We start from the raw sequence: 71,799 nt of genomic DNA on the forward strand, positions 1-71,799 counted from the left end.
GTATAAACCTTCCGGTGTAGAAAACGCGGTTTTCTCTTTAGCGGCCTCTGTTAGCGGGATCTGCCAATAGCCCTTCGTTAAGTCTAGGGTCGTGATATACCGGGCTTTTCCAAGCCGATCTATTAATTCATCGACCCGTGGCATAGGGTATGCATCAAATTTGGAGACCGCATTTAATCTCCTGAAGTCATTGCAGAATCTAATGGAGCCGTCTGGTTTCGGTATTAACACAATCGGACTCGACCAGGCGCTATGCGATTCCTCGATTACACCTAACTCCAACATGGTCTTCACTTCTCGGGAGACAGCTTCCCGCCGAGCCTCCGGTATTCGGTAGGGCTTTACCTGAACTGTTACCCCAGGCTCTGTTATGATGTCATGTTTAATGAGAGTGGTCTGCCCGGGCTTTTCCGAGAAAAACTCGTGATTGTTGATTACAAACTGCTTGACGTCGGTCTTTTGCCGCTCCGACAGAGTCTCCGCCGTCCCGACATCCGGTATGGTCTGCTTGCAGACCGGAAGGGCCAGACCTGCTGACAGAGCTGGACGGTCCTTCCAGGGTTTTATCAGATTCACGTGATAAATCTGTTCAGGCTTCCTTTTACCAGCCTGGTACACTTTGTAGTTTACCTCACCCACCCGTTCCTTAATTTCAAAGGGGCCTTGCCACTTTGCCGGAAATTTGCTTTCTGCCGTGGGGACCAGGATCAACACCCTATCTCCGGGTGCAAAAGTACGGATCTTGGCCCCCCTATCATAAATCCTTTTCTGTGCTCCTTGAGCCTGTATCATATGCTCTTTAACGATGGGCATCACCGCCGCAATACGGTCCTGCATTTGGGTTACATGGTCTATTACGCTTTTGAACGGGGTGACCTGTCCCTCCCAGGTTTCTTTAGCGACATCTAACAGTCCACGGGGACGTCGGGCGTACAGAAGCTCGAAAGGAGAGAACCCGGTGGAAGACTGGGACACCTCCCGGATGGCAAAAAGCAAATACGGGAGTAAGTAGTCCCAGTTCTTCCCGTCCTTGTCTATCGCCTTACGGAGCATCTGTTTCAAAGTTTTGTTAAACCGTTCGACCAGTCCGTCCGTTTGAGGGTGATACACGGAGGTGCGTAACTGTGCTATTTGTAACAGCCTGCAGAGTTCTTTCATTACTTTAGACATAAAGGGGGTTCCTTGGTCTGTGAGTATTTGTTTTGGGACACCAACCCGACTAAACACATGGACCAGCTCCTTGGCAATGGTCTTGGTGGCCGTGTTACGCAAAGGGATGGCCTCGGGGTAACGAGTGGCATAATCCAAGATGACAAGGATGTGCTGGTGTCCTCGTGCAGACTTGGGGAGGGGTCCAACTAAATCCATCCCAATTCTCTCAAATGGGATCTCGATGATAGGCAGAGGTACTAAGGGGCTACAGAAACGGGGCCTAGGCGCAGAGATTTGGCAGTCAGGACAAGACTCGCAATAGGTGTGAATATCGTGATGCATGCCGGGCCAAACAAAACAGTGTAATATCCTTTCGGTAGTTTTCTGGACCCCCAGGTGTCCCCCCATCATGTGTCCGTGTGCCAGGTCCAGCACTCTCCGCCTGTAGGCTCTCGGCACAACCAATCGTTGTACTGTGTCATCCCCCTTCTTCTCTATCTGATAGAGAAAGTCATTCTCCAGTGCCATGTAGGGGTAAGACAGCCTAGTACCTGCATCCACCTGCACCCCATTTATCATTTTAACATTTTTTATAGCCTGAGAAAGGGTAGGATCTCTCATTTGCTCACTTTGGAAGTCATCTTTCTGGACTTCCAAATTCAGCCAAGAGGAAGGGGGACAGCCACCCGTGTCCGCCTCTGCCCCGGGTTCATCGGAATCACCCGCCAGAACTGAAAAGGGGAACTGGGGGTTGTTTTCAGCGGATTCCTCCTCTGAACCCTCTTGTGGGGCATCCTCTAGTGGCTCCGGGCCCACACAAGGTGTGGGAGAAGGATCATCCGTGCGGCTACCCTGGGGTACTAATTGGTTCTCCCACAACTGCCAGAAGTGGGGAAAATCCCTGCCCAAAATGATATCATGCAATAGTGCTGGTACTAGTCCCACCTTATGATGCACAGACCCATAGGGCGTAGTAATGCAGGAGACCGTTGTGAGGTACGAGCAGGTGTCTCCATGCACACATGTCACAGAAAATTTATCTGACGGTCCCATCGGGACTGCCACCAGACTGGCCTTTACCAGAGTCACCACACTTCCCGAGTCTAATAGTGCAACAACAGTATTGCCATCAATGGACACTTCACACAGGTGTTTTTTCATATCGCCTTGACATGCAGCAACACACACTACCCGTGCAACCATAGCCCTGCGTTTTTCAAAGTCCGTGACATCACACTGCATCGGTTCTGCAGTTACTGGACAGTTTGCAGCAATGTGGCCCGCCTCCTGGCAGCGGAAACACCTCACGGGCCCCTTGCTAAGACCATAGTTTGGCACCTTAGCCCTCACAGGGCCAGCAGTCCTGTTTTCCTCCTCCACTGCCTTAGGATATTTTCCTCCTCCCCATGACCCTGGAACAGTCTTACCAGATCCTCGTCGAGAAGGGGAAGAGCGAGGATGTGTAGCATCGTCCATAAGTCCTTCTGCCAAGGAATAACGCTCCACTAGATCCACTAGCTGATCCGCTGTCGTGGGGTTTCCATGGCTTACCCACCTCTTCAGAGATGGCGGTAGAGCTCTTAGGTATTTATCAAGAACGATTCTTTGTACCATCTCTGGCGCCGTCAGAACCTCGGGCTGTAGCCATTTCTTGGTCAAGTGAATGAGGTCAAACATCTGTGACCGCGGTGGTTTATCGGGCTGATAAGTCCATTGATGAACTCTCTGTGCTCGCACGGCCGTCGTCACTCCCAGCCGGGCAAGGATCTCGGCTTTTAGTTTATCAAAGTCATGCGCTGCTTCAGGCTCAAGATCAAAGTAGGCTTTTTGTGCCTCACCTGCCAGAAACGGTGCAAGCAAGTCAGCCCATCGCTCCTTTGGCCACTTTTCCCGCTCCGCCGTCCGTTCAAACGTGGTCAGGTAAGCTTCCACATCGTCCTCTGTGGTTAATTTCTGCCAGCACCGACTCACATGAATCACCCTCTGGTCAGCCTCCGCATTACTCTCCGGTACGGTCGCCAGACGCTGCGCCACCTGCTGCAAAAGTTGGCGGTCTTTAACCGTCGATTCCACCAGTTCCTTCAACTGTGCCGACATCAAGCGATTTGCCTCTTGCTGCACAGCTGCGGATTGTACCAGCGCTTTCACCACGTCATCCATTATGATGCGCTGTAACGTGCTGCCCGCATTCTCCACCACAATGTGATAACACGCTCCGGGATCGCCTTTGCTGGGTTCAAAGGGCACGTATTCACCTCAGGCAGACAGCCGAATTCAAGGTGTAACTGACGCTTGGTCAGGTTTATTGCAGTGAAGCATAAACAAAAAGAAAAAAAAACACCAACAAAATAAATCCTTGCCTGTCCGGCACTAACTATACACGGTGTTATCCTAACTACCAACTGGAGGGCTTCTCCCTTCCAGCTAAACCATACAAACATCAGGCACTGCTCCTCACAAGTGTCTCCTACACAGACAGGCTTACTGTGTTCCCAGATGGAGACCCTCCCCCAACTTCCCAGATTCCTTTTACCTCCGTCCTTCACCTCCCATTAATCCATTAGTAGCCAGGTGATCCTGGCCAGGCTAAGTCACATAGGACCGATACCGGGGTGAGATATACCTGCCCTCATCCACTAAACCCACATGAGTCTCACAGGCAGATAAATAATCTGACGTTTTGGCACTCTACCTTGTTCACAGAGTTCGCTGCCCAGGGAGGTTGCACAATTCCAAAGGAAACAGCTGTGGCTGTGGGTTTATAGGCTTGAATGAATATGGATTAAGTCATAGTTTGCCGGTGGCAAATTGTCTGAGCCGTTGTGAATGCCAGCACTCCCGTGCCTGGGCTGTAGGTGTAGCCTTCACCTACAGCCCAGGCACGGGAGTGCTGGCTTTCACAACGGCTCAGACCATTTGCCACCGGCAAACTATGACTTAATCCATATTCATTCAAGCCTATAAACCCACAGCCACAGCTGTTTCCTTTGGAATTGTGCAACCTCCCTGGGCAGCGAACTCTGTGAACAAGGCAGAGTGCCGAAACGTCAGATTATTTATCTGCCTGTATATGTTCAAATTCCTTTTCTTGGCTTTTTTGACACTTAAATAAATTTATTTTACATTCGCCATTGAGTGTGCAGTGAAACATTTTTACATATGGGTGAATGTGAAACATTGGACTGCACTCAGATGACATCCGAGTGCAGTCTGATATACGCAAATATAGACAATTGAGAAGATGAAGAGATTAATGTCTCCATCTTCTTCGCACCTGTGATCCGATTCTCGCATGTGACAGAATCAGATCACATTAGAAGACTCGGATCACACTGGCAGCAGAGTCTGAGTCGACTGTCATTAGCATGGATCATCCAATTCTCTCGAATCAGATGTCATACACTCGTCTGACCCTGGCCTAAGTGTGTAGTGAGAGTGATGGGTCTCTTCTTGAATTTGATTAGGCAAAATACTTGTAAAAAAATAAAGAAAACAAAAAATAAAATGGTAGAAAGAGGGCAGACTTGCAAAACTGCTCCCCCAAGGTGTGATTTTATGCCTGTATCCTACTGCTCATGAGTCGGGTGTAGAAAGTCCCAAATTTGGGGTTTTATTGTATGGAAGCGTTCAACATTGCACAATGTAAATAGTCTACATTCCCCACTCGTAGAAGTGAAGCCCCTTTCCTGTTCTGTGGTTGGATATCCATTGTAAGGCCATGTTCACACGGTAGGTTTATTTAAGGTTTCATGGGTGGAATCTGCACCAAAATAATAAAACAAGTTCAAGACATACGACCAGTCAACCACATAAAAAAACTATTTTCCATAAATCAGTAGTGAAAGTGAAGATAAGAAGCATACTCTCCTACAGATTCTGCCTCTTTCTCCGCTGATCTGACTTCTTGCCCCCTCTCCTGTCTCACTCTGATCACTCACTTTGAGTTTACTTTCTCACCCAGTGCTGGATTCAAAGAAGCACAGAAGTCTTAGGCTATGTGCGCACTAGAGCAAAATACCCGCGGATTTACCCGCGGATTTGCCGCGGAAATTTCTTGAGAAATGTCTGCAATCTTTGTGCAGACATTTCCCATGAAATTCTATGAGAAAAAAAAAAAGCTGTGCGCACTGGTGCGGATTTTTCTCAAGAAAGTTTCGGTGCGGAAATTTCTCGAGAAACTTTCTTGAGAAAATGAACATGTCCATTAAATCCGCAGGTATCCCGCGGATTTCTGCAGTACAGCCTGCAAAAATCCGCAGGGAACCACCCGCGGGAAAATCGCGGCAATTTCGCGGCAATTCCGCGGCAAATCCGCGGTAAATCCGCATGCGGTTTTGCCGCGGATTTTTTCCGGAGTTCAGCAAATCTTCACTCCCAGAAGTTTCTCGAGAAGATTTTCTCGAGAAACTTCACATCTCTAGTGCGCACATAGCCTTATACAGCCAGTACCCACCACTATCTCCTATCACTGCTGCTATTAATCACTGATAATGACATTTAACCTCTGCCCGACATTGGGTGTGCCGCCCCCAGGTCAGCAGTCGAGCTGCTTGGATCCGGATCCGCAGTGGCGCGAGGGATTTCTGGACTCGGGGGTCACGCGGACACTCAAATAAAAGGGGACGTATATGCATTCCTCCCAACTTTTGAAAGGACAGAGTCTGTGGCGTGCGCAGCGCGCCGTAGCAATTTTTCACCACGCCCCCAGCCACGCCCCTAGTCACACCCATTTGTTAGTAAGGGTCATTCAGCAGATGCCCCGGACTGTTCGTTCATAGTCACAGCAGCCAGAATTTTCTTATATTTATATGTGTAACTATATGACATGTTGCTTATTTGTGCCTATAAGGCCGTGTTCACACGCTGCATAAATTCTGTTTTTTTTGTTTTGGCCGCAACCTTCACCAAACTACACAATAATAATCTTCTCTGGTTTTTCCATTTTTGCTGCATATTTCTGCCTTTCCTTCTTTAATGTGGTTTTGGTTCAGATGTGAATCTGCGTTATTAAGTGTTTTTATTGTACAGAGAAGCTTTTTCCTGCGTTTTTTTAAGCTTCACATAGAAACCTCCAGAGAAAAAAAAGCATCAAAACCGCAGAGTTCGGCGGCGTCTTCTCCTGAAATCTCATCCACTTTGCTTGAACAATTAAACACAGCAGAATAAATGTGCAAAAAACATCAGAAACAAATGCAGCATTTACACCACATGTGAACACGGACTAATTGTCCAAGCAAAGTGGATGAGACGTCATGTAATCTCCGGCCTCGGTGTTTAAAGACGCCGCTGAACTGTGCGGATTTGGTGTTTTTTTTTCTTTATAAGCTTCAGGATTCACATCTGCAACAAACATGTATCAAATAAGGAGGACAATGCATAAAAAATACCGCAAACACGCAATAATCAGAGGAGATTGTTATCGCGCTCGTGGTGCAGACACCTGCAGAAAAAAACGCAGTATTTATGCTACGTGTGAACACGGCCTCAGCAATAAATTTTTATTATATTTTTTATGGGTTTTAGTAAAGAAAAATAATAAATTGCGCCTTTTTTTTACGCCATTTACCGAACCCCATCAATAATCTGAGTGGAAAAGTTTTAGTCTTGACAGTTGAAGTGGAAGGAGCGAAGTATGCAGTTTAGTCAGGGGTAGTAGCCAGTGGACTATCCGGCTAGGTGGCAGACAGTGAACAGGGCAACAGGCGACGGAGATCCGGTCGCGGGAGACCTAAAGTGGACCGGGGCAGGGTTGTAGCCCTCCAGTGCCGACAGCGGGAATCCGGTCCGGAGGCCATGCACAGTCGGGGTGCCTGGACCCTAGAGCGAGGAAGGTTGCAAGCCCCTTTCCAATTAACTAGCCGGGGACAAGGTTCCAGACTTCGTCCCATTAACTGCCCAGATAGAGCGAAACGGAAGCCCAACGCAGGGGATAGGGTGTTCGTCAGAACCCACTGAGTTCCCAAGGGTCAGCTTTCGCAGGCCACAGCTCCCAACACACACAGAACCGGGAGTGGACTTCTCCATTCCATGCGAAGTCGTCCAAAAGGAATAAGAAACACAAAGTGCAGGAGGAAGGGTTACCTGTTCATTAACCTGGGTGCGGAACCCGAATGCACCCTCCTAAGGCAGCCGGCCACTGGCAACTTGGTTTACTACTGGGCTTGTGCGAAATTACTGAACTGTGAGTACACCATTGTCCCCCGGTCCAGCCTGGCGTGCCACCTCCAGCAGCCATCACTCCCGCGTTCAATCAGCGGGCCCCGGGACTACCCCTCCCCTACCCGTGGAGGGGATCCCATCTTGCTACCCTGCTCCATCAGCCCCGGGCGCCTCATCACCAGGCAACGGCAGTGCCACCATTCCTCAAAGGCAACCCACGGGTGGCGTCACAGACACAACTCCCCTGTAAATACCCCCTTACGACAGTTGTGAGGACGGACGGCCGTGCGAGCCCGGGTTCGGTCGCCACTTGAGCAGCAGCAGTAGCCTGGATCCGAGCAGCCCCCGGAAGCGGCAGCGTCCCCCGCCCGCAACATTGGCTGTTGGGCTCACATAAAACTGGCCCTTTTTATAGGCTATGTATGTCAAGTTTTATATGTATTTTCTTCGCAGTAATGCATAACCATATTCCTATATTCACTGTAAACATATTTCAGAGGGCAGCTGTCTCTTTATTTGATACAAGCCCATTTTTTCAATTTTTTTTAACACATTTCTGATTTTTTTTAATTACGTTAAAAGAAAGGCAAAAAAAATAAACATAATTCAAAATTGGTATGGCCATAACTGTACCGACCTGGAGTCAGAGCAGCAGGTAATCTTCACTGCACACTGACCAATAGAGGAAAAAAAACACAGAAAAAACTATTGCAGGGTTATTTTTTCCCAATTTCATTGCACAATTTCCCATTTTCCAGGACATTGTGTGGGAAAGAGAACGTGAAACTAAAAATTCATCTACGAAAAAAATCAGCCCTCACATGTCTGTCTGTGTCTGTGTGCACGGACAAATAAAGTTATGTGTCTTTGTAAAAGAGAAAAAAAGGAGCTTGCTTAGAAGGGGTTAACTGCTTGTATTGCACAGCAGTGAGCTGCGGATGTGATGGAGGCAGATATGGCTGTTGCGGAGTTTCGTCCACTCTCCAGCGGTGACCGGCCGCCAGTCACCTACAGTACCGGACCCGGCGTCACTGGGACTTTCCGCATGCTCGTGTGCACCTCCATTATCTTGTCAATAAAGTTAAGTGATTAAAAAAAAAAAAAAAAAAAAAAAAAAAGAGGGGTGTGTCTTTACGGTACGTCTATAAATAGCGCAAGCCCAGCGACGTCACCCTCTCTTCTATTCCAGGCAGGAGACGCAATGGTGAGTGCAGGGCTGAGGCCTGTGGTGTATCCGTCCTGTATCGCAGCCATCTGTTCACCTGCTGAGTCCCTGAGTGTGTGAGCGGCTCATCGTGTGTGCGGCCGTCATGCTGCTGTGTGCGGGCGGTGTCGGGCGTCGCAGTGTACAGGCCGGGCTGTTCTGGAGCTGACGGCCGCCATGAACACGTGGCCGCTGCTGCCGGCGGCCTCCTCCCTGCAGTGCGCTCTGCTCGCCGGGGATGAGCAGCAGCTGTGCGGCCATTAGTGAGCTCCTGTGTGACTGACACTGACTTCGCCCCGTTTTCTTCTTCCTCTAGTCTCACCGGAAGTTCTCCGCTCCCAGGCACGGCTCCCTGGGCTTCCTGCCACGAAAACGCAGCAAGAGACATCGTGGCAAGGTAAAGAGCTTCCCCAAAGATGACGCCAGCAAGCCCATCCACCTGACGGCGTTCCTGGGGTACAAGGCCGGCATGACCCACATTGTGAGGGAGGTGGACAGACCTGGCTCCAGTGAGTATGAGTGCACACCTGTAGTACAGGAGCATTGGAGGAGTCTGGGGTTAGCCCTGTCTGCTGACACACGGTGCCCGAATAGCAGGCAGTGGGGCTCGGAGAGCGGCGGCTCATTCTATATATCACTGAGGCATTTCAGAGAAAACCAGACTTAAAGGAATCTGTTACCAGCTTAATGTAGAGGCAGAGACCCTGATTCCAGCGGTGTCTCTTACTGAGCATTTGATAAAATCAATGCAGATCTAGCAGTTATATGGAGCTCATGAATATGCTGGACTACCTGGGAGCACAGCAAGTAGTCCTCTAATGATCTCCTGCTGATTAAACGGTGATTTTATCAAAACTACACTAAGCAGCCTAGTAAGTGACACATCGCTGGAATCAGGATCTGTGCCAATACGTTACGATGCCCTCAGATTAGGGGGCAAAACAGACTTGCCTTAATCACTTTATTCCTGGCCAGGTTTTAATCTAAGCAGCAGATCCCCCGCTTCTTCCTCTTACCGGCAGGTTCATTTAATTCTGTCTATACTAACATGCTTGTAGAAGCAGCTGGTGTTAAGGGAACCCGTCAGCTTGAAATTGCTGTAAGATTTGAGGAGCGGTGTGGTGTAAGGGAACAGACTAAGTATAAATTTGTATTAAAATCCTGCTCCTTTCTCGGCTTGGTCATTAAGTTGTTGAACTAATCAGTGATTTATGAGGAATCTCACCAGGTTTTTACGGTGTCATCTGAGAGCAGACTAATGTATTGGTAGAGACGCCGATTCCAGTAATCTGTCACTTAGGCCCCTTTCCCACATTAGGTTTTTGCCATCAGTCACCATCTGTTAGCTCAATGTATCCGTTTTTTCAGCCCAGCAGTGTTTCTACACCCCATCAGAGCATGCTCCGTTAAAAACTTGAATCAGTTACCGGATTCCATCATTTGACAGATGACTGCTGATCCTGCGCCCATAGGCTTCCATTCTACCAAGTGACGGATCTGTCGCTGTCTTTTTTTTTTTTTTATTTACACAAAAAACATTACTTTGTCCGTTGTCTCCGTTCCACGGACAAACTACTTTCGACGGCTGAAACGTGAGGCCATCAATCGCTAATACAAGTCTGAGGAAAAAAAAGATCCAGCAGCACCAGTCGATGGATTGTGACTGATGGTAAAAACCTGATGTGGGAAAGGAGCCTTATTGGTTGCTGTAAGTTTGACAGTCCCATTTTAATCTGCTGCAGCTCACTGACAACTGAGCTCTGTATAAGCCGACCACACTACTGATTTGCAGAGTTCTGCACATATACAGTGTACAGAGAAGGCTTCCAATCAGTGGTAGGGCCCGGGTTATACAGAGCTCAATATGTAGGCAGCAGGTTTACTAGTGCTATAGTGATGATCTGCTGTTAAAACCGTGGATTTTATTAAAACTACATCCGGTATCCCAGTAAGTGACACATCACTGGAATCTGGCTTTGTCTCTACATTATGCTGCTCTCAGATTTAGGTGTCAAAAAAGGCTGGTGACAGATCGTATATACAGGGAAGTCTTAACTGCTGAACTGGGAACGAATGACTAAATTGCTGCCTGCAAATCTCCACATGTTCCCTGTATAGCTGTGGGGTCTTGGTGCCCACACTAGTGGCAGGTCTAATATCTAACCATGTGTCGTGTTGAGCTTGAATCCGTAGTTTCTCCACTTTAGTAGCTCTGTATAAGAATAGGAAGTCAGCCAACTTACCAGTTCATCTAAAGAGCTATACATGATGAAACTCTTTCGACGGGCGGACTGATTGACTTCCTCTGGTTGTCTCTGCTGAATGTCGATTGCTGACTGTAGCTCTTCATCCGCTGTGGGGTTTTTTTTGTATCTTAATGTTACCAGTCAATAAGAGGTGACCATTATGTATTCAGATGAGTTATTGAACCTTATGAAAGGTTTCATATTAAAGGGAATCTGTCACCAGGGAATTCACGCAGCTCCTGTCTACAGCCTGATGGCACTGCGTTTGTGCACAGCAATAGGTTTATCACTTACTAGGCTTCTTGCAGCAGATCTACCAGTTCTCTGAATGCTGAGCAATGTATAACCCTGCCCACTTCACTGACAGCTTTCTGCCTATGAATGTGTACAAAAAAAGATGCCAATCAGTGCTGGAGTTATACATACTACATGGCAGTAGGTTTATTAGTGATCTATTGAAAAGAAAAAAAGTTATCAAACGCTGAAGTCCAGTAAGTGACCGGAATCTGGTTCTCTGTCTCTATCATGTTGCTGTCAGATGAACTGGCAAAAACCTGATTACAAATTCCCTTTAAGAATTGAGAGTACGTTTCTGTTGGATATTAGATTCACTAAATCTGCGGGTTGGCAAAGCTTCAGGGAATCCCACACGTGGCAGTTTTGGCATATCTTGCCCATGTGACTTTTGAAGTAAATTTTGCTTGGATAGTTGTGAAATATTTACCTTGGTTACCAGCGCACCGCTTAGCGCTGGCTCCCTGCACACCTAGCCACAGTACACATCGGGTTAATTACCCGATGTGTACTCTGCTATGTGTGCAGGCAGCAGGAGCCGGCTTCTGCGGACGCTGGTAACCACAATACACATTGGGTAACCAAGAAGCCCTTCCCTTGGTTACCCGATATTTACCTTCATTACCAGCGTCCGCCGCTCTCACACTGGCAGTGCCGTCTCCCTGTTCCCTGCACTCCTAGCCACAGTACACATCGGGTTAATTACCCGATGTGTACTGTGGCTACGTGTGCAGAGAGCAGGGAGCCGGCACTGACAGCGTGAGAGCAGCGGACGCTGGTAACTAAGGTAAATATCGGGTAACCAAGGGAAGGGCTTCTTGGTTACCCGATTACCGTGGTTACCAGCGTCCACAGAAGCCGGCTCCCTTCTCACTGCACATTTAGTTGTTGCTGTCTCGCTGTCACACACAGCGATGTTTGCTTCACAGCGGGACAGCAACAACTAAAAAATGGCCCAGGACATTCAGCAACAACCAACGACCTCACAGCAGGGGCCAGGTTGTTGCTGGATGTCACACACTGCAACATCGCTAGCAAGTTGTGCCTCAGCAGCGATGTTGCTTAGTGTGACTGTACCTTTTTAGGTTGTTCTCTGCTGAGTGTTTTATTGCCGGTCTACAAAACTGGAAGTGAAGTCTGCAGGGAGCTGTTCACTTAAGTCAGTATACGTCAAACTTTATTTTCTAGAGGTGAATAAGAAAGAAGTTGTGGAGGCAGTGACTATTGTGGAGACTCCCCCTATGGTCATTGTTGGAATTGTGGGATACGTCCAGACCCCACGTGGTCTTCGCAGCATTAAGACCATCTTTGCTGAGCACATCAGTGATGAATGCAAGAGGCGCTTCTACAAGAACTGGTAAGACTGCAACTTCATTCTGCAGGGTGGTGGATATAATGTAATTCTTGGTGTCAAAAAACTGCAGAATCATGAAGCTAATCAGTTTGGCTTATATGGGAATTGTACTTTTAGTAAACTTTGCATAAATCAACAGTAGAAATGATCATAAGAATTTTTAAAATTTTATCCGAGAAATCTTTCTCCACTTAGGAGCCACTTCTTCCCTTCTGAGTTAATCATCCACTATTGGGGGAGACAGGCCAACTCACATGTCAGGTCCTACCACCTATTTCTCTTATACAGAAGAAGGTTGCAGGATGAGTGAGAAGAGACAGAAATATGGTCCTGAGCTTTCTCACAAGTCTCTTACCTCACTCCAGCTCTCAATGATCAGTATTGCCATTTTTCCTCAATAATAAAAATAAAATAAATAAATCTTTATTTTTATATAGCGCTAACATATTCCGCAGCGCTTTATTCATCAGGAACACTGTCCCCATTGGGGCTCACAATCTAAAGTCCCTATCAGTATGTGTTTGGAGTGTGGGAGGAAACCGGAGTGTCCGGAGGAAACCCACGCAAACACTGGGAGAACATACAAACTCCATGCAGATGGCGTTCTTGGTGGGATTCGAACCCAGGACCCCAGTGTTGCAAGACTGCAGTGCTAACCACTGAGCCACCGTGCCGCCAATGTTACTGAAGTAATTAAGAGCAGGGATATCTGTATGTGAGAGATCACATTAGCTATTCTCACCAGCTCAATCAGTTGCAAGTTTAGAGAGCCATTTACACACCAGACAGCCTATTCTGAAGTTACCCTAAAGTACAGTTCCTTTAAGCATTTTTGCAATAAATCCCCTGGTGTATAGTCTGCTCAGTAACTTCTTCCTTACAGTATAAGCATGTATAGCTGCTAACATTTTCTGAACTTCACTTGATAGTTATTAAATGTACCTGGAATGAACCTTGGCAGCTCCTCTCAGCTCTGGCCTTGTCCGCCTTTGTCTGATGAGCTCCAGGCTCCGCTTGCTGGCTGAAAATCTCCTTTGAAGCCATGCAATGAGCCAAACACCTAAATGGTTTGGTGCCTTCCGCTCTTGTCCTTTCATTGGGGCATGATGAGGGTCCACTCCAACTTGCATGCTCTGCCGTTGAAGGTATAAATCCAAGAAGAAGGCCTTCACAAAGTACTGCAAGAAGTGGCAAGATGACGAAGGCAAGAAACAGCTGGAGAAAGACTTTGCTAGCATGAAGAAATACTGCCAGGTCATCCGAGTCATTGCCCACACACAGGTAAGTGGCGATCATCTCATGTTTGCCTGAGAACGTTTACTGCTATTGTATTTTCTCAGTATTTGAGATGTACATGCAGAGGTGCACAGTTGGCAAAGACTGTATGTATTGAGATATAGCCTTTTACAGTTCAAGAAGTTTACAGTACTACCTTGGCCTTCAAAATCCAACACCTGCTTGTAAGGGCAGGTAAAATGTAATTATTACAATATACACAGGTATCACAAAACCATAAAGGCACATTCCAACGCAATTACAGTATTTTTCAGTTTATAAGACGCACCAGATTATAAGACTTACCTGAAATTTAGAGGAAAAAGTAGAACCTGGTGGTTTATTACAGGCAGTGGTGGAGCAGGTTAATGCTGGGAGTGTCCCAGATGCTGTGAGGTAGGCAACTTCAAGAAACTATTGACTGTGCAGGCCTTAAAAAAAAAAAAAAAAAAAAAATGCACCAGGCGTTGGCACGTGCGCACATTGAGCTATCAATTCAATGACAAGCAGAGATCTCCTCTGCGCACGTGCCACCTCCGGTCGCCATTTTCCTTATCTCCACTGCTGGGAGATCAATGAGCTGGAGGCAGCATGTGCGCAGATGAGATCTTGAGCAGAGGGCTCCATCTGTGCACGCGCCACCTCCCGGGCGCCATTATTTGAAGCCTGCACCGCCTACATTTTCAGGATGCCTATGCATTACCGCCTGCTGCATCAGCCCCAGCACAGCCCCCTGCCTCCCGTGACCGTTCTCCACTACCTCTATAAAAAAAAAACCAAAAAGAAAATAATCCTCCAGAAGCTAAGCAAATACTCTGACTAATGGCAGAAAATGTAAACTGCCCAGGCCAAAAAGACTAATGCACTGCCAGGTTGCAGCAAGACCTCCATTAAATGGAGACATCACAGGTGCAAAGGGAGATGGTAAAATTGCACACTTGTGGCTTGCATAGGTCACTGTTCACACACGCAGGCTCACAGTATCTGGTAAGCAGCCTATAAGTTACACCTCATCACAATAGATGCAAGCGGGCTGCGCCAGTACTATATATGTGCACCATGCACCTGTGATGCATCTCCCTTTGCACCTGTGATGTCTCCATTTAATGGAGGTCTTGCTGCATCCTGGCAGTGCACTTAGTCTTTTTGACTTGGGCATTCTCCACTACCTCCCTGTAAGGTGCATTCGGATTACAAGACGCACACCTCCTTTTCCGCCCAATTTTTTGGAAGGAAAAGTGTATCTTATAACCTGAAAAATACAGTATATAGAGCATTCCAGCTCAATGCTGAACTGACCTGTCTAGTACTGTGCGTTTATAGGGAATCTGTCATAAAGTTTCTGACACATAATCTGAGAGCAGCATAATGCAGAGACCCTGATTCCAGCAAGCAGCGTAGTAAAGGATAAACCACTGGAATTGGGGTCTCTGCTCCTACATTATGCTGCTCAAAGGGCAAAAACCTTGTGACCGATTATCTTAATCAATCATCCGACCAGCATTTGTACATTGAAAATGGTAAACTGTCTCGCCCACTGTCAAGACAGCACTCAACAGTCTAGCAACAATTGGATCACCCCTCCCCTAGGTGCAGGGAAGGTCTATCTACCAGCACTTACACCATAAACACTCTGGGCAAAGCGATTCCTAACATTTGTAAGCAAAACTAACTTGTCCTTTATAATAGACATGTAAGGCCCGTTTCACACGTCAGTGAAACACCGACGTTCTTCACTGGCGTTCTTCACTGGCGTTCTTCACACGCACATGTCCCTCCGTGTTCCGTGATTCACGGCACACGTGGGTTGTCCATGTGCAATCCGTGATTGCACATGGACATTACTCACCTGCCTTCACTGCTGCTGTCCATGGTGCTGAAGTCTCTGGCTCTGCAGCGTCCGCCCACTGCTCTCAGCACCTACTTCCTGGTCGGCTGATCCTGCTCTCATGAATATTCATGAGCCAGGCAGGAGCTGCCTAGAGCAGAGGCTGCAGAGCGAATCACAGGCAAGGTAAGTTGAAAATATTAAATATATCCGTGATTTTCTGGTAAGTGTTTCACTGATCACACATGGATCACACCATAGTGTGGTCCGTGGGTCATCAGTGATGCCAGATAAAAACTGACTTGTCTCCGTGCAGAATCACGGCCACGCGTTGCACGCTGCACAGAGACACTGTCGGTGAAAAATCACTGTTTGAGCAGACCCATTGATTATAATGGGTCTGCGTATGTCAGTGATTATGGTACGTTTAAAAAAAGCACAAATGTACCAGAATCGCTGACGTGTGAAAGGGGCCTTATGTTGTCTTTCAACCACATTAAAGGGAACCTGTCGCCACTTTTTTGGCCTTTAAGCTGCGGCCACCACCACTGGGCTCTTCTATACAGCATTCAAACATGCTGTGTAGAATGTAAAAAACACTTTATAATACTCACTAGATGGTCGCTCCGGTGCACAACAGTCTGATGGGTGGCGCTGTTCTACGGGACTAGTGCCTCCCCTTTCGGCCCTCTTGGTCTTCATTATTCTGAAGTCACAGTGCATGATGCGTCTAAGTCATCCACGCTCACCGGCATTGAGGTTCCGAGCCCAGTGATGGTGGCCGCAGCTTATAGGGCAAAAAAAACGGGTGACAGGTTCCCTCTAACTCTCATTTAGCTTCTCTTGAGTGTCTGCACGATGTTTCAGGGAAATTGTAACGGCGGTGGCCGCTACTACTGAGACATCTCAACTTGTACAAGCTACATGCTACCCTGCACTTCGGCAACTCCTCTTACGTTTGCTGTAGAATTTGAGTGCGTTGCTCAATTGATATACCCATTTGTCAGCTTTCCCTCGCTGAATCAGTTCTCTGCTGGTGTGGAGTACTACCGGGGCCCACTCATTAACATTATGAGCTTAGCACAGACACCGTGCTATTTTAACATAGCAGATCTTGTAGGGGCAAGTGATGAGCTTCTCGACGGGCGGACAGATGATTGTTTATTGCAATCCTTGTTGAGTGTCGCTTTTTCTGACTTATGCTCCTATTTACCTGAATCTGTTTTGGACTCTTGGCAAAATTTCAAGTGGAATTTTAACACTTTTTGACCTTTTCAGATGCGTCTGCTCCCCCTGCGTCAGAAGAAGTCTCATCTCATGGAGATCCAGGTGAACGGAGGGACAATTGCTGAGAAGGTGGATTGGGCTCGTGAGAAACTGGAGCAGCAAGTGGCAGTGAATGGAGTTTTTGGTCAGGATGAAATGATCGACGTCATTGGAGTCACCAAAGGAAAAGGCTACAAAGGTTTGTCTTTTTCTCTAGTGACTTTTGTGGTGTCAGATACAAAGTTTCTTCTTTGTCTGGGAAGCCATGACTTTTATAAGTTAGTCTGTTCTGTGATGAGATCATGGAATAAGCGCTGGGCACAGTGCCTGATAACACTGAAGAATTATTCCATGCTGCCTTCCTTCTGAGAACAAGCTGCAGTAACATTACCAATAACCTGTGACTTCTTTACCAATCTGTACTTGTATGTTTATTTATTTTCTTTCCCCCACCCAGGTGTGACCAGCCGTTGGCATACAAAGAAGCTGCCACGTAAGACCCATAGAGGTCTGAGAAAGGTTGCTTGTATTGGAGCTTGGCATCCTGCCCGTGTTGCCTTCTCTGTGGCTCGTGCTGGCCAGAAAGGCTATCATCACCGCACGGAGATCAACAAGAAGGTATGTGGTCTGTCTGCCTTGAGGGGGTGTATGTGGTTAATTAAAAAAATAAAACTAAAATTTTGCTTTCTTTCAGATCTATAAGATTGGACAAGGCTACCACTCAAAAGATGGTAAACTTGTGAAGAACAATGCTTCAACCGACTATGATCTGTCAGACAAGAGTATCAATCCATTGGTAAGCTTGCTTTATGGTACAGCAAGAGTAGGTCATGCCATAAACTAATAGTTCTGTACCAATAGCCTAGCTGTGAGAAATTTTGTTTCTCTCAATGAAAAAATTCAACCAATAGCCTAGCTATTTTGGTGTGGACATACTTTGACACCTTGATGTATGTCTTGGATATCACCAGGAATGGGTTGAAGAATGTCCGTTTGCATGAATGGATCATTGAATTTTGTCAAGGAGAGAATTTTCTCTTCTGTAATTTCCGAAATAGTTGGAAATAAGTTTGTGCACTTCAGGTGGCTGGCCATAGGTCCTAGGTCTTTATTGCTGACTGTCCTATGATAAAGCAATGCATTGTTTTTTTGTACAGCGCCTGAAAAGCATGATTTAAGACTTCCATGCTGCCTTCCTTCTGAGGACTGCTCACTGATCTTAAACATTCAATTACCCTTATGTCTTCTAGTTATTCAGACTTAAGACTGCAAATACACCCTGCAGCTCCCTTTGTTTGCCAAGTGTGGCGTACCCCTTATAATCTATGGCTCCCTCACTCTTTATGCATGTTCTGCAGTGAGCCATTGAAGATTCTCATACCCATTGGGTTTATGGTAGATTATGTATTTTTCTTCTTCTCGTCATTTCCACGATTCGTAACTCTTGAATTCTTCTTCTCAGGGTGGTTTTGTTCATTATGGAGAAGTGAAGAATGACTTTATCTTGCTGAAGGGCTGTGTTGTTGGGACCAAGAAACGAGTCCTTACCCTGCGCAAGTCCCTCCTTGTGCAGACCAGCCGTCGTGCATTGGAGAAGATCGACCTGAAGTTCATCGACACAACATCCAAATTTGGACACGGCCGCTTCCAGACAGCAGAAGAAAAGAAGGCTTTCATGGTATGCATCTGTAAATTAGTGCTTTCCTGGTATCTACCAAATCTGGTTACAATATGTGACAGGCCTTTTATTAGGAATGTCATAACTTCATTTACAAAAACTTCCCACTGTTGTGATCTGAATTTTCTTGGGTTGGGAAAGTTAAGTTAATTGTTTGCATTTTCCACATTTTAACATTACGGCATAGCAGGGTTGCATACATCTGTTACATTTCATGCCTCTTATTAATTAAATGGTGTATGATTTACGACATGAGCCCAATGTCAAGAAGATAAGTTAAGTTCTTATTGGTATTAACTGAGTCTTTTTATCTTACAGGGTCCACTCAAGAAAGACCGCTTGGCAAAGGAGGAAGCCTAAATCTGACCATATCTTGTGCCATCTACCACCTTGGCTACATTGCTGTATTGATGGATTTCTTATTAAATTCTATAAAACAATCCATGTGTCTTGTGTCAAAAGCCGATCCTTGTTGTATAACATGTAAAAATGGGTTTAGGGTGGTTGGATGTGTGGAGTTCATGATTTTTACTTGGCTTCCCTGTACATGCCATGTGGCAGGTAACCACATTGTAAAACTGTGTGTACACAGATTATGTGCATATTTTCTATTTCTTCGTCGCTCTATTGGGAGACCCAGACGATTGGGTGTATAGCACTGCCTCCGGAGGCCACACAAAGCAATTACACTAAAAAGTGTAAGGCCCCTCCCCTTCTGGCTGTACACCCCCAGTGGGATCACTGGCTCACCAGTTTTCTGCTTTGTGCGAAGGAGGTCAGACATCCACGCATAGCTCCACTGTTTGCAGTCAGCAGTAGCTGCTGGCTATATCGGATGGAAGAAAAGAGGGCCCATATGGGGCCCCCAGCATGCTCCCTTCTCACCCGCGGTGGTGCTTGTAAGGTTGAGGTACCTATTGCTGGTACAGAGGCTGGAGCCCACATGCTGTTTTCCTTCCACATCCCCTGGAGGGCTCTGTGGAAGTGGGATCTTGCCGGCCCCCAAGCCCTGGGGCCGGGCTCCATCCACAGACCCATAGAACCTGCTGGATTTGGAGCGGGAGTGCCGTTCAGGGACAAGGCCCTGCAACTTTCAGGTACTCTGTGTCCCCGGCAGGCACGGACACTCTCAGGCTTGCTGAGCGTTATAGTGCGCCGGGGACAGTAGCGCTGGGGTTAGGTCACTGCAGCTTTGCTGAGTGACGTTTCATGTTGGGAACTACTGCGCCGACCGCTCCTGGAGCGGCGGCGCAGCTGCGACTTGTAGTGCGCCGGGGACTTTGCGCCGACCGCGCTTTTACGGCGGCGGCGCTTCTAACTTTAGCCCCCGGCTTCTGCGGCCTAGTGCCGCTTCGTTCCCGCCCCCACCCTGTCAATCAGGGTAGGGGAGAGACGCTGCTCAATTAACAGCGCCGAGGGCTGGAGCTTTATTTACATGCTCCAGCCCTCTCACTAGGCACAGGGGGAAGCAGACTTCCCGCTCTTCGTCGGTGTACGCCCAGGGCCCGCCCCCCCTCTCCACAAGGACGCCGGCAGCCATTACACATGCGGTCTGGCTGGGGAAAGGCAGCAGGCTCTGGGAGACCCAGACTAGAGGGATTTCTGGCGTCCACACACCGCTCCTAAGCGGGCGGTAAGCAGCACAGTAGTGCTGGCCCCTCTAGTGCCTCAGTGTTATATTAGTGTACTTTTTTCTTGGTACCATATATATATATATATATATATATATATATATATATATATATATATATATATATATATATATATATATATATATATATATATATATATATATATATATATATATATATATATTTATATAGTGCACTGTAAGGTCGCTTCTTGGCTGGACACCCTGTACTGCTCTGAGGAGGCAGCAACAGGTCATCCGCAAAACGCAAGGGTGCCAAGGCACAGGCTGTGTACACTGTTTGTACTGCATGTGGGGCTAATCTACCAGCAGGCTCCAACGACTCTCATTGTGTGCAATGTTCAGTCCCAGTGGCACTTCGTCAGCCAGAGCCTATTGTGGTGGTAGCCCAGGCAGAGGCGCCTGTGAACCCTGCCCCGGTGACGGGGACAGACTTTGCAGTTTTTGCTGATAAAATGTCTGTGACTATGGCAAAAATCCTGGAGACCTTGCAGTCCAGGCCAGTTGCTCAGACCATGGACACTGCTGTGTCTATGCTCTCCGGTCCCCCTCAGTTGGAACTAATCCGTGCTTCAGGGGGGTCTCAAGCATCACAGGCTGAAGTCTCTGACTCAGATGACAGTCCCAGGCAGCCTAAGCGAGCTCGCTGGGAAAGACCCTCCACGTCTTCACACTGTTCAGGGTCTCAGCGACAAGAGTCTCTCTGTGATGAGACTGAGGACGGTGACCAGGATTCTAATCCTGAGGCCCCTCTCAATCTGGATGCCCCTGATGGTGACGCCATGGTTAATGACCTTATATCGGCAATTAATAGGCTGTTGGATATTTCTCCCCCAGCCCCTTCTGCAGAGGAGGCAGCTGCACAGCAGGAGAAGTTCCATTTCCTATATCCCAAGCGTAAATTAAGTGCTTTTTTGGACCACTCTGACTTCAGAGAATCGATCCAGAAACACGACGCTCATCCAGACAAGCGTTTCTCTAAACGTTCTAAGGATACCCGTTATCCTTTTCCCTCTGAGGTGGCCAAACGCTGGACCCAGTGTCCAAAGGTGGATCCCCCAATTTCCAAGCTTGCGGCTAGATCCATAGTCGCAGTAGAGGATGGCGCTTCACTTAAAGATGCCAACGACAGACAGATGGACCTTTGGTTGAAATCTGTCTATGAAGCTATCGGCGCGTCGTTTGCTCCAGCATTCGCGGCCGTGTGGGCACTCCAAGCTATTTCAGCTGGTTTAGCACAGGTGGATGCTTTCATACATCCAGCAGTGCCGCAAGTGGCGTCCCTAACTTCGCAAATGTCTGCGTTTGCGACCTATGCTATCAATACTGTCCTAGAATCTACGAGCCGTACCGCTATGGCGTCCGCCAATTCTGTGGTTTTGCGCAGAGCCTTGTGGTTAAAGGACTGGAAAGCAGATGCTGGTTCCAAAAAATGCTTAACCAGCTTGCCATTATCTAGAGACAGACTGTTTGGTGAGCCATTGGCTGAAATCATAAAACAGTCCAAGGGTAAGGACTCTTCCTTACCACAGCCCAGAGCAAGTAAACCTCAACAGAAAAAGTGGCAGTCGAGGTTTCGGTCCTTTCGAGGCTCGGGCAAGGCCCAATTCTCCTCGTCCAAAAGGACTCAAAGAACAAGGGAGCTCAGATTCCTGGCGGGCTCACTCACGCCCCAGGAAAACAAATGGAGGAACCGCTTCCAAAGCGGCTACCTCATGACTTTCGGCCTCCTCCCTCCGCATCCTCAGTCGGTGGCAGGCTCTCCCGCTTTTGCGACATTTGGCTGTCACAGGTCAAAGACCGGTGGGTAACAGACATTCTGTCTCGCGGGTACAGAATCGAGTTCAGTTCTCGGCCTCCACTTCGGTTCTTCAGAACCTCCCCACACCCCAACCGAGCAGATGCCCTGCTGCAGGCGGTGGACTCTCTAAGAGCAGAAGGAGTCGTGATCCCTGTCCCCCCTCACGAACGGGGGCGAGGATTTTACTCCAATCTCTTTGTGGTTCCAAAAAAGGACGGCTCCTTCCGTCCTGTTCTGGACCTAAAACTGCTCAACAAGCATGTGAACGCCAGGCGGTTCCGGATGGAATCCCTCCGCTCAGTCATTGCCTCAATGTCTCAAGGAGATTTCCTAGCATCAATAGACATCAAAGATGCTTATCTCCACGTGCCGATTGCTACAGAGCACCAATGCTTTCTACGCTTCGTGATAGGAGACGACCATCTTCAGTTCGTAGCTCTGCCATTTGGTCTGGCGACAGCCCCTCGGGTGTTCACCAAGATCATGGCGGCAGTGGTAGCAGTCTTGCACTCTCACGGACACTCTGTGATCCCTTACTTGGACGATCTACTGGTCAAGGCACCCTCTCAAGAGGCATGCCAACTCAGCCTGAATGTTGCACTGGAGACTCTCCAGGCGTTCGGGTGGATCATCAACTTCCCAAAGTCAAATCTGTCACCGACCCAATCACTAACGTATCTTGGCATGGAGTTTCATACTCTATCAGCGATAGTGAAGCTTCCGCTGGACAAGCAGCGGTCTCTACAGACTGGGGTGCAGGCTCTCCTTCAAAGTCAGCCGCACTCCTTAAGACGCCTCATGCACTTCCTCGGGAAGATGGTGGCGGCAATAGAGGCGGTTCCGTTTGCGCAATTTCATCTGCGTCCACTTCAATGGGACATTCTCCGCCAATGGGACGGGAAGTCAACATCCCTGGACAGGAAAGTCTCCCTTTCCCAGACGGCCAAAGACTCTCTGCAGTGGTGGCTTCTCCCCACCTCATTATCACAGGGAAGATCCTTCCTACCACCGTCTTGGGCGGTGGTCACGACAGATGCGAGTCTGTCAGGGTGGGGAGCAGTCTTTCTCCCCCACAGGGCTCAGGGTACGTGGTCTCAGCAGGAGTCCACCCTTCAGATCAATGTTCTGGAAATCAGAGCAGTGTATCTTGCCCTACTAGCCTTCCAGCAGTGGCTGGAAGGAAGGCAGATCCGAATTCAGTCGGACAACTCCACAGCGGTGGCATACATCAACCACCAAGGGGGGACACTCAGTCGGCAAGCCTTCCAGGAAGTCCGGCGGATTCTGATGTGGGTGGAAGCCACAGTCTCCACCATATCCGCGGTTCACATCCCCGGCGTAGAAAACTGGGAAGCAGACTTCCTCAGTCGCCAGGGCATGGACGCAGGGGAATGGTCCCTTCACCCAGACGTGTTTCAGGAAATCTGTCGCCGCTGGGGGGTGCCGGACGTCGACCTAATGGCGTCACGGCACAACAACAAGGTCCCAACCTTCATGGCACGGTCTCGCGATCAAAGAGCGCTGGCGGCAGACGCCCTAGTGCAAGATTGGTCGCAGTTCCGGCTCCCTTATGTGTTTCCACCTCTGGCACTCTTGCCCAGAGTGCTACGCAAGATCAGATCCGATTGCAGCCGCGTCATACTTGTCGCCCCAGACTGGCCGAGGAGGGCGTGGTATCCGGATCTGTGGCAGCTCACGGTCGGCCAACCGTGGGCACTCCCACACCGACCAGACTTACTGTCCCAAGGGCCGTTTTTCCATCGGAATTCTGCGGCCCTGAACCTGACTGTGTGGCCATTGAGTCCTGGATCCTAACGTCTTCAGGATTGTCCCAAGGTGTCGTTGCCACCATGAGACAGGCTAGGAAGCCCACGTCCGCTAAGATCTACCACAGAACGTGGAGGATATTTTTATCCTGGTGCTCTGCTCAGGGAGTGTCTCCCTGGCCATTTGCATTGCCTACCTTTCTTTCTTTCCTGCAATCTGGGTTAGAAAAAGGTTTGTCGCTCGGCTCCCTTAAAGGTCAGGTCTCGGCGCTATCCGTCTTTTTTCAGAGGCGTTTGGCACGCCTTCCTAAGGTGCGCACGTTCCTACAGGGGGTTTGCCATATCGTACCCCCGTACAAGCGGCCGTTAGATCCATGGGATCTGAACAGGGTACTAGTTGCCCTCCAGAAGCCGCCCTTCGAGCCTCTGAAGGAGGTTTCACTTTCTAGACTATCACAGAAAGTGGCTTTTCTGGTAGCGATCACATCTCTTCGGAGAGTGTCTGAGCTGGCAGCACTATCATCCAAGGCTCCCTTCCTGGTCTTCCACCAGGACAAGGTTGTGCTGCGTCCTATTCAGGAGTTTCTCCCGAAGGTGGTATCCTCTTTTCATCTTAATCAGGATATCTCTTTGCCTTCGTTTTGTCCTCATGCAGTTCATCGGTATGAGAAGGATTTACATTTGTTAGATCTGGTGAGAGCACTCAGAATCTACATTTCCCGCACGGCGCCCTTGCGCCGTTCGGATGCACTCTTTGTCCTTGTCGCTGGTAAGCGCAAAGGGTCGCAGGCTTCTAAAGCCACCCTGGCTCGATGGATCAAAGAACCAATTCTTGAAGCCTACCGTTCTGCGGGGCTTCCGGTTCCATCAGGGCTGAAGGCCCATTCTACCAGAGCCGTGGGTGCATCCTGGGCATTACGACACCAGGCTACGGCTCAACAGGTGTGCCAGGCAGCTACCTGGTCGAGTCTGCACACTTTCACCAAACATTATCAGGTGCATACCTATGCTTCGGCGGACGCCAGCCTAGGTAGAAGAGTCCTGCAGGCGGCAGTTGCCTCCCCGTAGGGGAGGGCTGTCTTGCAGCTCTAACATGAGGTATTTCTTTACCCACCCAGGGACAGCTTTTGGACGTCCCAATCGTCTGGGTCTCCCAATAGAGCGACGAAGAAGAAGGGAATTTTGTTACTTACCGTAAATTCCTTTTCTTCTAGCTCTTATTGGGAGACCCAGCACCCGCCCTGTTGTCCTTCGGGATTGTTGGTTTGTTTGCGGGTACACATGTTGTTCATGTTGAACGGTTTGCAGTTCTCCGATGTTACTCGGAGATAATTTGTTTAAACCAGTTATTGGCTTTCCTCCTTCTTGCTTTTGCACTAAAACTGGTGAGCCAGTGATCCCACTGGGGGTGTATAGCCAGAAGGGGAGGGGCCTTACACTTTTTAGTGTAATTGCTTTGTGTGGCCTCCGGAGGCAGTGCTATACACCCAATCGTCTGGGTCTCCCAATAAGAGCTAGAAGAAAAGGAATTTACGGTAAGTAACAAAATTCCCTTCTTTTCCACATGTAATGCAACTCTGTGGAAAATACACACAATAAAACTCTGGAGAATGCAGTGTGTGAAACTTCTAGAAATTCCATCCTCTGCTGAAACTGTAAGACACTGTCAAACACTCATTGTGGAAACTTAAAGGGAACCAATTGCCAGGATTTTCATATATAACCTAAAGCCAGTGCTATACTGGCACTATCAGGCAGATTCTCTACATACATTTAGTAGTCAATTCTGACTTTTTTGAATTTCAAAATCTAAAACATAAGTTAATAAAGTGAGCTGCTTGTTGACTGACAGCAGCAAAGGATTAGATAATATATTCATAGTTGTCCCCTCCCACTGTTAGAATTCGCATAAGCCTTATATAAAAGATTCACTCTTGCAGGACCTGAGGTCATACCCATGTGACCTGGTATCCAGCTTTATTGGCTGAGACCCTGCCCATTCTGGTCACATGGGTATGACCTCATACAGGTCCTGCAAGAGACAAGTGCCTGTCGAGCTGAGCTGGGCAGATTCCCTCTACACCTAGTGACCTCTTCATCAGAGCTGCTATCATTTCAGGCTCCTCTACAGAGTAGCAATCCAAGCTCCCATCACCACAAAGCTTTATGTATATATGTGGTCCAGATGAACCAGGACCCCTGGCACAGCTCTCCCAAACCCAACTGGACAAAATGTCCAATCACACCAGCCTGACAAAAACCATAATCCGGAAGATGGTAGACGAGGGCCAGGAGAGGTATGTCAATGACTGGAGGACCGACATAAACACCTCACGGAAACTGACCATGTACCAGAGACTACAGACAGGCCCCATATCTGGAAAAACTCCCGGATCCCAGAGACTGCAGAACCCTGAGCCGATATAGACTCTGCACACAGTCTAGCCATTGAATCCGGCTGACACAAGCAGAGCTACAAGCCCAGGGAGGACAGACTGCCAACACTGACCTGGAGGGTGAAACCCACTTCCTGCTACACTGCACCAAGTACTCAGCAGTGAGGGACACTCACTTCAGGAGACTACCATCTCTTCCTGGATTTCAGCTCCATGAAGGAGGAAGAGAAAACATTCTGCTGGGGGAAGAGGAGAGCGCAGTGGAGAGAGTGCAGTATGTGAGCGAATGTCAGAATTCGAGAGAGAACTATAATAAGCCATGGACTTCCATAGCCCCCCATCCCAGATGTGGCCCCACAGTTCTCACCATAGATGTGCCCCATCCACCCTTACTACAGTCCCCACCCTTGATATGTCCCATCATAGGCCATGGACTTCCATAGCTCCCACCCTGGATGTGCCCCATCCATCCTTCCTACAGTCCCCACCCACCATCCCCACAGTCCCAGTCCCTAATGTACACTTGCTTTGACAAAACTAATTTGTATTTGGTCCTGCCAATAAAGCTGATTTGATTTTACAAAGTGAATAGTTTGTATAATACTATGCTAATTCTAACAGGGAAGAGAACTATGAATATTCCACCCAGATATTATCTGATCCTCAGCTGCTGTCACTCAACAAGCAGCGAAGTTTAACTTTTTTGGACTTTAAAACCTAAACCTCCGAGATGACCACTACAGGTATGTATACAATCTGCCTGATAGCGCCAGTATAGCACTGTCTAGCTTATACTGTATATGAAAATTCTGGTGATTGCTTCCAAAAGGTTAAAGGGAACCAATTTTGTTCTTTCTATGCAAAGTGAATCCCTTAGAAATTATATAGCATCTGATTCTTACACTGCCACCCACAGTATGCTGTTTTTTTTTTTCTGCTTAAAGTCCCCCACCTCCCCCCAGGATGTCCCTCCTGACAGCACATCAGTAGGTTATCCTCATCTCTTGGGACATGAGAGGATAAAAGGCTTGATTTTTTTTTCTTTCTATTTGGTCCTTTGTCCCCATGAAGACAGACAAGAGTGGCACTAGTTCTTAAAGATTACCTTCAGGATAGCCCCAGAGGGATTGGGGTGTTGTCATCCTCTCCTACCTCCTGTCAAGAAGTCTGGGCATGACACCTTCAAGAGATGCTTCTCAGCCAGAACCAGTCGAGTGGGATAATGTTCCTGGTCTTCAGTCACTTCCCTCTATGGTAGGCTCTGTCCCCTGCACAAAGCCTCTGGGTACAACTTCTGATGACGAGCAGGGTGTGTTCCATCCTGGGATGTATTTCTGGTTTCCAGCAAGAAGATGAGATCTGCAAAAAAAGGAGAGTTTTCACCATGGACCTCACAGGATACAGAAAGCATGGATCGGGTGGAACTGTATACCTGATTGACAATCAGATCTGTGCTTTGTGTTATTTGGAAGATATGTCCCTTTTAGCTGTGCCCTCATGACAGCCCCTGGTCCATGTAAGGCTATGTCCGCACATTGCTTTTTACCTGCTTTTTACCTGCTTTTTTGCTGCTTTTTCAACTGCAGCGTTTAATGCCAAAATGGTTGTGTTCTGCTTTTCAAGCAAAGTCTATGGGAATTTGGGTTTCTTGTCCGCACTATGCAGTTCAAACTGCAGCCTTTTTGTTGCAGAACTTTGGTCAAAAACTCAGCTTTGCAGTGCAAAACCCAAATGGCAAAAACAATTGACATGTCAATTGTTTTTGCCATTTGGGTTTTGCACTGCAAAGCTGAGTTTTTGACCAAAGTTCTGCAACAAAAAGGCTGCAGTTTGAACTGCATAGTGCGGACAAGAAACCCAAATTCCCATAGACTTTGCTTGAAAAGCAGAACACAACCATTTTGGCATTAAACGCTGCAGTTGAAAAAGCAGCAAAAAAGCAGGTAAAAAGCAGGTAAAAAGCAACGTGCGGACATAGCCTAAATCTCAGGATAGGGTTATATCACTTTAGTCCTCTATGCTTAGCATTTCCTCTATATTTCAGGTTGGGTTCCTCTACTGGCTCTGACACGACTGTCAGCGGTTTAGTGAAAACTAAAAGATGTGCTGTCTGTAATTGTAACTTATTAAAGCATGTTATAAGCAGCTATAGATTGCATCTAAAATCATCAAAGATTAACCTCCCCCCTATATTGGGGGACATGAGATCTTCAATATGAGAAGAGTTGCATGCCATGGTTTAAAATCTGATGGCCGTGCAGCCTTTCCCCCATGAGAGGTAAAGATTGGAACTGGAGTTAACCTCTGAAGAGGTGGAACAGTCATTGTGTTCTGACCAAGAGGAGGGAGGAGTAGCAACAGCTTTCATGGAAGAGGGGAGTACTATTTTTCATCAGAAGATATGGATGACCTTTTATGTGCAGTCAGGAACACCATGAAGGTTAAGAAGACATCAAAGTCTTGCTCTATTCAGCATGAAATGTTTTGGTTTAGGGCCTTAGGACCCAGAGGAATAAGGTTTTCCCAGTCAACTATCATATTTGTGCCATGATAATGGGAGGATGCATAGAAAAAATTGATTATACCATGGGATTTCAGAATCTGTCTACCATTTAAACTGAAAGACAGTAAAGGGATCTAACCACTAGGATTTTACCATATAAAGTTGATACCTTTTAATGGCTAACTGAAAAGATGGTAATAATAGCAAGCTTTTGAGACTGCTCAGATCTCTTCTTCAGGCTCAATATAACACACATTTTGAAGAAGAGACTTGAGTAGTCTCGAAAGCTTGCTATTATTATAACAGCAGTGCACCCTATCAAACGCCTTTTCGGCGTCTAACGCCACTAAGAGGGAATTTGTAGTTGTTCCACAAAACAAAGAATATTTAGAATCTTTCTTGTAGCATCTGATGTGGTTCTCCCTGAAATGAAACCAACCTGGTCTTTGTGAATCAGTTTAGGTAATTTTTTTTTGTATTCTGATGGCAAGTGCCTTCGTAAATATCTTTATATCTGAATTCAACAAAGAAATTGGTCTGTAATTAGTTACCTCTTCTGGATTCCACTTGTCTTTTGGTATGACGGTGACTATCGCTTCTAGCATTTCTGTAGGTATTGTTCCTGAGAATAGAATATTGTTGAATAGCTTTGTTAAATGTGGTACTAATAAGTGGGAGAAGGATTTAAAGTATTCATTTGAAAACCCGTCAGGACCTGGACTCATTACTTTCTTTGTCGCTCCTAATTGGGAGACCCAGACAATTGGGGTGTATAGCTACTGCCTCCGGAGGCCACACAAAGCATTACACTTAAAAGTGTAAGGCCCCTCCCCTTCTGCCTATACACCCCCCCGTGGGATCACGGGTTCCTCAGTTTTCAAGCTTTGTGCGAAGGAGGCTGACATCCACGCATAGCTCCACTGTTTAGTCAGCAGCAGCTGCTGACTATGTCGGATGGAAGAAAAGAGGGCCCATACTAGGGCCCCCAGCATGCTCCCTTCTCACCCCACTCTTTGTCGGCGGTGGTTGTTAAGGTTGAGGTACCCATTGCGGGTACGGAGGCTGGAGCCCACATGCTGCATCCTTCCCCATCCCCCTTAGGGCTCTGGGTGAAGTGGGATTTTACCGGTCTCCAGGCACTGAGACCGTGCTCCATCCACAGCCCCTGGGATCTGCTGGACATGGAGCTGAGTATCGTCAGGGACATGGCCCTGCTACATTAAGGTACTCTGTGTCCCCGTGCAAATCGCGCACACACACACCAGCATTGCTGGGTGTGTTAGTGCGCCCGGGACAATGGCGCTGTGCGCGTGTGCCACACTATCTTCAGCTAGCTGAAGGAGTTAATGGTTTGGAAACGGTCGCGCCGGCCGCTGTTGTCAGTTTTAACTGCGGCGCGGCTGGGACTTGTGGTTCGCCGGGGACTTCCGCGCTCGCCGTGCATATTTGACGGCCGCGCTTACTACTACAGTCCCCGGCTTTTTCCGGCCTAGTTCGTTTCGTTCCCGCCCCCAGGCCTGCCAGTCAGAGTGGGGGCGGGACGCTGTGCAGAACGTCAGCGCCGAGGGCTGGAGTTTACTTTACATACTCCAGCTCTCACACTGAACACAGTGAGACGCTGGTTTCCCGCTCTTCGTCTGAGGCACGCCCACGGTCCGCCCCTCTTCACTGAACGCCGGCAGCCATTCCTGACGTGCTGTTTGAGCTGGAGAAGGGGAGACAAGTTATGGGAGACCCAGGCACGGGATTCTAGCGACCACACACCCGCTTTCAGCGGGCGGTAAGCGACACCTCTGGTGCCTACCCCACTTGTGCTGCAGTGTTCATTTGTATTTTTATGCTATACATTGCACTGTACTGGCGCTGGTAATTCTTCACTATATACCCTCTTGGATTGCTCTGAGACAACAGCATGTCGTCCGCAAAACCAAGGGTGCCAAGGCACAGGCTTTCTATGCTGCCTGTACCGCATGTGGGGCTACTCTACCGGCAGGTTCCACTGACCCCCATTGTGTGCAGTGCTCAGCCCCTGTGGCACTTGTTCGGCCGGGGCCTCTGCTAGAGGTGACCCAGGGAGAACCACCTGTGAATACTGTCCAGGTGACGGGGACAGAGTTTGCAGCTTTGCTGATAGATTATCCGTGACTATGACTAAAATCCTAGAAACTTTGCAGTCTAGACCAGTAACGCAGACCATGGGCACGGTTGAATCACTGTCCCCTGGTCCCCCTCATTTGGAACAGCTCCGGGCTCCGGAGGTGTCCCATGCATTCCAGGGTGACGGCTCTGACACGGACGACAGTCCCAGACAGCCTAAGAGAGCTCGCTATGAGCGGCCCCCTACATCATATCACTGGTCAGGCTCTCAGCAGGAGGATTCTCTGTGTGATGAGCCGGAAATAGCTGATCAGGATTCTGATCCCGAGATACTCCTGATGGTGACGCCATAGTGAACAATCTTATCGCGTCCATCAATAAAATGTTGGATATTTCTCCCCCAGCTCCTCAAGTGGAGGAGTCAGCTTCACAGGAGAAATTCCATTTCAGATTTCCCAAGCGGAAATTAAGTATTTTTCTGGACCATTCTGTCTTTAGAGAGTCAGTCCAGAAACACCACGCTTATCCAGATAAGCGTTTCTCCAAACGGCTTAAGGATACACGTTATCCCTTTCCTCCTGATGTGGTCAAGAGCTGGACCCAGTGTCCCAAGGTGGATCCCCCTATCTCCAGGCTTGCGGCTAGATCCATAGTTGCAGTGGAGGATGGGGCTGCACTTAAAGATGCCACTGACAGACAGATGGAGCTCTGGTTGAAATCCATCTATGAGGCTATCGGCGCGTCGTTTGCTCCTGCATTCGCAGCCGTATGGGCACTCCAAGCTATTTCAGCTGGTCTTGCACAGATTGACACGGTCACACGTACATCTGTTCCGCAGGTGGCATCCTTAACCTCTCAAATGTCTGCATTGGCGTCTTACGCGATGAATGCTGTCCTGGACTCTACGAGCCGTACGGCAGTGGCATCTGCTAACTCCGTGGTTTTACGCAAAGGGAATGGAAAGCAGATTCTGCTTCCAAAAAATGTTTAACCAGTTTGCCATTTTCTGGTGACCGGCTGTTTGGTGAGCGCTTGGATGAAATCATAAAACAGTCCAAGGGTAAGGATTCATCCTTACCTCAGCCCAGACAAGACAAACCCCAACAGAGGATGGGACAGTCGGGGTTTCGGTCCTTTCGAGGTTCGGGCAGGTCCCAATTATCCTCGTCCAAAAGGACTCAAAAGGATCAGAGGAGTTCAGATTCTTGGCGGGCTCAGTCACGCCCAAAAAAAGACAGCCGGAAGACCCGCTACCAAGGCGGCTTCCTCATGACTTCCGGTCTCCTCCCTCCGCATCCTCGGTCGGTGGCAGGCTCTCCCGCTTTGGCGACATTTGGCTGCCACAGGTCCAAGACCGTTGGGTGCGAGACATTCTGTCTCACGGGTACAGGATAGAGTTCAGTTCTCGTCCTCCACCTCGATTCTTCAGAACGTCTCCGCCTCCCGACCGAGCCGATGCTCTCCTGCAGGCGGTGTGCACTCTAAAGGCGGAAGGAGTGGTGATCCCTGTTCCTCTTCAAGAGCAAGGTCACGGTTTTTACTCCAATTTGTTTGTGGTACCAAAAAAGGACGGGTCTTTCCGTCCCGTTCGGGACCTAATGCTTCTCAACAACCACGTGGGAACCAGACGGTTCCGGAGGGAATCCCTCCGATCCGTCATCGCCGCAATGTCTCAAGGAGATTTCCTAGCATCGATAGACAGCAAGGATGCTTATCTCCACGTACCGATTGCTCCAGAGCATCAGCGTTTTCTACGCTTCGTTATAGGAGACGAACACCTTCAGTTCGTAGCCCTGCCTTTTGGTCTGGCGATAGCCCCACGGGTCTTCACCAAAGTCATGGCAGCTGTAGTTGCAGTCCTACACTCTCAGGGACACTCCGTGATCCCTTACTTAGACGATCTGCTGGTCGAGGCGCCTTCTCAAGAGGCATGCCAACACAGCCTGAACGTGGCGCTGGAGGCCCTCCAGGGTTTCGGGGGGATCATCAACTTTTCCAAGTCGATTCTAACCCCGACCCAGTCGATAACATATCTTGGCATGGAGTTTCATACTCTCTCAGCGGTAGTGAAGCTTCCGCTTGTCAAATAGCGTTCATTGCAGACAGGGGTGCAATCTCTCCTTTACGGTCAGTCACACCCCTTGAGACGCCTCATGCACTTCCTAGGGAAGATGGTGGCAGCAATAGGGGCACTCCCTTTCGCGCAGTTTCAACTGCGTCCACTACAATGGGACATTCTCCGCCAATGGGACGGGAGGTCGAGGTCCCTCGACAGCAACGTCTCTCTCTCTCAGGCGGCCAAGGATTCTCTTCGATGGTGGCTGCTTCCCACCTCATTGTCGAAAGGGAAATCCTTCCTACCCCCCTCCTGGGCGGTAGTGACGACAGATGCGAATCTGTCAGGGTGGGGAGCAGTCTTTCTCCACCACAGGGCTCAAGGTATGTGGACTCAGCAAGAGTCCACTCTTCAGATCAACGTTCTGGAGATCAGAGCACTGTATCTTGCTCTACAAGCCTTCCAGCAGTGGCTGGAAGGCAAGCAGATCCGTATTCAGTCGAACAACTCCACAGCGGTGGCATACATCAACCACCAAGGAGGAATTCGCAGTCGGCAAGCCTTCCAGGAAGTCCGGCGGATTCTGACGTGGTGGAAGACACGGCTTCCACCATATCCGCAGTTCACATCCCAGGCGTGGATAACTGGGAAGCAGACTTCCTCAGTCGCCAGGGTATGGACGCAGGGGAATGGTCTCTTCACCCGGACGTGTTTCAAGAGATCTGTCGCCGCTGGGGGATGCCGGACGTCCACCTAATGGCGTCTCGGCACAACAACAAGGTCCCAGTTTTCATGGCATGGTCTCACGATCACCGAGCTCTGGCGGCAGACGCCTTAGTTCAAGATTGGTCGCAGTTCCGGCTTCCTTATATGTTTCCACCTCTGGCTCTGTTGCCCAGAGTGCTGCGCAAGATCAGGTCCGACTGCCGCCGCGCCATCCTCGTCGCACCAGACTGGCCAAGGAGGTCGTGGTACCCGGATCTGTGGCACCTCGCGGTAGGCCAACCGTGGGCACTACCAGACCGACCAGACTTGCTGTCTCAAGGGCCATTTTTCCATCAGAATTCTGCGGCCCTGAACCTGACTGTGTGGCCATTGAGTCCTGGATCCTAGCGGGTTCAGGATTGTCTCAAGAGGTCATTGCCACCATGAGACAGGCCAGACAACCTACCTCCACCAAGATATACCACAGGACGTGGAAAATAGTCTTGTCTTGGTGCTCTGCTCAGGGAGTCTCTCCCTGGCCATTTAGTTTGCCTACTTTTCTTTCCTTCCTGCAATCCGGGTTGGAAAAAGGTTTGTCGCTCAGCTCCCTCAAGGGGCAAGTCTCAGCGCTATCTGTATTTTTTCAGAAGCGCCTAGCACGACTTCCTCAGGGACGCACGTTCCTGCAAGGGGTCTGTCATATCGTCCCTCCTTACAAGCGGCCGTTAGAGCCCTGGGATCGGAACAGGGTTCTAATTGTTCTTCAGAAGCCGCCTTTCGAGCCTAGGAGGGATGTTTCCCTTTCTCGCCTTTCACAGAAAGTGGCCTTTCTAGTAGCGGTCACGTCTCTCCGGAGAGTGTCCGAGCTAGCAGCGCTGTCATGCAAATCTCCCTTCCTGGTGATTCACCAGGACAAGGTGGTCTTGCGACCTATTCCGGAGTTTCTCCCTAAGATGGTATCCCCGTTTCATCTTAATCAGGATATCTCCTTGCCTTCCTTGTGCCCTCATCCAGTTCATCAATGTGAAAAGGATTTGCATTGTTGGATCTCGTGAGAGCGCTCAGGATCTACATTTCCCGCACGGCGCCCCTGCACCGCTCAGATGCACTCTTTGTCCTTGTCGCTGGTCAGCGCAAAGGGTCGCAAGCTTCCAAATCCACCCTAGCTCGGTGGATCAAGGAACCAATTCTTGAAGCCTACCGTTCTGCTCGGCTTCCGGTTCCCTCAGGGCTGAAGGCCCATTCTACCAGAGCCGTGGGTGCGTCCTAGGCATTACGACACCAGGCTACGGCTCAGCAGGTGTGCCAGGCGACTACCTGGTCGAGTCTGCACACTTTTACCAAACACTATCAAGTGCATACCTACGCTTCGGCGGACGCCAGCCTAGGTAGACAAGTCCTTCAGGCGGCGACGGCCCACCTGTAGGGTAGGGCTGTTTTTACGGTCCTATCACGAGGGGTTATTATACCCACCCAGGGACTGCTTTTGGACGTCCCAATTGTCTGGGTCTCCCAATTAGGAGCGACAAAGAAGAAGGGAATTTTGTTTACTTACCGTAAATTCCTTTTCTTCTAGCTCCAATTGGGAGACCCAGCACCCGCCCTGTTTGCTTAGGGATTTTTGTTGGTTCGGGTACACATGTTGTTCATGTTGACTGGTTTCGGTTCTCCGATGTTCCTTCGGATTGAATTTGTTCTTAAACCGGTTATTGGCTTTCCTCCTTCTTGCTTTGGCACTAAAACTGAGGAACCCGTGATCCCACGGGGGGTGTATAGGCAGAAGGGGAGGGGCCTTACACTTTTAAGTGTAATGCTTTGTGTGGCCTCCGGAGGCAGTAGCTATACACCCCAATTGTCTGGGTCTCCCAATTGGAGCTAGAAGAAAAGGAATTTACGGTAAGTAAACAAAATTCCCTTCTTTAAGACCACTAACTATCTGTGTGACATCTGACTCTGTAAATAAGTGATTAATTGTTTTAATATCGTTAGGATCAAGTTTTCTTAAATTAATAGATGACAAATATTCTTCAATTAAATCTTCAGTGGGTTGGGGAATTCCTTTATTATTTTGTAGATTATAATTTTTTTTATAGTATGCGGCAAAGGTATCAGAAATCTCTTTGGGGTGTTTTGTGGAGATGTTGAATTGGTTTCTAATAGTTAGTATCTTTGTTTTAGTTTTATGTTTGATCCTATTTCTAAAAAATCTAGGAGGTTTATCATTTGATGCATAGAATTTTGTTCTCATTGCATTCTCTGACAAGTAAGGATTTGATTTCTATTCCAATTTTAAGAATATTCGAATGTAGCTCATCTGATGGTCTCCTTTGGAGTTCCAACTCAAGTTCTCTTAGTTTTTTTTGTAGCCTTTTCGATTTTTTCCCTATTTCTTTGTCGCTCCTAATTGGGAGACCCAGACAATTGGGTGTATAGCTACTGCCTCCGGAGGCCGCACAAAGTACTACACTTAAAAGTGTAAGGCCCCGTAAGGCCCCTCCCCTTCTGGCTATACACCCCCCCGTGGGATCACGGGTTCCTCAGTTTTTTGCTTTGTGCGAAGGAGGTCAGACACGCACGCATAGCTCCACTGTTTAGTCAGCAGCAGCTGCTGACTATGTCGGATGGAAGAAAAGAGGGCCCATACAGGGCCCCCAGCATGCTCCCTTCTCACCCCACTTTCTGTCGGCGGTGTTTGTTAAGGTTGAGGTACCCATTGCGGGTACGGAGGCTGGAGCCCACATGCTGATTCCTTCCCCATCCCCATTAGGGTTCCGGGTGAAGTGGGACTTTACCGGTCTCCAGGCACTGAGACCGTGCTCCATCCGCAGCCCCTGGAGAAGCCGCTGGATATGGAGCTGAGTATCGTCAGGGACAGACCCTGCTCCGTCAAGGTACTCTGTGTCCCCGTGCATACCGCGCGCACACCGCAGCATGGCTGGGTGTGTTAGTGCGCCGGGGACATCAGCGCTGCTGCGCTTGTGCCATTTCCTCACTACAGCTTGGCTGAGTGGGTAGACTTAGGGCGAACGGTCGCGCCGGCCGCTGGGGTCAGTCACACTGCGACGCGGCTGGGACTTGTGGTGCGCCGGGGACTTCCGCGCTGGCCGTGCATATATCACGGCCGCGCTTATTACTACAGTCCCCGGCTTTTGCGGCCTAGTTCGTCTCGTTCCCGCCTCCGCACCTGCCAGTCAGGAGGAGGGCGGGACGCCGTACAGAGCATCAGCGCTGAGGGCTGGAGTCTGTTTTACATACTCCAGCCCTCACACCAGGCACAGTAGGACGCAGTTTCCCGCACTTTGTTTGTGGCATGCCCACGGTCCGCCCCTCTTCACAGGACGCCGGCAGCCATTCCTGTCTGCACGCTGAGCTGGAGAGGGGAGCCTGGGAGACCCAGACACGGGATTCTACGACCTCATACCCGCTTTTCAGCGGGCGGTAAGCAGCCCTCAAGGGCTCACCCCCACTTGTGCCGTTGTGTACTTGGTATTTTGTGTTTGCAAATACTTTTCACTGTACGGTCGCTGGTGATTCTCGGCTATATACCCTCCTAGATTGCAAGGAGGCAACAGCATGTCGTCCGTTAAACGCAAGGGTGCCAAGGCACAGACTTTATATGCTGCCTGTACCGCATGTGGGGCTACTCTACCGGCAGGTTCCACTGACCCCCATTGTGTGCAGTGCTCGGCCCCTGCAGCACTTGCTCAGCCGGGGCCTCTGCTAGACGTGACCCAGGGTGTACCACCTGTGAATGCTGTCCAGGTGACAGGAACGGAGTTTGCAGCTTTTGCTGATAGATTGTCTATGACAATGTCTAAGATTCTTGAAACATTGCAGTCTAGACCAGTAACTCAGACCACGGACACTGTTGAATCATTGCTCCCTGGTCCCCCTCAACTGGAACACTTCCGGGCTCCGGGGGTGTCACATGCACCCCAGGGTGACGGCTCTGACTCGGACGACAGTCCCAGACAGCCTAAGCGGGCTCGCTATCAGGGGCCCTCAACTTCGTCTCACTGGTCAGGATCCCAGCGGGATGAATCTATGGGTGATGAGGCGGATGTAACTGATCAGGATTCTGATCCTGGGACCGCTCTCAATCTGGATACACCGGATGGTGACGCCATAGTGAATGATCTTATAGCGTCCATCAATAAGATGTTAGATATTTCTCCGCCAGCTCCTCCTGAGGAGGAGTCAGCTTCACAGCATGAGAAATTCCATTTCAGATATCCCAAGCGTAAATTAAGCTCTTTTCTGGACCACTCTGACTTTAGAGACGCAATCCAGAAACACCACGCTTATCCCGATAAGCGTTTTTCCAAACGGCTTAAAGATACACGCTATCCTTTTCCCCCTGACGTGGTCAAGGGCTGGACCCAGTGTCCCAAGGTGGACCCTCCAATCTCCAGGCTTGCAGCTAGATCCTTAGTTGCAGTGGAAGATGGAGCGGCACTTAAAGATGCCACTGACAGACAGATGGAGCTCTGGTTGAAATCCATCTATGAAGCTATTGGAGCGTCGTTGGCGCCAGCATTCGCAGCCGTATGGGCACTCCAAGCTATTTCAGCTGGGCTTACACAAGTCGACACTGTCACACGTACATCTGCTCCGCAGGTGGCACCATTGACCTCTCAGATGTCTGCATTCGCGTCTTACGCGATTAATGCTGTCCTAGACTCTACGAGCCGTACGGCGGTGGCGTCAGCCAACTCCGTAGTTTTACGCAGAGCCTTGTGGTTGAGGGAATGGAAGGCAGATTCTGCTTCCAAGAAGTGCTTAACCAGTTTGCCTTTTTCTCGTGACCGATTGTTTGGTGAGCGTTTGGATGAAATCATTAAACACTCCAAGGGTAAGGATTCATCCTTACCTCAACACAGACAAAACAAACCCCAACAAAGGAGGGGTCAGTCTGGTTTTCGGTCCTTTCGAGGCTCAGGCAGGTCCCAATTCTCCTCGTCTAAGAGGACTCAAAAGGATCAGAGAGGCTCAGATTCTTGGCGGACTCAATCACGCCCAAAAAAGACAGCAGGAAGAACCGTCACCAAGACGGCTTCCTCATGACTCTGAGTCTCCTCTTTCCGCATCCTCGGTCGGTGGCAGGCTCTCCCGCTTTGGCGACATTTGGCTGTCACAGGTCAAAGACCGTTGGGTGAGAGACATTCTGTCTCACGGGTACAGGATAGAGTTCAGCTCTCGTCCTCCAACTCGTTTCTTCAGAACTTCTCCACCGCCCGACCGGGCCGATGCTCTGCTGCAGGCGGTGGCCGCTCTAAAGGCGGAAGGAGTGGTGACTTCCGTTCCTCTTCAGGAACAAGGTCACGGTTTTTACTCCAATTTGTTTGTGGTGCCAAAGAAGGACGGGTCGTTTCGTCCCGTCCTGGATCTAAAGTTGCTCAAAAAACACGTAACAACCAGGAGGTTCCGGATGGAATCTCTCCGCTCCGTCATCGCCTCAATGTCTCAAGGAGATTTCCTAGCATCAATAGACATCAAGGATGCTTATCTCCACGTGCCGATTGCGCCAGAGCATCAGCGTTTTCTACGCTTCGTTATAGGAAGCGAACACCTGCAGTTCGTAGCGCTACCTTTCGGGCTGGCGACAGCCCCTCGGGTCTTCACCAAGGTCATGGCTGCAGTAGTAGCAGTCCTGCACTCGCAGGGTCACTCTGTGATTCCGTATTTGGACGATCTACTTATCAAGGCACCCTCTCAAGAGGCATGCCAACACAGTTTGAACGTGGCACTGAAGACTCTCCAGAGTTTCGGGTGGATTGTCAACTTTGCAAAGTCAAATCTAACCCCGACCCAATCACTAACATATCTTGGCATGGAGTTTCATACACTCTCAGCGATAGTGAAACTTCCACTGGACAAGCAGTGCTCGCTGCAGACAGGGGTGCAATCTCTCCTTCAGGGCCAGTCGCACACCTTGAGGCGCCTCATGCATTTCCTAGGGAAAATGGTGGCAGCAATGGAAGCAGTCCCTTTCGCGCAGTTTCATCTGCGCCCTCTACAATGGGACATTCTCCGCCAATGGGACGGGAAGTCGACGTCCCTCGACAGGGATGTTTCCCTCTCTCAGACAGCCAAGGATTCTCTCCGGTGGTGGCTTCTTCCCACCTCTTTGTCAAAAGGAAGGTCGTTCCTACCCCCATCCTGGGCGGTAGTCACGACAGATGCGAGCCTATCAGGGTGGGGAGCAGTGTTTCTTCACCACAGGGCTCAGGGTACGTGGACTCGGAAAGAGTCCACCCTTCAGATCAATGTTCTGGAAATCAGAGCAGTCTATCTTGCCCTGCAAGCCTTCCAACAGTGGCTGGAAGGCAAGCAGATCCGAATTCAGTCGGACAATTCCACGGCGGTGGCGTACATCAACAACCAAGGGGGAACACGCAGTCGGCAAGCCTTCCAGGAAGTAAGGCGGATTCTGTCGTGGGTGGAAGACACAGCATCCACCATATCCGCAGTTCACATCCCAGGCGTGGAAAACTGGGAAGCAGATTTTCTCAGTCGCCAGGGCATGGACGCAGGGGAATGGTCCCTTCACCCGGACGTGTTTCAGGAGATCTGTCGCCGCTGGGGGATGCCGGACGTCGACCTGATGGCGTCACGACACAACAACAAGGTCCCGGTTTTCATGGCACGATCTCACGATCACCGAGCTTGGGCGGCAGACGCCTTAGTTCAAGATTGGTCACAGTTCCGGCTACCTTATGTGTTCCCACCTCTGGCACTGTTGCCCAGAGTGCTCCGAAAGATCAGGTCCGACTGCCGCCGCGCCATTCTCGTCGCTCCAGACTGGCCAAGGAGGTCGTGGTACCCGGATCTGTGGCACCTCACGGTAGGCCAACCGTGGGCGCTACCAGACCGTCCAGACTTGCTGTCTCAAGGGCCGTTTTTCCATCTGAATTCTGCGGCCCTGAACCTGACTGTGTGGCCATTGAGTCCTGGATCCTAGGGGCCTCAGGTTTATCTCATGAGGTGGTTGCCACCATGAGACAGGCTAGGAAACCATCCTCCGCCAAGATCTACCACAGGACGTGGAAGATATTCCTATCTTGGTGCTCTGCCCAGGGAGTTTCTCCCTGGCCATTTGCATTGCCTATTTTTCTTTCCTTCCTGCAGTCTGGGTTGGAAAAAGGTTTGTCGCTTAGCTCCCTTAAAGGTCAAGTCTCCGCGCTATCCGTATTTTTTCAGAAACGCCTAGCGCGACTTCCTAAGGTACGCACGTTCCTGCAAGGAGTCTGTCATATCGTCCCTCCTTACAAGCGGCCGTTGGAGCCCTGGGATCTGAACAAGGTTCTAATTGCTCTCCAGAAGCCGCCTTTCGAGCCTATGAAGGAGATTTCCTTTTCTCGGCTTTCACAGAAAGTGGCTTTTCTAGTGGCGGTCACGTATCTTCGGAGAGTGTCCGAGCTGGCGGCGTTATCTTGCAAATCTCCCTTCCTGGTGTTTCACCAGGACAAGGTAGTTCTGCGTCCAATTCCAGAGTTTCTTCCCAAGGTGGTATCTTCCTTTCATCTCAATCAGGATATCACTTTACCGTCTTTGTGTCCGCATCCAGTTCACCAATTCGAAAAGGGTTTGCATTTGTTGGACCTGGTGAGAGCACTCAGGATCTACATTTCCCGCACGGCGCCCCTGCGCCGCTCGGATGCACTCTTTATCCTGGTCGCTGGTCAGCGTAAAGGGTCGCAAGCTTCCAAATCCACCCTTGCGCGGTGGATCAAGGAACCAATTCTTCACACCTACCGTTCTGCTGGGCTTCCGATTCCATCTGGACTGAAGGCCCATTCTACCAGAGCCGTGGGTGCGTCCTGGGCATTACGGCATCAGGCTACGGCTCAGCAGGTGTGCCAGGCGGCTACCTGGTCGAGTCTGCACACTTTTACCAAACATTATCAGGTGCATACCTTCGCTTCGGCGGATGCCGGCCTAGGTAGACAAGTCCTTCAGGCGGCGGTGGCCCACCTGTAGGAAAGGTCTGCTTGACAGCCCTATCACGAGGTATTCTTTTACCCACCCAGGGACTGCTTTTGGACGTCCCAATTGTCTGGGTCTCCCAATTAGGAGCGACAAAGAAGAAGGGAATTTTGTTTACTTACCGTAAATTCCTTTTCTTCTAGCTCCAATTGGGAGACCCAGCACCCGCCCTGTTTTTTCTTAGGGATTTTGTTTTTCGGGTGCACATGTTGTTCATGTTAATAAGTTCAGTTCTCCGATGTTGTTTATCGGATTGAATTTGTTTTTGAAACAGTTATTGGCTTTCCTCCTTCTTGCTTTTGCACTAAAACTGAGGAACCCGTGATCCCACGGGGGGGTGTATAGCCAGAAGGGGAGGGGCCTTACACTTTTAAGTGTAGTACTTTGTGCGGCCTCCGGAGGCAGTAGCTATACACCCAATTGTCTGGGTCTCCCAATTGGAGCTAGAAGAAAAGGAATTTACGGTAAGTAAACAAAATTCCCTTCTTTTCCTCTTTTGTACACAATTTATTTTAATCAGAACACCTCTTATCACCGCCTTGTGGGCTAGCCACAGGGAAGTGATTGGCATGTTATCTATATCATTCTCTATGAAGTAATTTTGAAGTGCCTCCTCTATTTGCTTCTTATAAGTCGGATGTTGAAAAAAATAAGAATTATTTCTCCACGGTCTTTCGCCATGCAACTGTGGCCCCAATTGCATGACAAAGGTGAGCGGACTATGATCTGAAAATGACCTTAATCCAATATTCACTTTTTCAAATTTCAATAAAGTAAAGATATTTGTCATAATTAGATCAAATCTGACAAATGATTTATGGCAGTGTGAGTAATGTGTAAATTCCCTGGAGGAGGGATTCAGGCATCTAAAAGTATCATACAGGCCTTCTTTGGCTATCCATGAGTCCAAATTACTACTTTTTAATCTTGTGGGATTAGTAGTGTCCACTCTGCCATTGGGGACCATATTGAAGTCTCCAAATACTACTAAATTGCCATCCTAAATTTCATGAATTTTTTGGAAAAGGTTATTAGTTTTCTTTGTCGCTCCATTGGGAGACCCAGACAATTGGGTGTATAGCTTCTGCCTCCGGAGGCCACACAAAGTATTACACTTTAAAAAGTGTAACCCCTCCCCTCTGCCTATACACCCTCCCGTGGACCACGGGCTCCTCAGTTTTATGCTTTGTGTGGAAGGAGGCACACATCCACTCATGCATTCTCAGACTTAGTTATGTCGGTTGGAAGACAAGAGGACCCCCACGGGGCCCCCGGCATGTTCCCTTCTCACCCCACTATGTCGGCGGTGTTGTTAAGGTTGAGGTACCCATTGCGGGTACGGAGGCTGGAGCCACATGCCGTCTCCTTCACCATCCCTTATGCGGCTCTGGGAGAAGTGGGATCCTGAGCGGTCATCCATTTGCTGGGACCGTGCTCCATCCGCAGCCCCTGGTGGAACCTTCTTCCCGGAAGCCGCGGTAGTTGTAAAACTGAGGAGGCCGGTGGACTTCCGCGCCGACCGTGCCTGCTTGTCGGGCGCGGCCTCAAATTTAGTCCCCGGCTTCACCGCGGCCTAGTCGCGAAAATCCCGCCCCCGGGCCTGCCTATCAGGGTTAAGGGCGGGATTACCGACATGACGTCGGATGTGAGGGCTGGAGCATCCTGCATGTCTTCCTCCCCCCTCACTGACCACTGTGGAGACCCCAGATTCCCGCTCTTTGCTGGCGCCGCCCTCGGCCCCACTCCTCCCCTGAGAGCTCCGGCGGCCATTTTCTGGCATTCTGCCGGTGGATGCTTCTCAGTGAACGGAGCTCAGCAGCTCCGGGGGATCCAAGACAGGGAATCTGGAGGACACACTCCGCTCGTTAGCGGTCGGTAAGCCACACCGGTCACCCGGTGCTGGCCCCCCTAGGGTGCCGGAATAGATACATATATATATATAATAGATATATATATCTGTTCGGTCAGTCCGTATACCCTTTCCCCATATACTCTCAGTGGTCACTCTCCTAGGAGACAACAGCATGTCGTCCACAAGGAGCAAAGCTACTAAGGCACAGGTTTTTTTCGCTGCCTGTACCTCTTGTGGGACTATGTTGCCTGCGGGATCCACATACCCCCACTGTGAGCAATGCTCTACTCCTGCCACGCTTGCTCAGCCGGAGCCTCAGGCACTGGTGGGCCCTTCGGCTCAGGTAGACCCCCCTGCTCCCCCTGAGCAGGCTGCAGGGACAGAGTCACCGGTGTTGGCCTCTTTCGCTGAGAAACTCTCTCAGTCTCTTTCTCAATCCATTGCACAGTCTATGGACAAATGGTCTTCTAAGCTCCTTGAGGCATTGCAGTCCAGACCGGACCTTTCACAGGCCCCGGCCCCTGTTAGCTTGTCTCCTCCAGGCCCCTCTCGGTCCGCGCCGCAGCGCGCTCCCAGGTTGGCCCCTAGGTCTCAGGCGGAGGACTCCTGCCCGGACCGCAGCCCCCGACCGGCTAAGCGGTCTCGCTGGGACTCTTCCCCGACTTCCTCACACTGCTCGGGATCCCAGCTTGAGGACTCTCAGGAAGACGAGGCGGACGTGGGAGCTCAGGGCTCTGACCCTGACTTCGTCCTTAACCTTGATACACCTGAGGGGGACGCCTTAGTAAATGATCTTATCTCGTCCATCAACCAGGTGTTGGATCTCTCTCCCCCGCCTCCTCCCGTAGAGGAGTCGGCTTCTCAGCAGGAGAAACACCAGTTTCGGTTCCCCAAACGTACGCGCAATACGTTTTTTGATCACTCTAACTTCAGGGATGCTGTCCAGAAGCCCAGAGCGGTCCCGGACAAGCGCTTTGCTAAACGGCATACTGAAACGCGTTATCCCTTTCCATCTGAAGTCGTTAAGGGTTGGGATCACTCTCCCAAGGTGGATCCTCCAGTCTCCAGATTGGCTGCTAGGTCCGTTGTGTCTGTTGCAGATGGCTCATCCCTGAAGGATGCCACTGACAGACAGATAGAGCTCTTGGTGAAGTCCATCTATGAGGCCACGGGCGCGTCTTTCGCCCCGGCCTAGCAGCCGTGTGGGCTCTCCAAGCAATCTCGGCTTGTCTGGCTGAGATTAATGCTGTCACACAAAATTCTGCTCCGCATGTTTCGTCTTTGACCTCTCAGGCATCAGCTTTTTCGTCCTACGCCATGAACGCCGTCCTGGACTCCACTAGCCGTACGGCTGTAGCATCTGCTAACTCCGTGGCAGTCCGCAGGGCCATGTGGCTGCGCGAATGGAAAGCTGACTCGGCTTCCAAAAGGTTCTTAACTGGTTTGCCCTTTTCTGGCGACCGTTTATTTGGCGAACGATTGGATGAGATTATTAAGGAATCCAAGGGAAAGGAATCCTCCTTACCCCAGTCCAAACCTAAGAAACCTCAGCAACGAAAATTACAATCGAGGTTTCGGTCCTTTCGTCCTTCCGCCAAGCCCCAATCCTCTTCGTCCAACAGGCCGGAGAAAGGCCAGAGGAACTCCTATGCGTGGCGGTCCAAGTCACGCCCCCAAAAGGCCGCAGGAGGCACTGCCTCCAAGACGGCCTCCTCATGACTCTCGGCCTCCCCTAGCCGCATCCTCGGTCGGTGGCAGGCTCTCCCGCTTTGGCGACGCCTGGTGGCCACATGTTCAAGACCGATGGGTGAGAGACATTCTGTCTCATGGTTACAGGATAGAGTTCAGCTCTCGTCCTGCGGCTCGTTTCTTCAGAACCTCTCCACCCCCCGCTCAGGCCGACGCACTTTTTCAGGCAGTGGACGCTCTAAAGACAAAAGGAGTTGTGATCCTCGTTCCCCTTCAGGAACGTGGTCGCGGCTTTTACTCCAATTTGTTCGTGGTGCCAAAAAAGGACGGATCATTCCGTCCCGTTCTGGACCTCAAGCTACTCAACAGACATGTGAGAACCAGACGGTTTCGGATGGAATCTCTCCGCTCGGTCATCGCCTCGATGTCACAAGGAGACTTCCTAGCATCGATCGACATCAAGGATGCTTATCTCCATGTGCCGATCGCACCCGAACATCAACGTTTCCTGCGTTTCGCCATCGGGGACGAACATCTTCAGTTCGTGGCATTGCCTTTCGGCCTGGCGACAGCCCCACGGGTTTTCACCAAAGTCATGGCATCCGTCGTGGCGGTCCTGCACTCTCAGGGCCACTCGGTGATCCCCTACTTAGGCGATCTCCTAGTCAGGGCCCCTTCTCGGGTGGCGTGTCAACAAAGCCTTACCGTCGCTCTGGCGACTCTCCAGCAGTTCGGGTGGATCATCAACTTCCCGAAATCCAAGTTGACACCGACCCAATCGCTGACTTACCTCGGGATGGAGTTTCATACACAGCCAGCGGTAGTCAAGCTACTGCGGGACAAACAGCTTTCTCTGCAGGCAGGGGTGCAATCACTTCTTCGGAGTCAGTCACACCCCTTAAGGTGCCTCATGCACTTCCTGGGGAAGATGGTGGCAGCTATGGAGGCAGTGCCGTTCGCGCAATTTCATCTACGGCCACTCCAATGGGACATTCTCCGCAAATGGGACAAGAGTGCGGCTTCCCTCGACAAGAACGTCTCTCTTTCTCTTGCAACCAAAACATCACTTCAGTGGTGGCTCCTACCCACATCTCTGTCGCGGGGAAAATCCTTCCTACCCCCAACCTGGGCTGTGGTCACCACGGATGCGAGCCTGTCAGGTTGGGGAGCGGTTTTTCTCCACCACAGGGCTCAAGGAACCTGGACTCCGATAGAATCGTCCCTTCAGATCAATATCCTGGAGATAAGGGCAGTATATCTAGCCCTATTGGCTTTCCATCGGTGGCTGGAGGGCAGGCAGATCCGTATCCAGTCGGACAACGCCACTGCCGTCGCCTACATCAACCACCAAGGCGGCACTCGCAGTCGTCAAGCCTTCCAGGAAGTCCGGCGGATTCTGCAGTGGGTGGAAGACACAGGCTCCACCATCTCCGCAGTTCACATCCCGGGCGTAGAAAACTGGGAAGCAGATTTTCTCAGTCGTCAGGGCATGGACGCGGGGGAATGGTCTCTGCACCCAGACGTGTTTCGAGAGATCTGTCGCCGCTGGGGAACGCCGGACGTCGATCTCATGGCGTCACGGCACAACAACAACGTCCCGGCCTTCATGGCACGGTCTCAGGATCACAGAGCTCTGGCGGCGGACGCGTTAGTCCAGGATTGGTTGCAGTTTCGACTGCCTTATGTGTTTCCCCCTCTGGCGATGCTGCCCAGAGTACTACGCAAGATCAGGTCCGACTGCCGTCGCGCCATTCTCGTCGCTCCAGACTGGCCGAGGCGGTCGTGGTATCCGGATCTGTGGCATCTCACGGTGGGTCAACCGTGGGCACTTCCAGACCGCCCAGACTTGCTGTCACAAGGCCCGTTTTTCCATCTGAATTCTGTGGCCCTTAACCTGACTGTGTGGCCATTGAGTCCTGGATCCTAGCGTCTTCAGGGTTATCTCAGGATGTCATTGCCACCATGAGACAAGCCAGGAAGCCAACGTCCGCCAAGATCTATTACAGGTCTTGGCAAATCTTCCTATCCTGGTGCACTGATAACGGTTTTCCTCCATGGCCGTTTGCCTTACCCACTTTTCTTTCATTCCTTCAATCTGGAATGGACAAGGGTTTGTCCCTTGGCTCTCTCAAGGGCCAAGTATCGGCGCTCTCCGTGTTTTTTCAAAAGCGTCTAGCCAGGCTTCCGCAGGTCCGCACGTTCCTGCAGTGGGTCTGCCACATGGTTCCACCTTACAAACGTCCGTTGGAACCCTGGGATCTTAACAGAGTTCTGACGGCTCTTCAAAAGCCGCCTTTTGAGCCGCTGCGGGATGTCTCTCTCTCGTCTTTCTCAGAAGGTGGCCTTCCTGGTGGCAGTCACGTCACTTCGGAGAGTATCTGAGCTTGCAGCGCTGTCATGCAAAGCTCCCTTCCTGGTTTTCCACCAGGATAAGGTGGTTCTGCGTCCTGTCCCGGAATTTCTCCCTAAGGTGGTATCCCCTTTTCATCTAAATCAGGATATCTCCTTGCCTTCCTTTTGCCCTAATCCAATTCACCAGTGTGAAAAGGATTTGCACTCTTTGGATCTAGTGAGAGCACTCCGGTTCTACGTGTCTCGCACGGCGCCCCTGCGCCGTTCAGATGCGCTCTTTGTCCTTGTCGCTGGCCAGCGTAAGGGCTCTCAGGCCTCCAAGTCAACCATGGCTAGGTGGATCAAGGAACCGATTCTCGAGGCCTACCGTTCTTCGGGGCTTCCGCTCCCTTCAGGGCTGAAAGCCCACTCTACCAGAGCCGTAGGTGCGTCCTGGGCATTGCGGCACCGGGCTACGGCTCAGCAGGTGTGTCAGGCAGCTACGTGGTCTAGTCTGTACACTTTCACGAAACACTATCAAGTGCATACCTATGCTTCGGCAGACGCCAGTCTAGGTAGGCGAGTCCTTCAGGCGGCGGTTGCCCACCTGTAAGAGGGGGCCGTTTTCGGCTCTTTTTATTGAGGTATTCTTTTACCCACCCAGGGACTGCTCTTGGACGTCCCAATTGTCTGGGTCTCCCAATGGAGCAACAAAGAAGAAGGGAATTTTGTTTACTTACCGTAAATTCCTTTTCTTCTAGCTCCTATTGGGAGACCCAGCACCCGCCCCTGTGCCCTTTGGGCTAGTTGTTCTTTTGTGTACACATGTTGTTCATGTTGAATTGTTCTTTTGGTTCATGGTCTTCAGTTCTCCGAACATCCTTCGGATTGAATTTACCCTAGACCAATTTATAAGTTTTCTCCTTCCTGCTTTTGCACCAAAACTGAGGAGCCCGTGGTCCACGGGAGGGTGTATAGACAGAGGGGAGGGGTTACACTTTTTAAAGTGTAATACTTTGTGTGGCCTCCGGAGGCAGAAGCTATACACCCAATTGTCTGGGTCTCCCAATAGGAGCTAGAAGAAAAAGAATTTACGGTAAGTAAACAAAATTCCCTTCATTTGACCTGAATTAGGAGCATATAAATTGACTAGCGTAAAAAGGGTATTGTTTATTTTGCAGACTAAAATTATAAACCTACCATTAATATCAGTGACCTCCTTAACCACTTCATGACCATGGACGGATATATCCGTCATGGAGCGTGTCCCGTTAAGCCCCGCCCCCTGCCGCGGGCAGGCGGCGGCGGTCGGCACACATATCAGCTATTTTCAACAGATGACATGTGTGCCTGCATGTTACGAATGGAATCTCTTCCACTCGCAACATTTCAGCCCTTAAATCTCGCTGCCAAAGTCTGGCAACAAGATCTATATGCGCGCGGCCATGTTTTTTACTTACCGCCGCCCCCACCGAAAGTCACGTGCATGATCACGTGACTTTCGGTGGTTGCCATCGTAGCACAGGGTAATGTGATGACGCCTGCAGCTATGAAGTTTCACTTTCGTTTTCCCTCGGCCGCGAGCAGAGAGAAACAGAAAGTGACTGAATCTGCTGTTTACAGCTGTATAGCTGTGATCAGTGGATAGATAAGAGCGATCGGATTGCTAATCGCTATAGCCCCCTAGGGGGACTAGTAAAATAAAATAAAATAAAAAAGTAAAAAAAAAAGTTTAAAAAAAAAACCAACAAAAAACCTAAAAGTTCAAATCACCCCCCTTTCCCCCCCATTGAAAATTAAAGGGTTAATAAATAAATATACACATTTGGTATCGCCGCGTTCAGAAATGCCCGATCTATCAAAATATAAAATCAATTAATCTGATTGGTATACGGCGTAGTGGCACAAAAATTCCAAACGCCAAAATTACGTTTTTTGGTCGCCTCAAGTTTTACGCAAAATGCAATAACAGGTGATCAAAACGTAGCATCTGCGCAAAAATGGTACCATTAGAAACGACAGCTCGAGACGCAAAAAATAAGCCGTCACTGAGCCATAGATCCCAAAAAATGAGAACGCTACGTGTTTTGGAAAATGGCGCAAAACATGCGCCACTTTTATTGGACAAGCTTGTGAATTTTTTTTAACCCCTTAGATACAAGTAAACCTATACATGTTTGGTGTCTACAAACTCGCACCGACCTCCGGCATCATACCCACACATTAGTTTTACCATATAGTGAACACCGTGAATAAAACATCCCAAAAACTATTGTGCCATCACACTTTTTTTGCAGTTTTTCCACACTTGGAATTTTTTTGCTGTTTTTCAGTACACCATATGGTAAAACTTATGGATTCATTTAAAAGTACAACTTGTCCCGCAAAAAACAAGCCCTCATATGGCAAGATTGACGGAAAAATAAAAAAGTTACGGCTCTCGGAAGAAGGGCAGCAAAAACGCAAAAACGGAAAGTGCCCCGGGGCTGAAGGGGTTAATAAGTTCAAAGTTCACCGTATTTTTAATCAAAATCATCACCCCATTTTTTTTTCTTCTCGCAAAATGCTTTAAAGATATGTGGAAAATTCCTATTTGAAAATTTAGGAGGATTAACAGAAGAAAATGTTGTCTCCTGTAACCCAATTATTTCAGCATTGGTCTCCTTAATATATTTCCATACCATGAATCTCCTTCGTGGGCTATTTAGCCTATGTACATTCTAAGAGACAAAATGAGTACCCATTGTAAGAATAGGGAATATTGCTTAAATGAAAACATTTTATAAAACATTTTAAATATTGTTGACCTCTCATCACACAATAGGCAAGATCTCCCCATTACTAAATTTTCAGGTTAACCTAAAAGAAAGGATGTGGTTTAACAAGAAAAGATAAACAAGGAAAACATTAAAATAAAAACTAATAAAACATTCTGTGCTTCTACAAAAAAATCCCTCAGATGTTTTGGAGTATCCAAACAGTTTGGACAGATGAATCATCTATAAAAAGAGGGGAAAAGTCCATGGCCTCCTTCACCAATTTAGATATGAGGTAAACGGGCCACCAGGAATCAGCGGATTAAGCATGGGAAATGGGTTTATGTCCGAACACTTATCAAGTAGCATGAATGTTCAAAATCTTCAGAGTGTTCTGGCTTTCCTCTTTATTCAAAATCGGGATGATTTTCCCATGGTGGGTAACCAACAGTTTAGTAGGAAATCCCCATCTATATGGTATTCCTTTCTGATGAAGGATCTGTGTGATCTCATTGAAAGATTTCCTTAAGCGGGCTTTACACGCTACGACATCGCTAATGCGGAGTCGTTGGGGTCACGGAATTCGTGACGCACATCCGGCCGCATTAGCGATGCCGTTGCGTGTGACACCGATAAGCGATTTTGCATCGTTGCAAAAACGTGCAAAATCGCTAATCGGCGACACGGGGGTCCATTCTCAAATCTCGTTACTGCAGCAGTAACGAGGTTGTTCCTCGTTCCTGCGGCAGCACACATCGCTGCGTGTGACGCCGCAGGAACGAGGAAGCTCCCCTTACCTGCCTCCCGGCCGCTATGCGGAAGGAAGGAGGTGGGCGGGATGTTACGTCCCGCTCATCTCCGCCCCTCCGCTGCTATTGGGCGGCGGTTCAGTGACGTTTCAGTGACGTCGCACGGACCGCCCCCTTAGAAAGGAGGCGGTTCGCCGGTCACAGCGACGTCGCCGGACAGGTGAGTATGTGTGACGGCTCTGGGCGATGTTGTGCGGCACGGGCAGCGATATGCCCGTGTCGCGCAACAGATGGGGGCGGGTACCCACACTAGCGATATCGGGACCGATATCGCAGTGTGTAAAGTAGCCTTTAGGCTACATGCGCACGCTGCTTTTTTTCCTGCTTTTTTGCTGCTTTTTTGGCTGCAGTTTTGTCAGCTGAACTTTCTGACATCTGACTTCCCAGCAAAGTCTATGAGAAGTCAGATTTGTCATGCGCACATTGCAGTTTATTTGTCAGCATTTTTTTTGTCAAAAGTTTGTGACAAAAAAAATGCAGCATGTTCATTCTTCCTGCGTTTTTGTCAACATTTGTCACCCATTGAAATCAATGAGGGCATCAAAAACGCAGGAAAAATGCATGCTAATCACAAGTGGTGCATTTTACCTGCCTTTTACCTGCATTTTTGCTAGCAAAAACGCAGGTGATTTGTCAGGAAGTGAGGTCAGGCAAGTGGTCCCGTCCCGTCCTCCATGTGTTCCCCGAAGTACCGCTGTCCCCAGGGGAGATGATGTGGAGGACGGGACTATCAGCAGCGGCAGCGAGAGGGGGATGGACATTGGCAGCTGAAAACATTGATTTTTCCCTCTCGCTGCTGCCGCCGCTGATAGTCCCGTCCTCCACGTGTTCCCCGAAGTACCACTGTCCCCAGCGTGCACGCACAGGGGAGATGATGTGGAGGACGGGACTATCAGCAGCGGCGGCAGCGAGAGGGAAAAATCAATGTTTTCAGCTGCCAACGTCCATCCCCCTCTCGCTGCCGCCGCTGATAGTCCCGTCCTCCACGTGTTCCCTGAAGTACCGCTGTCCCCAGCGTGCACGCACAGGGGAGATGAAGGACCCCTCTCACTGCCACCTCCGCCGCCGCTGAAAGTCCCGGGCTCCACGCTCCTGCCGGCTCCACGCTCCTGCCGGCTCAACGCTCTTGCCGGCTCCACGCTCCTGCCGGCTCCACGCAGTAGCGCGATCAGCTGAGCTGTCACTGAGGTTACTCGCGGCCACCGCTGGATTCAGCGGTGGCCGCGGGTAACCTCGGTAACAGCTCAGCTGATCGCGCGGCTGCCTTCATTAGCTGCGTGCAGGTGACAGGAGCGGCTGTGTCTTCTGCTGCTCCGGTCACCTCCATGCAGCAGAGCTGGATGCGACACCGGAGCATCCTGGATTACGACGGACAAGGAGGGCTTTGTCGGGGTTAATAAATTGGTAATGAGGGAATGTGTTTGTGTTTTTTATTTCTAATAAAGGATTTTTCGTGTGTGTGTGTTTATTTACTGTAATTTACAGATTAATCATGGAGGGTGTCTCATAGACGCCTGACATGATTAATCTAGGACTTATTGGCAGCTATGGGCTGCCAATAACTCCTTATTACCCCGATTTGCCAACGCACCAGGGCAAATCGGGAAGAGCCGGGTACAGTCCCAGAACTGTCGCATCTAATGGATGCGGCCATTCTGGGCGGCTGCTGACTGATATTGTTAGGCTGGGGGGCTCCCCATAACGTGGAGCTCCCCATCCTGAGAATACCAGCCTTCAGCCGTATGGCTTTATCTGGCTGGCATTAAAATTGGGGGGGGGGGACCGCACGCCAGTTTTTTTTAATTATTTATTTATTTCTATTTTTTTTTTTTTTCAATTCAACAAGCTTTATGGGCTTGTATGAACTGAAAAATACATGAAACAATTGTTGACAAAACTGCAGCCAAAAACGCACCAAAAAAGCAGCAAAAATGCACCAAAAAAGCACCTAATTTTTTTGTGACATTTCCAGGCTCTCTCTGACAAGGTGCAGTTTTGGCTGCAGTTTTGGCTGCAGTTTGTGAACACGAAAAAGAAGCAGCGTGCGCATGTAGCCTGGAAGACAATGTCTCTTTGGACAGATCCGTAAAGACCTTGACATTTCCATATGGAGCAGGAAGAGCTTTCTTCTCTTTTAAATAGGACATAAGCATTTCTTTTGTTTGAAAGAAGTGTACTTTCACAATTATGTCTCTGGGGAAATCTATTAGAAGACGTTTGGGCCTTGGCAGCCGATGCACTCTATCTAGTGTTAAATCCATGTCTGATAATTTGGGCAATGCTTTTTTGAAAATCGCTTTAATATATTGCTGTAATTCTTTGTTCTGTACATTTTCAGGAATTCCTCTAATTTTTAGGTTACTTCTCCTATTGCGATCTTCAAAATCTGCTATTTTACTTTTGATCATATAACCACACTTTCCACATTTTGTGTCAAAAAAGTGCTCAAAAGATGCATCCTATCGACTGATATAACCACTTATATCCTTGGACCAAGAATATACAAATGATGCCATACTTCCATAAAAATAAACTTTATTTCATATAATTAAAAACACACATTTTTGGACTTAATGGCACGACAGGGTAACAAGAGTGCAATTGTAACTCCCCCAAATTAGAGGGAAGGTGGGTTAGGGATCAAAAACAAATCTCTCAGGTCCTCAATACAGCACTTTATTTCCTAATTTCACAATTGCTTATACTTACAAATATCACTATAGTGTGATGTGCAACCATAAAGGTCACATAAAGACAATACCTGGGCAACCCCTCGTAATAGGTCATAAAGGGTTATATATGCCTGTATTGGTCAATCGTATATTCACAGCCTCTAATACTAGGCCAAGCCTCTATACATCCCTACAGATTTAACCAGTCAAAATAACAGGGACAGGCCTCTAATAATAAATCACAAGAGGCTATATATGTCCAAATTCATAGCCATCACTTGCATCCCCAATGCTTATATTAACAGCACACAAATAACAATCTGTTCTCATAGAGGGGTGTACAAGTAATGGCTACAAAAAGGCCAGTCTGGTAACAATAATCTCACCTAGTGCACTGACTGCCTTAGACATCTATTAACCCTTCAAATTCCACTATGAGCTATTCAGTGAGCTTACAGACATACCTGGTTAAGCAAAATCAGTATAAGACCATGCCTCAATACATAGGGGTCATTCTTTACATACCACCAGGTTATAGGCAACCTACAGGGGCACACCACACCAATGATACTCGTCATTTACTGCATAACTAATAACATCATACAATAGAGTACAGACCTGACCAGAGTAGCTTGATCTCCACCCACCACGCCTCGACGCGTTTCACCGCCTAGGGCTTCCTCAGGAGGCTAATGCACACCTTGCTGAGCTCTCACCTTTTATATTCTATTGAAATTGGGCACATGTGGTGCATAATCGCATATCCGGCTACGCGCTATCATCGGCGCAGCCTGGTTCCAGTCGGAGGAGATTCCGGAAGTTCTTAAAGATCTTAAACAAAGATTCCTGCACCGAGGATACAGCAGAAGAGCAATTAAACACGGTTATGATCGGGCAAAAAAACGCACAAGGGAGTCCTTATTATATTGCAATTATGGGCAATTAAATAGACAAAAACAAGACGTGGTTCGCCTTATTACAACATACAACAACCGCTGGAAGGATATTGTGGAGATTTGTAAAAAACATTGGGGAATTTTAGCAACAGACCCAGCACTGAGATCTACTATTCCACAATACCCATTAGTTACGGCACGTCGGGCCAGAAATATGAGGGACTACCTTGTGCGTAGCCATTACAATCCCACAATGAATCAACATAATGTGGGAACAATTGGATTCTACCCGTGTGGATTGTGCAAAGCTTGCAGCAATATGAGGAAAGCAAAAACTTTTCGCGGAGCTAGGGATAACAGAGAATATGTCATCAGGGCGTTTTTGAGTTGTTCGTCTAAATGTTCAAATGTGACTCCTCAATGTTTTTAAATCAGACATCCCCCACTAATAAGGAGATTTGCAATCAATATAAAGACTGTGTTCACAAAAGAATCAAGATTTGGTGGACAAATATGTCCTTGGAGAATTATTTATCAAATCATATTACCCCAAGAGGATTGAGGATCCAAATATATCCCTCCTTCCCACTGGAAGACGAAAATTTTGTCAAAAGGTGGGAAGAAGCGGCAGAGGGCTGTACCAGGACCTTCTTGGAAATAATTATTGATAAAAATCGAATAACCTTGTCAGCATTGGACAATGAGATTGCGCAGCTGGAGACTACCTTACGTAAAGATCTACCCGGTGAGATGCTAAATAAGTACATGGAGGAAGTAGAAAAGGATGCCCAGAAGTGGGAGAAAGACATCAGTATGGTTAAAGCTAAAAAATATCAAAGGGATGTCTCCGACTACGCTAACAAGAAGGTCTTCAAATGGCAATTTTCAACTGGCCCGGTTAAAAGAAAAAGAGATAAAACAGGATCGATATCCTCAAATAATACTGTCAGTGAAGCAGAGGTATCTGAGGAGGAGCTCCCTTCTGGAAGTACAATTAATACGAGATCTGGTGGTATAAGGAGGCCGGGTACCTATACCCCACAAGCTGTGAACGAACGTCTGGATCAATACAAGGTAATTAACTTATCAGAACACGTGTTGTCCGACGTTCAGGTCCGGCTGCTTGGTAGGGGCCTCTCCTTTGCCCCTACCATGCAGCTAGACACGTTCACGGCTATCAAAGATGTACACCTGTTTGCGCGTAAATTGCTATTCAAACGTATGTTTAATCAATCTGTCACAGGGGGGCCAACAGAAGTGGAAAGGGAGGAGGAGGCACTAGAGGCGCTTGAAACATTGGCAGAAGAAGCAGATGGTGCCAGTATAAGTAAGTTTCCCACCTACCTCTACCCTAAATCTAAGAAATTTCCGCCTCTTAGCCTGTGCCCTGCGGTTGACATCTTCGTTGAGATGGTGACTCGCGATATTGAGCAGTTGAATTGTAGGCCTAATAGGTTTTCAAATTTGAACATGCAAGAAAGAAAGGCTTTAGACGAAATGAAGGGGTGGACCGACGTGCAGTTTAAGCCAGCTGACAAGGGTGGCAACCTTGTCATCTGGCCGAACTGCATGTATGAGAAAGAGGCCAGTAGGCAACTGAATAATAAGGCATGTTATAGGAGGCTCTACATGGACCCGTTGCCTGGATTTCAAGGCGAATTGGTTGGTATTCTTGAAAGTGCTCTTGAGGAAGGCGTCATCCCAAAAAAACTATTTGACTGCCTAATTGTTAAGCACCCAAGGATGCCAACCATGTATTTTATACCCAAATTGCATAAGAACAGCAGTTGCCCTCCAGGACGTCCAATTGTATCAGGACTTGAAGGGCTATGTGAGAGAGTCTGCCAAATGCTGGATTATTATTTGAAGCCTCTGGCCGCTTCTTTGCCATCGTATATTAGGGACACCACTGAGGCACTCCAACGATTGGACAACATCGTGCTCGAACCTGGAACCGTCATGGTGACTGCTGACGTTGAAAGTTTGTATACGTCTATCAGTCACCATGACGGACTTAGAGCAGCTACTTACTTTTTGAGGAGCAGTAATCTGGAAAATAGGTTAGTGGAGCTCCTCCTCATGCTACTAGAGTTTATTTTAACTCACAATGTCTTCACTTTCAAAGGGGCTACTTACATTCAACAACAAGGTACTGCAATGGGGGCGGCATGTGCCCCAGCCTATGCAAACCTTTTCCTGGGGGCATGGGAAAGGGAGATTTTCCTCACGGAACCAGACGTCAATATCCATAAAGTTAACAACTGGATGAGATATATTGATGACGTCTGGTTCCTGTGGGATGGTACCCCCGGGGAATTGAAGGAATTTGTTGACAGACTGAATCACAACTCTGTCAATATATTTCTTACATACCGTTTTGGGCGGGAGATAAATTTTTTAGACCTCAGTATTCAGACTTCTGAGGATGGGAGAATAACAACTGAGATATATAGAAAACCGACGGCAACAAACGCATTTCTGCATGCTCAATCGTCACATCTTCCAGCAACAGTTAAGAGCATCCCGATAGCACAATTCTTGAGAGCTCGTAGAATTTGCTCTTCTGAGGAGGCATTCTCGGTGCAGGCGGAAGATCTTAAACAAAGATTCCTGCACCGAGGATACAGCAGAAGAGCAATTAAACACGGTTATGATCGGGCAAAAAAACGCACAAGGGAGTCCTTATTATATTGCAATTATGGGCAATTAAATAGACAAAAACAAGACGTGGTTCGCCTTATTACAACATACAACAACCGCTGGAAGGATATTGTGGAGATTTGTAAAAAACATTGGGGAATTTTAGCAACAGACCCAGCACTGAGATCTACTATTCCACAATACCCATTAGTTACGGCACGTCGGGCCAGAAATATGAGGGACTACCTTGTGCGTAGCCATTACAATCCCACAATGAATCAACATAATGTGGGAACAATTGGATTCTACCCGCGTGGATTGTGCAAAGCTTGCAGCAATATGAGGAAAGCAAAAACTTTTCGCGGAGCTAGGGATAACAGAGAATATGTCATCAGGGCGTTTTTGAGTTGTTCGTCTAAAGCCGTTATATATCAAGCCTCCTGCCCATGCGGCTTGTTCTATATAGGTATGACCACCCGGGAGCTAAAAGTCAGAGTGGGTGAGCACGTCAGGGATATAAAAAACTCAAAAGAAACATCTAGTAGTGAGAAATTGACACTCGACATTTTAGGGAATGCCACAACTCTGACTCCCGACAGCTGTGTGTAAAAGCCATCGATCAAATTAGGATTGATGCACGAGGCGGTGACATCGGTAGAACTCTCGCACGCTTGGAAAGCCGGTGGATCTATAGGCTGGGCACTGTGACCCCTGAAGGTCTAAATGAAAATTTTGGATTTAACGCCTTTCTGTGAACATATGTCTGATCCTGTGGGGGATATCTTGTTTTTAATATTTTTATATTGTTTTAGCTATTTCTATATTTTTGGCAAGATCTATATCTATTGAATAGAGGAAAGTATACCTTGCTTGAGTCGTAATTTGTATTCTTATTTTTTTGAGGTCATTGCAACGCGCGGATCTTGTACCTAATCGGTAGAATTGGTACATATATTGTGAATACCCTGAAATTGGAAAAATCAGTTACCGACATTGGATGATCGACCTATGAAGCATTATGCGTTGAGCGATCGTCAAGATGGATGAATGTCGCAACATTATGGATTTCATCAAGTGGTCAAAGAATGGAAGACTAACTAATGAATGACCTTTAATTAAGTTTAGCTTTATCCCATGTACTGGACATTGTTCTGGATGTGAGATTATGTGTGGTTATCCATGATTTTTTTGATTATAGGTGTATGAGCCGTGCTTCCCCCTCATAGATAATTTGGCCCCTGTTTGTAACCTTCCCCTGGTATTAGATGGATTAAGGGTTTTTGGTGATATATTAGAGCAACTAAGTAAACAGTGGTAACAGTGATCTTAGGTTTCAGTGAAGTGGGGCTTTTAGTGCGGGTGGTTGGTCGTGTTTAGATAACTATATGGGGGGGTTGTATCATATATGTAAGGGGATATCACTAACAGATAATTGATATGGGATGTAGCCCATTGTATGGTGGCTGGTTTTTGCCGTTTGGGTGTATAAACTCATATGTATCTGGCTCGAGGTCATGATAAGTATGTAAGAAATATGTAATATGTTGCTCGGCTGTAGCTGTAAATGGCTTGTTAATGTAAATAACTTCGAGCAAGCATAATTTATGCGCATCTTGCTACCTTAAAATTATGATTATAATGTGCATATGGCCCCCTACTTTAGGCATTAAGTGGCCTTTATGTTCCTCCGGTTTTTTGAATAACATGTTTATGAGATCGGATAGCAATAGGTTCTGCGCGTGGCTGGCCTCGATCGTGGTTTTTTCCACTCTATGAACACATGTGGTGGTTGCTACTGCTCGGTGAGCCACGCTGAGCACAGCTGGTATCCGGGAGGAGATCTCCTTACCTCTCAGTACGGCCACAACAAGCGGGCCGCGCGCATGCTCGGTAGCCTTGGCATCGCGTTGCCATGGTTGCCGGGTCTGCTCGCGTCCCGCCCCAGGCCGGAAGTGAGGTGAGGTAACTTCCGGAATCTCCTCCGACTGGAACCAGGCTGCGCCGATGATAGCGCGTAGCCGGATATGCGATTATGCACCACATGTGCCCAATTTCAATAGAATATAAAAGGTGAGAGCTCAGCAAGGTGTGCATTAGCCTCCTGAGGAAGCCCTAGGCGGTGAAACGCGTCGAGGCGTGGTGGGTGGAGATCAAGCTACTCTGGTCAGGTCTGTACTCTATTGTATGATGTTATTAGTTATGCAGTAAATGACGAGTATCATTGGTGTGGTGTGCCCCTGTAGGTTGCCTATAACCTGGTGGTATGTAAAGAATGACCCCTATGTATTGAGGCATGGTCTTATACTGATTTTGCTTAACCAGGTATGTCTGTAAGCTCACTGAATAGCTCATAGTGGAATTTGAAGGGTTAATAGATGTCTAAGGCAGTCAGTGCACTAGGTGAGATTATTGTTACCAGACTGGCCTTTTTGTAGCCATTACTTGTACACCCCTCTGTCACAAACCACCGGGGGGGTCACTCAGAAATCCCCCGCGCTGGCTACCAGTACGTCACAATCGGGGGGTAACAAGTGGGGGTCACCCCTCCTTTATACCTCCCGACCGACAGACAGAGCACGTGACGCGCTCTCTAGCGCCCCTCTTATAGTCAGGCCAATTATGGAATTGCCCGACAATAAGCAAGGAGGCCGCTATACTACTTATGCCGATTATTGAAGGGTCCCCGGTGAGAGTAAGGTATATATTCCCCCGACCTCCGCGGGCGGAATATATAAAATCTCCCCGAATCTCACTGGCCTCCCCACAATAATCCTTGGCACAATTCGCTGCCACCAACCGATTTACGGTAACTATTAGCCGAACACACAGACGTGGGATTCAAGATCGAGATAACAGAACAGCCCAAGATTAATTATATAATTTAATCAGCCTAAAGCACACTAGAAACTACAATATATACAATAGGGAATCTACAGAATATACATATGTCAGAGTACAGTTACAGATAAAGCATGGTTTGCAAACAGGTATGCAATTCAATCAGTTACCTTGTGCGTCTGGCCACAGGGGGGCGCTGTAGACCAGGTTTCTAGGAACTCCCGCAGATGTTTCCTGCACGTGCCCCCAGCGAAAGAACACTGGAAAATGGCCGAAGTAGGGTTATCAACCTGGACAAATCCAGATCCCCTCCTACCTTCGTGACCTCAGAGGGAGCACTGCTCCACCCCTGGCTGGAGTTATGGACAAAATCCACAACATGGAATATGGGCCATAACTTTGCCTGGGAGCGTCGTAGGCGGACGCCAATGCTCTCATTGTGACAGTTATGAATTTAGCTACAGAACGAGGGGACTCATGACCTGTCTGCCAGTTCCCCATTGGCTGATATCACGCCTGGGGCATTTCCCCATGTCCTGCTCCCATAAAAAGGGTGTGCCGGCATCGTCCGCATGCGGAGACACCATTTTTATGGTTGCCATATTTATCGGAAATATGGCTTGCGAGATATGAACCATTTTTTACTGGAGTCGTTCTGTCTAGCTAGTTCCATAGCCTTGCTAATGAGATACAACTCTTGTTACAGGGTGACGGCAGGGAGTCATCCTGTGTCCATTGTTCCCACACCACCTCATCTCCATATCACAGGAGATGGCCATGGGATTTGTTGCTAAACCAGTTGTGTGAAGGAAAGGGGGGGTGACACCAGGAGAGGGCTTCCTGACATACTTGAATATCATGATTTATCGTCATATCTCCGGATTTACCTCACACCTCCCCCCTTTTGAGGGCGCTAGGGGGCAGCACACTCCGGTGTTCCCCCGTGCGCCCGTCCGCGACCTCTCCTTGTCGGGACAGCCCGTCTGCGTTACCGTGGTCACGGCCCCTTTTGTGGCGAATGGTGAAGTTGTATTGCTGGAGCGCAAGGCTCCATCGCAACAATCGCCCATTCGTCCCAGAGACGGTGTGCAACCAGCTGAGGGGATTGTGGTCCGTCTCCACGATGAAGTGGCGCCCGTATAGATAGGGTCGCAGACGCTGCAGGGCCCACACTATGGCCAGGCACTCCTTCTCCATCGTGGAATAGGCAACTTCCCTTGGTAACAGCTTCCTGCTCAGGTACAAGACTGGGTGCTCTTGGCTCGCAGAGTCCACCTGGCTGAGCACCGCACCGAGGCCGAAGTCACTGGCGTCGGTCTGTACTACAAACGGCCGCGTGAAGTCGGCTGCCTGTAGCACGGGCGGGCTGGACAGGGCGTCCTTTAGGGCCCGGAAGGCTGTCTCGCAGTCCATTGTCCAATCGACTGCAGAGGGCAGCTTCTTCTTGGTGAGGTCCGTCAAGGGCTTTGCCAGGCTACTATAGCATGGAACAAACCTCCTATAGTACCCAGCGGTCCCCAAGAAGGACATCACCTGCTTCTTGGTCCTGGGGGTGGGCCAGGATGCGATGGCCTCCACTTTCTCAGGCTCGGGCTTCAGTGTCCTCCCGCCTACCCGGTGACCGAGGTACTGGACCTCGCTCATGGCCAGCTGACACTTTCCCGGCTTGATGGTCAAATCTGCCCGGTGGATCCGCCTGAGCACCTGTGCTAGATGCTCTAGGTGGTCCTCCCAGGTGGGACTGAAGACGGCAATGTCATCTAGGTACGCGGCCGCGTACCCTTCAAGTCCCTTGAGCAGGGTGTTGACCATCCGCTGGAAAGTGGCAGGGGCATTCCTCATCCCGAATGGCATCACCGTGGACTCGTACAGTCCAAATGGGGTAATAAAGGCAGAGCGTTCCCTGGCCTTGCGAGTCAGGGGGATCTGCCAATATCCCCGGCTCAGGTCCATGATGGTCAGGTACTGAGCCCCGGCCAACTGATCGAGCAGGTCATCGATGCGTGGCATTGGGTACGCATCGGCGACCGTGACAGCATTGAGCCCCCTGTAGTCCACGCAGAACCGAGTGGTTCTGTCCTTCTTAGGGACGAGGACTACAGGCGAGGCCCAAGCGCTGTTGGATGCCTGGATCACCCCCAGCTTCAGCATCTCGTCAATCTCCTGGCGCATGTGTTGCTGCACCTCCAGGGAGACCCGATATGCTGAACGCCGGATCGGGGGATGATCCCCAGTGTCCACGTGATGGACAGCCAAGTCAGTCCTTCCGGGCTGGTTGGTAAACAACCCCCGGAAGGGGAGGAGGGTGGCCCACAGCTGGGACCGTTGGTCTTCCAAGAGCTGGTGGCCAACCTCCACATCCTCAATGGATCCGCCTGCCCTAACCTGGGCTAGCATATCCAAGAGGGTTTCCGCTTCTCCCTCCTCGGGCAGGTTGCACACGGGGAGCGCACATGCCTCCCGCTCATGATGTGCCTTCATCATGTTCACATGGAAGGGCTTCCGCCTTCCACGGGCAGGGTCCAGGGTGACCAGGTACGTTACAGGGTTGAGCTGCTGGTACACGAGGTATGGGCCTTCCCAGGCTGCCTGAAGCTTGTCCTGTGGTACGGGGACCAGTACCCACACCTTTTGACCCACTTGGTAGGTCCTCTCACAAGCGTTCTGGTCGTACCAACGCTTCTGATCGGCCTGGGCTTGAGCCATATTGTCGTGTACCAGTTGCGTCAAGGCCTGCATTTTGTCCCGGAAGCGCATGACATACTCGATAACCGACACTCCAGGGGTGGCCAAATCCCCTTCCCAAGCCTCTTTCACCAGAGCCAGGGGGCCCCGCACACGTCGCCCGTACAGGAGCTCAAACGGTGAGAATCCTGTTGAGGCCTGTGGAACCTCCCGGTAAGCAAATAACAGGTGTGGGAGATACCGCTCCCAGTCACGCCCATGGGAGTCGACCAACATCTTAAGCATCTGCTTTAAGGTGCCATTGAACCGCTCGCACAGGCCATTAGTCTGTGGATGGTACGGGCTGGCCACCAGATGTCGCACCTGGACTTGCTTACAGAGGGCCTCCATCAGCTGGGACATGAATTGGGTCCCCCGGTCAGTGAGCATTTCCTGGGGAAAACCCACTCGGGAGAAAATCTCCAGCAATGCGGTGGCCACCTTGTCAGCCCGAATGGACGACAAGGCCACTGCTTCTGGGTACCGGGTGGCATAGTCCACTACCGTCAGTATGAAGCGTTTCCCGGAGCTGCTGGGGATGGCCAGCGGGCCGACCAGATCCACAGCCACCCTCCTGAAAGGCTCATCGATGATGGGCAGAGATACCAGTGGGGCTTTGGGGCGTGGCCCCGCCTTCCCCACTCTCTGACAGGTTTCACACGAACGGCAGTAGGCAGCCACATCGGCCCCCATTTTTGGCCAGTAGAAATGCTGGTTTAACCTGGCCTTGGTCTTAGCGATCCCTAGGTGTCCGGCCATCGGAATCTCATGTGCGATCCGCAACAACTCCGTCCGGAACGGATAGGGTACCACCAACTGTCGGTCCCTGGGCCACGCCTCCGGTGAACCCTGCTGGACCGTGGCCCGGTACAGCCGTCCTTGGTCCCAGACCACTCGCTCCGGGTCCGAGTCCGAGGGAGGCTGTGCCGCCTGCTCCTTAAGAGCTTTCAGGCTGTCGTCAGCTTCTAACGCTGCCTGAAACCCCTGACTAGATGTGGCCAGAATCGACGAGACTGTCACATCTTCGGTCAGTACCCCGGGACCTGTGTCCTGGCCTCCACCTGACTCGGCTGCCACTTGGTCAGAAGGGGAAGAGCTATCGGACCTCCGGGAGGCCCCTTGGCTTCCAGCACTCCCACTGCGGGTGACAGCGGCCACAGCCGCTGCGACCGTGGGTCGTGCCTGCTCCTCCTCCGTTCCTGACCAAGTCGCCGGTTCAGGCAGACCGACCTGGCTTCCTGACACCCCGGTTGTGGGGGAACCATGCACCGAGATCTTACCTGGGAGCACTTCCGCTCCTGGACCGGCCCCAATCTCACCTGCCTGTTCCCCTCCTGCAGCAACAGAACCCCGCTGTGAAATCTCTGGGGACCCCACATTTGCTGTGGTAGCCCCCACCCCACACACTGGTCCTCCCCCTGCAGCACCCTGCTCTCTGCTTATCCCTGCAGAGGGCAACAGATCCCAGCTCACAGGCTGGTTACTTGTAGAGGCATTGTCACACCTTTCTCTGACCCCCTCCCCTCCTGTCACAGCTGCAGCTGCGTGTGTGTCTATGGTGTCTGTGCAAGCAGAAATATCAGAGTTCACTCCCTCCTCCCTTACATCATTCATAGATAACACATTAACATTGTCCGGAGGCATGTCAGTACTGGCTGAAGGTTCAGCCCTTGGTTGGGGCCCAAACTGGGAGGTTATCTGCCCCAAATCTGTCCCAAGTAGCACGTTTGCGGGGATCCGATCAGTTACCCCCACCTCCCTCACCCCTCGCCCTGCGCCCCAGTCCACATAAATGTCAGCAACAGGCAGCGCCGGGTCAGTGCCTCCAATCCCGGAGACAGCGAGGGTTTTTCCAGGGATCAAGTCTTGGGGGGACACCATCTCAGGCCGCACCAGAGTCACCTCCGAGGCGCTGTCTCGCAGTCCTATGGTCACAGACCGGCCGACGGTGACAGGTTGGAAGCTGTCCAGGGACCTACCACCACCCCCACCCACACAATACACCTTGGGCGGCCCTTGGGACGGGGACGGAGCCGGGGCCTTGGGACGCTGAGGGCACATGGCCTTGAAGTGTCCCGGTAGGTTGCACTGGTGGCACCGTCTTGGTTCCGCCACGGGCCTGGAGAGGGGAGTTGAGGGGGACACCCCCTGCAGTCTAGGGGCAGGTGGGGCAGTTGCAGAATTCATCTTACCCCCTCTCCAGGTGCTGCTGGTGGCCGCTCTCCTGGCCTCAGGGGCCCGGTTGTTGGTGTAGTCATCGGCAAGGGCAGCTGTAGCCGTGGACCCCTTTGGCTTCTGGTCTCGGATGAACTGGCGGAGATCCTCAGGGCAGTTCCACAAGAGTTGCTCCGTGATGAACAAGTCCAGGATCTCCGGTCCGGTGGAAAGCTGCAGGCCTTGGGTCCAGTGGTCGGCAGCTCGGGCAAGTGCCCGCCGGTGGTCAGCCCAGGAGTCCTTTGGTCCCTTCTGTAGGCTCCGGAACTTCTTGCGGTAGGACTCTGGAGTGAGGTTGTACTGTTGGATCAGGGCCCGCTTGATGGTGTCGTAGCCCTGATCTGCCTCAGCAGGCAAGTCCCCAAGGACATCCAGGGCCTTACCCCTTAAACGGGGGGTCAGGTATTTGGCCCACTGGTCCTTGTTCAGATGGTGCTGCAAGCAAGTCCGTTCAAAAGCAGTCAGGAAAGAGTCCAAGTCTCCATCCTTCTCCAGCACTGGGAAGTCCTCAACACGGACCTTTGGAAGTTTGGTGTTTTGAAGGTCACATGGGGCTGATGAGGGCCGGAGCTGAGCTAGCTGCAGCTGGTAGTCACGGTCTGCCTGTCGCTCTCGCTCTCGCTCTTCACGCGCTGCCTGCCGCTCTCGCTCCGCAGCCTCACGCTCTGCGTGCCGCTCTGCCCTGCGCTCTGCCAGGAGTTCCTTGTAGCCCTTCTGGTCTCCAGCCTGGAGAAGGGCCATAGCCATTTGAAGAAGGCTATCCGAGCCTCCCAGGCTCGGTGGAATGGCACGTGGTGATCTGCGGCACGCTGCGGAGCCTGGTGATTCACTGTCCCTTTCAGAGCGGAGGGCTGGCATCTGGCTCGTTGAGGAACCTTGGGTGAGCTCCTCCTCATCTTGTCCAGCAGTGCCAGGTTGTGCAATGTCCTCGGCAGAACGGTTTTCTGGCGTCGAGCTCCTGGAGGACTCGTGGGCAACCTCCTCATTGCTGTCCACAGCACCGTCCTCCCTCTCTTCGGCTCCTGCCTTAGCATTGGCCAGTTGCATAGCTCTGCTCCTGGTGCCATCAGCCATTCTTGCAGACTTTTGGTCACTGACACAGAACTGACACCTGATGCCTCCACACACCTTACAGTATCTGCACTCTGACACTCTAGTGTTGAGCTAGTCTGAAGACCCCAGCAGCCACAGCTGCTGCAGGCAGTCTTTAGTGTCTGGGAGTATGGGTCTCACACTCACACACACTATTATCTCGATCCCACCGCTGCCACCAATATGTCACAAACCACCGGGGGGGTCACTCAGAAATCCCCCGCGCTGGCTACCAGTACGTCACAATCGGGGGGTAACAAGTGGGGGTCACCCCTCCTTTATACCTCCCGACCGACAGACAGAGCACGTGACGCGCTCTCTAGCGCCCCTCTTATAGTCAGGCCAATTATGGAATTGCCCGACAATAAGCAAGGAGGCCGCTATACTACTTATGCCGATTATTGAAGGGTCCCCGGTGAGAGTAAGGTATATATTCCCCCGACCTCCGCGGGCGGAATATATAAAATCTCCCCGAATCTCACTGGCCTCCCCACAATAATCCTTGGCACAATTCGCTGCCACCAACCGATTTACGGTAACTAGTAGCCGAACACACAGACGTGGGATTCAAGATCGAGATAACAGAACAGCCCAAGATTAATTATATAATTTAATCAGCCTAAAGCACACTAGAAACTACAATATATACAATAGGGAATCTACAGAATATACATATGTCAGAGTACAGTTACAGATAAAGCATGGTTTGCAAACAGGTATGCAATTCAATCAGTTACCTTGTGCGTCTGGCCACAGGGGGGCGCTGTAGACCAGGTTTCTAGGAACTCCCGCAGATGTTTCCTGCACGTGCCCCCAGCGAAAGAACACTGGAAAATGGCCGAAGTAGGGTTATCAACCTGGACAAATCCAGATCCCCTCCTACCTTCGTGACCTCAGAGGGAGCACTGCTCCACCCCTGGCTGGAGTTATGGACAAAATCCACAACATGGAATATGGGCCATAACTTTGCCTGGGAGCGTCGTAGGCGGACGCCAATGCTCTCATTGTGACAGTTATGAATTTAGCTACAGAACGAGGGGACTCATGACCTGTCTGCCAGTTCCCCATTGGCTGATATCACGCCTGGGGCATTTCCCCATGTCCTGCTCCCATAAAAAGGGTGTGCCGGCATCGTCCGCATGCGGAGACACCATTTTTATGGTTGCCATATTTATCGGAAATATGGCTTGCGAGATATGAACCATTTTTTACTGGAGTCGTTCTGTCTAGCTAGTTCCATAGCCTTGCTAATGAGATACAACTCTTGTTACAGGGTGACGGCAGGGAGTCATCCTGTGTCCATTGTTCCCACACCACCTCATCTCCATATCACAGGAGATGGCCATGGGATTTGTTGCTAAACCAGTTGTGTGAAGGAAAGGGGGGGTGACACCAGGAGAGGGCTTCCTGACATACTTGAATATCATGATTTATCGTCATATCTCCGGATTTACCTCACACCCTCTATGAGAACAGATTGTTATTTGTGTGCTGTTAATATAAGCATTGGGGATGCAAGTGATGGCTATGAATTTGGACATATATAGCCTCTTGTGATTTATTATTAGAGGCCTGTCCCTGTTATTTTGACTGGTTAAATCTGTAGGGATGTATAGAGGCTTGGCCTAGTATTAGAGGCTGTGAATATACGATTGACCAATACAGGCATATATAACCCTTTATGACCTATTACGAGGGGTTGCCCAGGTATTGTCTTTATGTGACCTTTATGGTTGCACATCACACTATAGTGATATTTGTAAGTATAAGCAATTGTGAAATTAGGAAATAAAGTGCTGTATTGAGGACCTGAGAGATTTGTTTTTGATCCCTAACCCACCTTCCCTCTAATTTGGGGGAGTTACAATTGCACTCTTGTTACCCTGTCGTGCCATTAAGTCCAAAAATGTGTGTTTTTAATTATATGAAATAAAGTTTATTTTTATGGAAGTATGGCATCATTTGTATATTCTTGGTCCAAGGATATAAGTGGTTATATTTTACTTTTGAGTTGTTTGATCTCATCTTTGTTACATTTGTGTTCTAAAGAAAGTTCTTTAGTGATTTTAGAAATATTCGCCACCTCCGCATCTGTAACCTCAATTCTTTGGCCAATTTCCTTAATAGAATTGTTGACATTGTGTAGTGCAATATTCATGTCTTCTTTAACAGATGCTCTAAAGGAAGTAAGCAATTTGCGTAATTTTTTTTTCGTTATTTACTCTTCCTCCTCCTGTTCTAGATGTTGACTTTGATTCAAATTACCTAGCTCTATTCCTGTCTCCAACTCCAATCTTGGCCGTTGTTTTTCCAGAGATTTGTCCTCAGATTCTGAGTCTTCCTCAGCAATATACTCCATTTGGTCTTCATTGTGATTTTTTTTTTGTCTAATTCTTTCCTCTTTTGACTAGACGATTGAGATGCAGGGAGAGAAGCATCATCCAGGGAAGCATCATTTGGGATTTTTCCCTGTTGTGGTTGTTTGGGTTTAATCCCTGAGTCAGTGTCTGCAGTCGCCTTTGTAATATTTTTTTCTCCCTGCTTTAGTCTATGGTGAAACTTCCTGAGATATTAAGATTTAAATAATCCAAGTCCAAGTGACAATAATAACAGTATATACTTGTTTTCAGCTCCTTATATGTGCACACATCGCCACCAGATCAGATAACTTAAGCCAGCTTTACACCTTACAATTAGGTGTGCAATCTCGTATGCGATGTGACACGCCCAGGTTGCATATGCGATCTAATGAGATTGCACGTAGGTCGTTCATTTGCTGTCACACGTGCGTTAGTAGTCTATGTTAAAATGATCAATTTTGTGTGCGCTCCTTTAGATCATGTGTTCTGTGACGTATGCATTGGGCACCCTTTTTTTTTTTTTTATTTATTCACTTGCCAAGCGTGTGTAATGTGTCGGGATGCGTTTTTACTATGTCATCTGCCATTCAGCTCTGCTACATGGCCGCTGACAGCAGACACAGACAGCCATGTAGCAGAGCTGAATGGCAGATGAGAGCAGACACAGACAGAGCCGCACTGTCAGAATGAACTCGGGTGAACCTCACCCGACTTCATTGTCATACTGCGGCTCTGTCTGTGTCGCGTCCTGATTAGCGGTCACCTGTGAAGGACTCACCGGTGACCGCTAAACTCCTGAGTAAGTGAATTGAGCAGCCCTCTCTCATATACTCACCGATCCCCGATCCCCGGCTCTGCACGGCATTCACACTGCTCCGGCGGCTTTTACTGTTTTGAAAAAGCCGGCCGCCCATTAAACAATCTCGTATTCCCTGCTTTCCCCGCCCACCGGCGCCTATGATTGGTTACAGTGAGACACGCCCCCACGCTGAGTGACAGGTGTCACACTGCACCCAATCACAGCAGCCGGTGGGCGTGTCTATACTGTGCAGTGAAATAAATAATTAAATAATTAAAACAAACGGCGTGCGGTCCCCCCCAATTTTAAAACCAGCCAGATATAGCCATACGGCTGAAGGCTGGTATTCTCAGGATGGGGAGCTCCACGTTATGGGGAGCCCCCCAGCCTAACAATATCAGCCAACAGCCGCCCAGAATTGCCGCATACATTAGATGCGACAGTTCTGGGACTGTACCCGGCTCTTCCCGATTTGCCCTGGTGCGTTGGCAAATCGGGGTAATAAGGCGTTATTGGCAGCCCATAGCTGCCAATAAGTCCTAGATTAATCATGTCAGGCGTCTATGAGACACCCTCCATGATTAATCTGTAAATTACAGTAAATAAACACATACACACACGAAAAATCCTTTATTAGAAATAAAAAACACAAACATATACCCTGGTTAACCACTTTAATCAGCCCCAAAAAGCCCTCCATGTCCGGCGTAATCCAGAATGATCCACCGTCGCTTCCAGCGCTGCTGCATGGAGGTGACCGGAGCTGCAGCAGACACCGCCGCTCCTGTCACCTCCACACAGCTAATGAAGGGAATAGCGAGATCAGCTGAGCTGTCACTGAGGTTACCCACTGTCACTGGATACAGCGGTGGATGCAGCGGTGGCCGCGGGTAACCTCAGTGACAGCTCAGCTGATCGCGCTACTCACCGCTGCTCCTCTCACCTCCACGCAGCAACTGAGGTGAGTAGCGCGATCAGCTGAGCTGTCACTGAGGTTACCCGCGGCCACCGCTGCATCCACCGCTGGATCCAGTGACAGCGGGTAACCTCAGTGACAGCTCAGCTGATCGCGCGGCTGTCTTCATTTGCTGTGTGGCGGTGACCGGAGCGGCTGTGTCTGCTGCAGCTCCGGTCACCTCCATGCAGCAGCGCTGGAAGCGACGCTGGACCATCCTGGAGTATGCCGGACAAGGAGGGCTTTTTGGGGCTGATTAAAGTGGTGAACCAGGGTATATGTTTGTGTTTTTTATTTCGAATAAAGGATTTTTTCGGGCGTGTGTGTGTTTATTTACTGTAATTTACAGATTAATCATGGAAGGTTTCTCGGGGAGACGCCTGACATGATTAATCTAGGACTTATTGGCATCTATGGGCTGCCAATAACTCCTTATTACCCCGATTTGCCAACGCACGAGGGCAAATCGGGAAGAGCCGGGTACAGTCCCAGAACTGTCGCATATAATGTATGCAGCAATTCTGGGCGGCTGCTGACTGATATTGTTAGGCTGGGGGGCTCCCCATAACGTGGAGCTCCCCATCCTGAGAATACCAGCCTTCAGCCGTATGGCTTCATCTGGCTGGTTTTAAAATTGGGGGGGACCGCACGCCGTTTGTTTTAATTATTTAATTATTTATTTCACTGCACAGTATAGACACGCCCACCGGCTGCTGTGATTGGGTGCAGTGTGACACCTGTCACTCAGCGTGGGGGCGTGTCTCACTGTAACCAATCATAGGCGCCGGTGGGCGGGGAAAGCAGGGAATACGAGATTGTTTAATGGGCAGCCGGCTTTTTCAAAACAGTAAAAGCCGCAGGAGCAGTGTGAATGCCGTGCAGCGCCGCGCCGGGGATCGGGGATCGGTGAGTATGAGAGAGGGGGTAAGAGGGATAGACTGACATGGACAGAGAGAGAGGGACAGAGATAGTGACCGACTGACAGAGATTAGTGAATGACAGACATTGTGAGGCGCTTCAGAACGCAGCTTTTCAGCTGCGCTCTGAAGCAGACCTTTTTTTAAGCTGCGGTGCAGAGCGCACACCTGCGCACATAGCCTCAGACACCAAAATCGTATGAGGGATGTCACACGTTACAATTGACTAGGTTCATACAACAAAACGTCCAATGTATGAGGAATAAACGACGTGTATGCGATCACCGTATTTGCGTTCAATCTTGATTGCACGTAGGTGTCACACGCAAATACGTCACGAACGATGCAGGATGTGCGTCACTTACAACTTGACCCCGACGACGGATTGAAAGATTTATTGAAGCGTATAAAGCAGACATTAGTTTAATTGTCACTACTTTATCCCAGGCAGGGGATGAGAAACAGAGAAAAAGGAGAATCCCATTTTGCTGTATTGTAACTTGATCTGAGATTTCTTTATTACTGGTTGCTATGCAACAAGGTGCCCTGTTTACCTCACAACAGCATTGATCCCTCTGCACTGGGAAGCTTTTGACTGAAATACAAGTATGAAGAAATAGAGACCAGGAAGAAAGTCCTCCACAACTTATGGGTGCTTTACACGCTGCAACATCGCTAGCGATAGCTAGTGATGTCGTACGCGATAGCACCCGCCCCCGTCGTTGGTGCAACATTTGGTGATCGCTGCCGTTGCGAACATTATCGCTACGGTAGCGTCACACGCACATACCTGTGCAGCGACGTCGCTGTGACTGCCGAACAATCCGTCCTTCAAGGG

General features: G+C 49.5%; 1 protein-coding gene and 2 non-coding genes across 3 annotated transcripts; all 3 read left to right on the forward strand.

Annotated features, from left to right (window-relative positions):
- The first annotated feature begins 8,416 nt into the window (after positions 1-8,416).
- RPL3 (ribosomal protein L3) lies at positions 8,417-18,896 on the forward strand. Its single transcript, XM_075321854.1, has 9 exons — positions 8,417-8,515; positions 8,832-9,024; positions 12,244-12,412; positions 13,555-13,690; positions 16,791-16,977; positions 17,236-17,396; positions 17,473-17,574; positions 18,241-18,456; positions 18,775-18,896. Exons 1-9 carry the CDS (start codon positions 8,513-8,515, stop codon positions 18,814-18,816), a joined length of 1,209 nt encoding a protein of 402 aa, XP_075177969.1. The 5' UTR covers positions 8,417-8,512; the 3' UTR covers positions 18,817-18,896.
- LOC142250189 (small nucleolar RNA U83B) lies at positions 17,062-17,154 on the forward strand. Its single transcript, XR_012725125.1, has one exon. It is a non-coding gene; the product is annotated as a small nucleolar RNA U83B (small nucleolar RNA).
- LOC142250190 (small nucleolar RNA U83B) lies at positions 17,896-17,988 on the forward strand. The gene has a single exon (XR_012725126.1). It is a non-coding gene; the product is annotated as a small nucleolar RNA U83B (small nucleolar RNA).
- Positions 18,897-71,799: the final 52,903 nt, after the last annotated feature.

The sequence above is a fragment of the Anomaloglossus baeobatrachus genome, chromosome 8 (genome assembly GCF_048569485.1).
Source record: "Anomaloglossus baeobatrachus isolate aAnoBae1 chromosome 8, aAnoBae1.hap1, whole genome shotgun sequence".
NCBI classification, from domain to species: Eukaryota; Metazoa; Chordata; class Amphibia; order Anura; family Aromobatidae; genus Anomaloglossus; species Anomaloglossus baeobatrachus.

Excerpts from the sequence above, each read along its gene's own strand:
- RPL3 (XM_075321854.1), top strand. Across the intron at positions 12,413-13,554 it reads AGGCGCTTCTACAAGAACTG|GTATAAATCCAAGAAGAAGG; the intron begins GTAAGACTGCAA and ends CTGCCGTTGAAG. Across the intron at positions 13,691-16,790 it reads GAGTCATTGCCCACACACAG|ATGCGTCTGCTCCCCCTGCG; the intron begins GTAAGTGGCGAT and ends TGACCTTTTCAG.